General features: G+C 38.1%; 3 protein-coding genes across 4 annotated transcripts; 2 read left to right on the top strand and 1 right to left on the bottom strand.

Moving 5' to 3' along the window:
* The first annotated feature begins 16148 nt into the window (after positions 1 to 16148).
* Rpp30 (ribonuclease P/MRP 30kDa subunit) lies at positions 16149 to 43025 on the top strand. The gene is made up of 11 exons (XM_005385840.2): positions 16149 to 16254; positions 19260 to 19315; positions 19941 to 19997; positions 21279 to 21353; positions 22890 to 22961; positions 28814 to 28903; positions 37525 to 37641; positions 38204 to 38233; positions 38624 to 38661; positions 39038 to 39117; positions 42772 to 43025. Exons 1-11 carry the CDS (start codon positions 16173 to 16175, stop codon positions 42879 to 42881), a joined length of 807 nt encoding a protein of 268 aa, XP_005385897.1. The 5' UTR covers positions 16149 to 16172; the 3' UTR covers positions 42882 to 43025.
* LOC102012004 (cx9C motif-containing protein 4-like) lies at positions 20088 to 20889 on the top strand. Its single transcript, XM_005385839.2, has one exon. It carries the CDS (start codon positions 20454 to 20456, stop codon positions 20652 to 20654), a length of 201 nt encoding a protein of 66 aa, XP_005385896.1. The 5' UTR covers positions 20088 to 20453; the 3' UTR covers positions 20655 to 20889.
* Positions 43026 to 51331: 8306 nt separating the features above from the next.
* Ankrd1 (ankyrin repeat domain 1 (cardiac muscle)) lies at positions 51332 to 60477 on the bottom strand. Of its 2 annotated transcripts, XM_005385837.2 has the most exons (9): positions 60153 to 60476; positions 59326 to 59505; positions 58285 to 58422; positions 58050 to 58157; positions 56947 to 57045; positions 55242 to 55340; positions 54948 to 55046; positions 54741 to 54839; positions 51332 to 52136 (listed from the first exon to the last, which is right to left on the bottom strand). In XM_005385837.2, exons 1-9 carry the CDS (start codon positions 60177 to 60179, stop codon positions 52026 to 52028), a joined length of 960 nt encoding a protein of 319 aa, XP_005385894.1. In that variant the 5' UTR covers positions 60180 to 60476; the 3' UTR covers positions 51332 to 52025. The 2 variants fall into 2 exon arrangements, with proteins under 2 accessions (XP_005385894.1, XP_005385895.1); XM_005385838.2 differs by lacking the exon at positions 56947 to 57045 and having other exon boundaries at positions 60153 to 60477.
* Positions 60478 to 71932: the final 11455 nt, after the last annotated feature.

Below are 71932 nucleotides of genomic sequence, written 5' to 3'. Positions count from 1 at the left end.
GCTGTGTCCTCACAAGGCAGAAGAAAGTGAGAGAGCTGTCCGGAATCTCTTATGAAGGCGTTAATCCCATTCGTTAGAGTTCTGCCCATGTGACCTAATCACCTCTAATGGCCTCACCTAACAACATTGCACTGGGCATTAGGTTTTCAGCATACAAATTTGGAGGGAAAAAATTTAGTTCCATAACAACTTTTCAATTATGTGACATATAAATACACCAAGTAATAATCATTAAATACTATTTTCAAAGTCACTTTCTCTTCTATTGTCCGTATAACATCAGGTCCAGACTTCTCTTTTTATAGAACAATCACTTCTCTCATATTATCCTTCTGTTATATGGCTGAGTGTATTTCTTAAAGGTTGCTAGGTTTTTAATTTATAAGCCGTCACAATGCATAAACATAGCTATTGAAAAGCATTGCTTTGCTTATTGTTGACTTTAAATTTCATCTATCAGTATATTATTCTGAAATCCTGACAGACCAATCTGGAATTCTTTCTATTTCCCTCTAGCCTTCACTAACAAATAATTGTATTCTCATAAGAATGCTAACATTTCATATATACTTTTCCATGCCTTTCTCACAAAGAAAAACTAAAGATATGCCATCACAAAATACTCATAAAATATCAAAACATTCATTTTCAAAATGAAATTTGCAGTTCATTTTGCCCTTAGCTTCCTGGTATTTTAAAATATATATCAATATGTTGCTTCCTTTATTCCTCCCCCTGCCTCTCTATTCTTTGGCAGTTATACTGCAGATAATAAGTGGTGTTGGCATCTAAATCAAATCATGTCTTTGGTTTTTATCCCTTTTATTTCTTTCATTAAAAAAAACTACTGCGTAAAAAATACCAATCTTCTCATCTAGATCCTCATTTGCCTGTAACAGTGTTCTCATAAAATTATCAGTAAGAGCACCTGAGAATACAACTTTCTGATGTTTCCTGCTCCCAAAACTGCTCTGGGCAGTACAGAAGAGCAGCGGAGTCCTACAACATAAATTATCATCTTTTTGTAAGCCCTTCTTCCCTCTGGGTACTCATCCAGCTCATCTAAATGCATACCTTCATCATATCTGCGCAAACCCACACAGGCCTATCCATAGGACATCAGCTTAGGAGAGTTTATTTGCCCATAAAGTAGCACACTCTGACAATTACATTTACTTAAAGTGTAAATTTACAAGTGAAGTAAACTTCCTTGGCCTATAGGGTTTATTGGCAACTCCTTGTCGGTCAAGCATGCTGATGTCATCCCTGCTCAGCTTCCGATAACTTGCCGTGCCCAAGGCAGCAGGCATCCTGCACTCACTTCCCCACATTTTTTTCAGTCTATCGCTTTTTTATATCAGTCCCCCAATGAATGGGTGTAACATTGTACATCAACATAAGCAAGGTAATGCTGCAGAAGCCAAGATTTTCAATAACTATGTTCATGCATTGTGACAGTTTATAAATTAAAAATCTAGCAACTTTTAAGAAATGCATTTGGCCATCACCGGGGATAATGTAATAGAGGTGACTGTTTTATAAAAAGAGAAGCCTCATCCTGATGTACGGACAATGGAAGAAGGCTATAATGAATGAAAATAAAATCGAAAAACTAGAATGCATAAGTGGGTGCTGAACAAATTGAGAATCCTGTAATTCAAAATGTCTGGAACCAGAAATGTTTGCAATTTCAGATTTTTCCAGATTTTGGAATATTTATATACACATAATGAGAAACTTACTTGTTTTATTTTTTTCGCTCATTCAGTAAACATGTAAGAGCTACATATTAACAGGCACTGTGACAGGTTCTGATACGGACAAGCCCTTTTCTATTTCATATCTTCCCAGATTATTGACTTTTCCATATATAATGAGATAGCTTGGGGATAGGATTCAACTCAGCATGAACTTCATTTATGTTTTATATAGATATACCTTAAACACAAACCCTGAAAGTAATCTTGTCTCTTTGTCAAGAGACAAAGACTTAAATCTGTAAGCAGAGATATTTAGAGCATCCATTTGGGATAAAATCACTTAGCCTGGGACACACAAATATCCTCTGTGATAATCTCCATCACCATAGCTATTCTCATTTTTGTAGCCTTTTAAAGCACTGTTGTCATATATATATATCTGTTACGTTATGCTTTAAATTTTCAGTATTTTAGTTCACCTGCATTTTGAGACCTGTTGCATAATATCCAGTATGGAGTTTTTCCACCTGTGACATCATGTTGACCCTCAAAAAGTTTCAGGTTTTGGTACACTTTGCACTTCAGATTTTCAGATTAAGGATGCTCAACCTTCACTAAGATTATTGCATATAAATGTCCTAATAGTACCCTATGGCTACAAATAGGACACAGAAGAAAACATGCATCAAGAGACAAAGACTCCAATCTGTAAGCAGAGATATTTAGAGCATCCATTTGGGATAAAATCACTTAGCCTGGGACACACAAATATCCTCTGTGATAATCTCCATCACCATAGCTATTCTCATTTTTGTAGCCTTTTAAAGCACTGTTGTCATACATATATATATATATATATATATATATATATATATATCTGTTAGGTTATGCTTTAAATTTTCATGATTGTCTTCTGCATTAGACTATGTATTCCACAAAGATGTGGATAATTTCCTTTTCCTGTACATATTAGGTGTTCAATAAATACTTTTCAAATGAAGCAGGTATAGAATAATGTCTGTAACCAAAGTCATTCATATTTTAAAATAATGTCTCTGAGTTACTTTTATGTTTCCTTATATTTAGATTTTCATTCTCTTTACAAAATAAGTACAACTTTAAAAAATTTCCTCCAAACAAAGTGAATAGTAAATAAGAGAACAGATACATTTAAGAGCAGCATTTATTTTACTTATTAATTATACAATTTTTTTTAAACCAGGACTGCTTTTGAAATGAAAGGCACGCACACCCTCTAGTGGGGAATCTACTTAGCAATGGAATTTTACAAGAGGAATTTCCACAGAAAGATTTCATCAAGGAACAACTGGATATTGTCAACTCTATGGTCCAAACCCAAAACTTCTAATGAAAAGAAAAATGAAGTTTCTCAATTTAAAGAAAAATATATAAAGGTAGCAGACTCTTATTGAGTTAACATTAATTATTATCAAATGCAAATCATATACTGTTTTAGGAGTTCTTTTTTTTTTTTTTTTTAAGGACACATTCAGTTTGAGATTCTGTAGAATATTCAAGTGGAGATGTCAGGTAAGCAGATACAAGTCCAAGTGAAGATCTTTCCAGAGGAAGTGCAGGTAGAGAAGAGGCCTAAGAATTCAACTCTGGGTAGCTGCAGTATCCTGAGGTCAGGGAGAGGGAAAGACACCAACGAAGACTAAGGAGAGGCCAGTGAAGGAAGAGAACTGAGGAAAACTGTTTGTCTAAAGTCAAAGGACGAACATAGTTCAAGAAAAAGAAAAAACGAACTATTTCAGTGGAGTGTTGGGGATAAAAGCTGGTTGGAATGGATTCAAGAGACAAGAAAAGAGAAAATGGCAAGTCAGAGGACAGACCCCATTTGGAGTAGGTTTATTCAACAGGGTACCAAGAACAGGCAGAAGCTAAAGGGATATTGGCATTTAAAAATAATCAAAATATCAAGAATAAAGACGTTCATTAAAGGCTTATTGTGTCTTATTCTACATTTTCCAACCTTTTTAGGATTTTTGGAATCCTATATTCTTCAAAATAATTTTCAAAAGCAAAATTGCCAGGCTAGCAGTATAGCATGTACAAGGCCCTAGGCTCTGTCTCTAACACACACACAATCACACAATTCTGCCCCTGTTTTCAAGCAAAACTACACCTGCTATTCTTTCATTCAATAATCATGTACCAGCTGCATAGTCATAGATCTGGTGCTAAGTGGGAGGCAAGTTCTCAGCTCTGTAGATATTACCTACAAGGTGGAAGAAACAGACAAATAAATAATTACAGTCCAATATGAAAAGCCACTTACTATAGGTATAAACCAAAGATGAGCAAGCCCAGAGGAAAGAAACATTATGTCTGCCTAAAGAGACAAAGAATTCATAGAGCTAATATTTCAGCACATGCGGTAAGTTCATCAGAAATCTGGAAAAGAGAGTACAATGCCCACAGATACTATAAACACGTGGGAGATTCATCATAGCTGTGTGGTGTGAAATGCACTGGAATATAATAGACCTGTGAAGGCAGACCATAAAGAAACGTGTGTACCATGCAAGCAGGTGTGAATTTTACTCTGTGGAAGTATCTGACTATTTTTCTAAAATCAAATTAAATAGGACCCTGAGCACCCATTTTATTTATCTGATGAAGATACAACTCTAATTATTAATGTGGTTTCTTCTTACCCTACCTCAACCCCTAGGTTGCATGATAAACCTCAAAGGAGTATCCCAGGAAGTCATTCTGTTCCTCATTGGTGTCAAAGCCAACATAGCTTCACACAGCAACACTTCAGCTCCTCTGCCCTTCAGATGCATGGGAATCTTCACTGAAGCTGGACGCTGATGTTCAAAGCTCTATCTTTCTACAAGTATTTCCCAGTAAGTTCCTCACTTCCCTGAAGATTCCTACTACCTGAGGAAAGCTAAAGCAATACATATATGCTATAGTGAGAAAATTATTATTTTGTTTTCCATGTGGCTTTCTGAAACATCCCCCAAAAAGGAGAGAGGGAGAAGGGGGAAAGTGGAGGAGAGGGAAGGGGAGGGAGGGGAGGAGGAAAATACCACTAATACACTACCCCTACAATTACTTCACATGCATACCTTAATTTTATTGCCCTGGGATTTTGCCCTCCAGTGTACATTTAGCAATGATGGAAACATCTTCTAGTGTCACAGCTGGAGGGATACTGCTGACATTTGGAGGGTGCAGGAGACAGATGCTGCAAAATATTTTACATAAACTCATTTATTAATGCTGATAGTTTTGTATGTGAATTCTTAAGTATTTTCTATACATGAAGTAAAATCCCCTGTGAATAGGAACAATTGTTCTTCTTAATTTCCAATCTAGATGTTTTTTATTTCTTCCAGACTAATTGCTCTTGCTAACAAGTTCTGGTATAATGCTGAATAGCAATGGCAAAAGTGACCATCTTTGTCTTGTTCCTGTTATTAGAGGAGAAGTATCAGTCATTTACTATTCAGTATAATGCTATTTTGCAGAGTTTTCATAAATGGTATTTTTCAGGTCAAGAAAGTTGCTTTGTATTTCTGTTTTGCTAAATGTTTCATTGTGAAAGAGTACAAATTTTGATAATTTCCTTTCATCTCAATTGAGATTATCATGTGATTTTTTTTTCCTTCCTGTATTAATGTAATATATTACATTCATTGATTTTTTTTTATGTTGTAGCATCTTTGCATTCCTGGAGTAAATCTCACTTGGTAATGGTGTGATGCTTTTAATATGTTGTTGAACGTGATTGGCTAGCATTTGTTGAGTATTTTTACATCTACTTTTGTAATAGAAATTAGTCTTTTTTATGAGGACTTTGTCTGACATTAGTGTCATAGTAATGTTAGCCTAACGAATGTGTTCCTTCCTCTTCTTTTCTGTAGTAGAACTTAGAAAAGCTGGTGTGAATGCTTCAAAAAATTTGACAAAACTCACTAGTAAACTAGTATCGGGCCCTTATTTTTTTTTTTTTTTTTTTTGGTTTTTCTCCGGTACCAGGAACCGAACTCACGACCTTGCGCTTGCCAGGCAGGCGCTTTGCCGCTGAGTCGGGCCCTTATTTTGTTGTTATTTTGTTTATGCTTTTGGGAGGGTAGGGAATTCTTTAATTACTAATTTATTCTCTTCACTTGTCATAAATCTACTAGGATTGTTTCTTCTTCCATCAGTTTCAAGTAGATTAGCTAATTTACCATAGTGTTCTCTTATAATTCTTTTTATGCTTTAATGTGACTGTGCTTCAAAACACTTTAAAAGAAGACAGAAAAAGAAATATATTAATGTTTTATTTTAAATTACTTATATAGTTATCTTTATCTGCGTTCTTCATTTTTTTCTCACAGATCCTTGGTGGTTTTTAATGATCATCCAGTTGTTAATCTTACAAAAGCCACTTGTATATGATGAGTAGTTTTCCTCTTCCTGCTTTCAAGATTCTCTTGTCTTTGACTTTTGACAGTATAATCTGTCTTAGTACAGCCTGGAGTGTTTTGAGCAGCTTAGATGCATAGGCTCATTTTTATTATCAAATTTGAGAAGCTTTTGGCCACTTTTCCAGATATTCTTCTTGTCCTTTTCTCTCCCTCTCATTTTGGTACTTCCATTATGTATATGTTAGTATACTGGATGATACCTCCTCTGGTCTTTTAGGTTATGTCATTTTTTTCTTTTTTCTCTTAGGCCATCGTATTTCAAGTGACCTATTTTAACGTTTACTAAATTCTGCCTGCTCATATCTGCTATTGAACCTGTTTAATGATTTTTTTTTATTTCAGGTATACTTTCCTGCTCCAGAATTTCTGATTTGTTCAGTTTTCCTATTTTTTATCCTTTTACTGGTATTCTCTAGTTTTCACATTCCTTATATTTTTATTAAAAACTGAATAATTTGAAGATTAGAATGTGACAACTTTAAAAATCAGTTTCTCTCTCCCCTCCATTGTTGTTACTGTGTAGTTGCTATCATTTGTGTAGTGAACCTTCTGAACTAACTTTTTATTTTAAAGAGAAAAAAGTAACAAAATAAGAACAATAAAGACAAAAACAAAACCACACAAAAACAATAAAATCAATACAGGATTTCAAAACAAGATGATAGGAATTAACAATAGTTGTGGTATTACTTATTGTTATCTTCAACAATGTGCTCACATTTCCAGATGTAAGAATGAAAGATTGATCAAACAATTAAACAGAATAAAAATAAATTTTAAAAACATTAGAAATGACACAGAGCTTCACTAAACAAGATGGTAGGAACTCAACAATGGCTGTTATGTTGCATATTGTTGTCTTCAAATTAGTTGTTCAGATTACCAGATAGAAGCAAGCAAAAGTGGTCAAGAAAAAAATTTTAGAATCCCTAACCTCGGTTTTTGGGGGTTTTTGTTTGTTTGTTTGTTTTTTTGGTACTGAGAATCAAACTCAGGACCTTGAGCTTGCCAGGCAGGCGCTTGTACTACTGAGCTATATCCCTGGCAAGAAAAAAAATTAAGCATTAGCTGTTCCTTTCAATAAACCAATAGACACCAACAATACGATTATCCCAGCTATCCTTTCATAAAGTCTGTATGCTTTGCTATGTGTGACCATGGAAGTGGTTCTATTAGCTTAATAGTTAGCTAGTAATTTGCCAAAGCTTACTAAGTGACTAGAACCAAGAGTTTGCAGACTTAGACCCAGGCTTTACAATGGGTTCTGTTTTGCATTGACTCATGGCTTCAGAATTCAGCCAGACTGTTCATATATTTGCCTTAGCTTTTACTTCCTACTTGGTCAGCGCCTAAAGGTCAGACAAAGGTGAGTGCTTTTGGCCCTCTTGGATCTTTGCTGTCCCTACACACATCCTCGGGCATGTGTACAGCTTTCTATGTTCCTAAGAATATGTTGAAGTATTTCAAAGTCTTTTTTTCCTATCCTTTTTTCCTAATATTTTTGTTAATCTATTGTTTTTCCCAATTGTTATTCTTTGTTTCAGGTAGCAATGATTGCAAATATTTTCCACAAATGCCTCCTGAGTAACCACCACAGCACTGTTAGAGTCCTGGCTTAGGTAAAATACAGGCAAGCCCTTTGAGCTGATTCCTCAATACGTCACCAGATGCATCACAATCACAAATTACTATGAATGGTGTCCATTCTGTTCCCTCTGGTACCAGTACATGAGCTGGTAATATAGGTTGTGTGATTGTTAATTGTGATATGTTAAATTGACTGGAATAAGAGCTTCCCAGCAGATTATTACAGCTCTGGGTGTGTCTGTGGATGATCGATAGGTAGGTCACAAACTAAGAAAGGAAGATACACTCCAGATGTGGGTGGCACCAATTAATTGGCTTGTACCTGGATAGAGTAAAAAGAGAAAGAAGAAAGTCATTCTGTTTTTTTATTTTGGAGGAGCTCCAATCTTCACCTTTGCCCTTATACATTCATTTCCAGTACCTCAGCTTCCAGTGCAGACTCTATCCTTCCAATGCACACCCTTGGCCTTCCAACGCAGACTGTACTGGTGACTCCACAGTATACTCCAGGCCTTTAGCTTTGACTGAATCATCTGATTGTCCAGTATGCAGACAGCCATTTTGCATTCTTCTACCTCTACCTCTGCAGGTAGCCATTGTCAGCCTACCTGGTAAATCCTTCATAAAATCATATATTTATTTTATGTTAAATCTTTTCCTCTAGTGAACCCTAATGCAGATTGTTTGTTTTTTCTAAGGCCAATACAAAGGTACAGGACCAGGATAAGTTAAAATGCCACAGGACATCCTCTCCTTACCAAGGTTCAAATGGCTTTCTCTTGATAAAATATTATCCTGACTCTGAGGGCTTTTGGTTAGTTTTTGGAGTTCAGAAAAGGTTGATTCTGATCATTTCTGACAGCTTTTTCTTCGCTTTTGTGAGAAGGTATCGTTGACTAGCATGGGATCATAGGCACACAAAAAGATAGAATCAGACATGGCAGGTTCTTGAGCCTGCTAACAAATATTGCCTTTGTTTGCCTTTTGTTCAAGACCCTACAACAGGGAGGGAGTCCCTGTACCAGGTTCCAAGATGTTATGAACCAGCTGAAGATTGTTGCTCAACTTGGACAGAAATCTCAAAGTGGCAAGTATAGTTTCCTTGATGTTAGAGGCTCCAGGACTTGAGTGTTAGAAGCTCTCAGCCCTTAGTGTTACAGCTTCAAGTTTTGAATGACAGTGCCTTTAGGGTTTAAGTGTTACAGTTCTTAGTAGTTTGTAGCGACCCTACTCAGCAGCTAGCACTTGTAGCCCTGTTGGTGGTTTTCTGGAGCTCCGGGTACCTCACTCAGACTCTTCTGCAGGTCTCCATGGGTCTCTGCAGGTCTCCGTAAGTCTTGACTCTTTGCTGCTCTGCCACTCTCTGGAGCTTGTCAGCAGCCCTCCACTTTCCAAGATAAATAGGGCTTAGTATTTCTAATTCCTTCATAGTACAACCCACTCTACCTGAGATAAAAACCTTGAGTAGGCAATAAGATCACCAGAATAAGGCTTTATTATGACCTGCACGGTGAGATAGTGCACAGGAGAGAGCCCTCCTCGACTGACCCAAGTACAGAGACAAAATGCTGCCTATTTACAGAAGAGGCAGCCATGTCATGTACAGTCTCCCACATCTTACACACCTGTTTTGGGACTTTCAATGTAGTGGCAAAAGGCAGGGGGACTGCCATCTGGAGGTTACAAGGTGGAGTGATATGGAATGGCTGCATGGCCATCTGGGCTTGGTCTGAAGCATGCTGCAAACATCTCCCTCATGACGGTGGGGTATGTAGGACAGCCTCCACTGCCGCTGGGACAGCTCAGGCAAACTGCAGGAAAAGCAATGCTTGATTGACAACTTTGCCTTTCTGCATACTGGCAGGGCTCAAATTTTAACTGCTTTCAAGGAGTTCCCAGGAGTAACAGCAATGTTGATCTTGACCCTCTGTGGTTTGAGGATTTGAGTAATAAGCATGATAAGCTCCAATCTGTCCCCATCTTTGCTCTGACAGGAGCAGTCCCACATCTGCTCTTCAAGGAAGCAGCAACACCTGAGTGGCCTTAGCCATGGTGTATCACAGCTATCAGCGAAGCTGCAGCTCCTGTGAAAGGAGCAGTAGTTCAAGAACAACTTGAGTAGTTGTGGAGGCAACCAGAGATGGCAAGAAGATGCTGGATACAGTCATGCTAGTTGACTCTTTTAGCAGTAAGGGGGTAGGGCTAGATAGAGATCATTGGGGTAATACCCCTGTCAAAGAAAAAAGGACGAGATGGACCTTGTTTTCCTATCTCAGAGGAGCAGAATACTTTTCTTTACTCCATTTTCACTGACATCAAGCATATGATTTTAATTGAAAATATTTGGATTTGGAAGACATGTATAAAATTATATTAGAGTCTTGATATTTGCACTTAATGTGCATTATATTGACAACTACTCACTCCTAATGCAAGGTAAGTATAAACTCCTCAATTGCACAACTATATGAATTTTGGGCTCTGAAAAGTTTTAGCACTTAGGTCAAGATCCAAAAAAAATTACTGAAACTACTGTTTTAGCTCAGTAAATATATTCTTTACAATTTGTGTTGTAATGAAAATCTCACTTCTTGTTTTAACTTTAATAGTGCATGAAGTGTATGTGGACATTGTTATGATTCAGACAACTTGATTTTCACTGAAATGATTTTATCGCAATTAACAAGTATGTGCTGTTTTGTCTCGTAATTTTATGTTGCCTGTATTATGCAACATTATCAAGTCTTTAACAAAACATATTTCTGGGGCTGGGGATTTAGCTCAGCGGCACAGCTGACCTGACAAGTGCAAGGTCGTGAGTTCAGTTCCTGGTACCAGAAAAAAAAAAAAAAAATTTCTAAAACCATTTAGTGTTTGAGAATAATAGCCAAGTGTGGTTCTCATTCTGAAAAAAAAAATTCAATCTTCATGCTGAGCTCAAAAAAAATCACAAAACTATCTCTGCTAAGTCATTGAACTTCTTTGTGGGTGAATCAGGATAGTCATCTTCTATCAGTCACGCATGGCTGCTCCTTCTGTATAGAAGGTGACAAAAATTCATGGAATTGATAATGGTTAAACCATGAGAATGAATAAATTCATGATTGATATCATGTATTAAACAACACATTAAAATTTTCTCAACCATTTAAAGATGTAAGAATGATCCTTGGCCTGAAGGTCATAGAAAAACAGATGGAAGACAAGATTTGGCCCAGAGGGCATAATTTGCTAACCCCCAATTTAGGCTAACTACATGCTATTTATAAAATTCTAGTTTTCCAGTATTATTTTTATGTGCTAAAATTCAAATTTCCCCTTGTAATTTTCATTCACACTAAAAGTAGTAATTTAAGAAGCAAATTAAGCAATTTAATCATAATTTCAAAGGTTTGAATCAAGTCATTTTTGGTTGATAGTGCTCAGCTGTATAATTTGATGCTGTGGTATGAATTTGGTCCATGATTTTCATATCTGGAAATCAGTTACAGTACAAAAGCTGGGCTAGAAGAGTCTTAGCCACATCAGTTTCCCAAATAAAATTTTATTATAAATGGACAAACCAGTTTATATGCTTTTCTAAAAGAATATTTGGAGTATTTAAAGAGAGTATGTATCATCAACAAAAAAATAAATATTTGATCCAGTCTTCACTGGTAAGCTGGGATAAAGATTTTATCCTTGAGGACATTTACAAGTAAATTTCTTTCAGCAGTTCAAATTTTTCTCAGCATCCTCTATAACAATTTGGAGCATGAAGTGTGTGGGGGCCATGGTTAAGGCCTTAGCTATTACTTGTATGGTTTTTAAATTTAGAACTCAAAGTGGTTTCTGGTCAATGGTACAATAAATTGGCTCAAACTTTGTGTCTTGATAAAATCTTGTCATATTGTGCTTCTGTTTCATAAGTCTGATGTGAATATTGACCCCGGCAGGAGTTCCATCTGTAGTCATGGTTACCATTTTTGAAGTGTCTACTTTAAAATGCTCAAATCTCTGTACACAGACACACACACACACAAAAAAAAACCACCTCATAATGTTGTGCCTTTTTGGAGCAGTTTCCATCAGGTGTTAGTCATATCACAATTTTTAGCAAGACAAGTAGCTTTTAGCTATTTGTTCACTTAGCTTCAGTGACAAATACCAAAAAAAAATAAGATTTTTCATATAACTCTCCTTGCAAGTTCTAAGCCATATCACAACATTTGGAATGCTGGAACTTGTAGGTGTTGTATTTGCAAATGCTGATTTCTGTTTAGGCCCTATTCTTTCTTTTGCCTTCAAGAAAATTTGTTTGAAAACTTTCTTCAATTTTGTTGTTCGAGGTTTTTTTTTCTTTCACTTAACATTCAGCACCATTCCTGTGATGTTTACTTTTTGTCAACTTGACTGGTCGGGGTGTAAGGGATAAATATTTGGTCAAACTTTATTTGAGGTACAATTGTGAGCGTGTTTCTGGATGAGATCAGTACTTTAATAAGTAGTCTGAGTAAAGCAGATTACCCTCCGTAAAGTGATATAATATAATCACACTGAAGGTGATATAATTAAAGTTGATACAAAGTTTGAAGGTGATATAATACAAAGGCTGATCCTCCCTCAGTAAGAGAGAATTCCTCCTACCTGACTGCTGCTGAACCAGGACATCAGTTTTTCCCTGCCTTTAGGCTAGAACTGAAGTGTTGGTTCTTGAGCCTACCTGTCTTTGGACTAGAACTACACCATCAGCACTCCTGGTTCTAAAGCCTTTGCATTAGACTGGGACTTGCTCCATCTTGCTGACTGAAAATCTTGGGCTCTGTAATAATCCACAAGCACTTGAGCTAATTCCTTATAATAAACCACATATCCTGTTGATTCTGTTTCTCTGGAGAACCACGACTAGTACAATCACTTATTTTACTGACATTAAGAAATTAATCCAGTTGAAATTCAAGTCCTTTTCTTTCCTTTCAGTTTTTCTTTTTTTTTTTTTTTGGTTTTTCTCCGGTACCGGGAACCGAACTCACGACCTTGCGCTTGCCAGGCAGGCGCTTTGCCGCTGAGCTAAATCCCCAGCCCCTTCTTTCCTTTCATTAAGTTTAACATCATCCATTTTTCCTATATAGTAGTCAGTCCTAGTTCTTTCTTTGATTTCTTTCATAATGGCTTCTTAAATTTTATTGTTTTTAACAGACATGCTTTGCATTTTAAAGAGGTAGGAATATTCTTTATTTTCACAATCAAAGGATATTCTCATGCTAGGTTTTTTTGTTTTGTTTTTATTTTGTGTTTTGTTTTTTGGTAACATTCAGGTCTTTTTCATCTTTATTTTTCCAGAGTTCGATGGAAACATAAGAAATACATTTCACTTTCATCTTAATTGCAGTTTAAGAAGAAACCTAACATTGCAAGCAGGATAGATAATCCAATCACAGAATGTAGGCAGACTTTCATAATATCAAATTATTAACAGAAGTTTCTGGGGAAAAGCAAGCAGATGAGGGAGAAATTATCCCTGGACTCCTGAGATTCTAAGAAGTATCATTACAGTTTTAGGGTTAGGCCTAGGGGTAGTCCCTCTAATATCCCTTATCAGAGGCTCTGAATAAGGTTGGACAGAGGACACTACATGAACTTCCCATCTACATGGTGAGAGGACATATGTAATGTTTGCCTGGAGAAAAGGCATCTTTCTCAGTCTTTCTCAGAGCTTTCAATGTGTTCTATCATTTGGGACACAAAAGGAGAGTTCTATTTTTTGCTGCTGGTATACCATGTTACTGTAGTATATGAATAGTTTGGTGAATCTCTGAACATATCATTAGATAATTTAATAATCCACTAATGTTACAATTAGGATAAAGTTGAACAAGAGGACAAGAGACCTTGTGCTTATTCAATCAACAAGATACATTTGAGGTTCCTGCATTATATTACTCTTTTGATTTCATTCATCAAAATTCAATTCAAGGAAAACCTCTTTCAGGGAATAATCCTCTCTCCTCTCCAGTTTGTCCAAACTTGACCTTTCCAAGTAGTCCCAATGCACCTGTTCAAATGATGTAATTAATGATGCTTTTTTTTTTTTTTTTTTTGGTCTGGTTAACCTTTAGCCCTAAACTGCAAGAAGAAATGGACCTGTGGAATGTTTTTTGGCCCACCCAAGAAGAATCAAGTGAAAAGAAGATAAGATCAAAGACTAGCCAAGCATATGGGCCAGTCCAAGAAAATGAGAGGGCTTTGTGGGAAGGGGGGTTTGCTTTGGATGCAAAAGCCCACTAAGTTCTCTGTGGGAGAAGAAACGACTCAAGAACCATCTTCTCTGATCCTGGGGCTTCTTCTTGATATAATAAGAAGAACATTTCTCTCTTTGATTGGTTGTGAGGATTAAATCAAATAATGTGTATAAAATATTTATAGTAATCATACAGTCCTGCTATTTTTCCAGTCAGAAATTGTTAGGGTCTTCTTCAAACTCAAAGCCATTGCTGCTTCAGCTGCCCCTCCCGGCCAGTTTCTGACCCCTCTTCCCTGATCATTTCACCTACCCCATCTTCTTCCTCTTTTCGTTCCTCCTTTTCCCTCCACCTCCTTCCTTTCTTTCCCTGTCCTCTCCGGCTTTCCCTTTCCTATCTTCTCTTCTTTTTTTTCTTTTGGTCTCCCTCACTTCTTCCCTACAACTCTTCTATGCCTGCCTTGCCCAGAAGACAGGACAGTAGACAAGAACTGAATCAAACTGCCTGCGTCCATATGTAGTTTCACCACTCTTACCTATGCCTTACATTTCTTACATGTAAAAACTGTATGTTGATTTCTCAAAATAGCACTTAATGCCCAATTGTTTTTAAAATTAATAAGATGTGTAAGTACTTAGCAGATTGGCTAGACCTTAGTATAGTGCGCAATGATTTTTACATATTCATCGATTTCTTGCCTGTCTCTTCCTTTTCACCTAAGCCAGAGGTGGAGAAGAAAAAGAATTCTAAAGGGTGCAGTCCAGAGCAACAGCACCATGACTTTCAAAAAACAAACCCTATTTTAAATCTAACGATAGCATCAGATTAAATTATTATGTTAATCACTTTCATTAAGCATTGGTCATATTTTTAAGCACTCTAGAGTTTGTACTTATAGGGTGTGATTCTTGTGTCTTCACCTACAAATATTAACACTAGATTGTCTGATGAAAGCAAAGAGTTTGTTCTGTATGATTTTATTCTATTTGCAGAAGTAATTTTTTCTATTTTTAATGAGGAAATATTAAGTATCATAGGAGACCAAAAGCTAATCAAGAGGAGAAGTGCATACTTCTAAGGGGAACCAATCCCTCTTAAAATTCCCGTTGTAAATCAATAAGGAAGTCAGTTGAGACCTACAAATAAAGGAGTACTGCTGAAGGTGTGGTCCACAGACAGCAGACTACCTACATAGTATTTGTAATCTGTAAATACAGAATTTTAAAATGCTTAAAAACATTTGCAGCAATTTAGCATTGCTGTCTTATACAAGTTCCTGGTCAGTGGACTCTTCCTATCTAGCTGAAGAACAGTTCAGAGGATGTTACATTGGTGAGTCGCAAGAGGTTGGAGCTGCTTACTGGTAATGCGTTAGGGACAACTTGTTAGTCCACTAAGAATTAGTGGGAGGGAAGTATGAGGACCGGACCCTTTCACACAAGCTGTCCAGTACTTCCACAATTTCATGGTATCAGATAATTGTTCTAGCAGTCTTCAAGAGTTCATTTGTAAGCAGTCCAAAAAAAAAAAAAAACCCAGAAACATCGAATATGCTGGCTCTGCACCACCTTGTATGTTTCTCCTACAGAAAATTGTAAAAACCCGAATTTCCATTTTGCACCTTCCTCCTCAAACCTGTCTTTTGCTAAACGGTTGGCACTAACCATTCATTGGAGAGAGAGCCCCGCCACCTTGTGGTTGAAGACATCGGCTGAAACAGACAGCATGCTTCCCCAAGGCCTGTTCTGATTTTGCAAGAAGACCCTCTCCTCCGACAGTCCTCTGTTGTGATTTCAGGGTCATACACACCCATACTTTCCGTTAAAAACATTTTAAACAACAGAATGGACTTTGGAGGAAGAAATGAAGAACGGATTCCTTGCTGTACTTTAAACAGCACTTTCGGAAAATGGTTCAAGATAGGCTCTATATAGTTACCCTCTGGGTGCATTTCGAATTTTCACTTTCTTCGTTATTTGAGAGGCTGGAACATGGGAGAAATACACCCCTCCAGAGGGAATCGAATATTTTCATTTAGAAGAAAGGAAGGACTAAAGTAGGGTCCTGGTTTGAACACACTAGGTTTTGCTGGTACTCGAAGCCACCCCAAGCCACGGTGTGCCCGTAGCCAAAAGGTGAACCACAACTCCCAGCTTGCTCCGCGCGGCCGGCGGCTGCGCAGACGAGCGCGCGCGGGGCGATCATGGGACTTCAGCATGGCGGCATTTGCAGATTTAGATATAAGAGCGGGTTCCGATCTGAAGGCTTTGCGCGGAATGGTGGAAACCGCCGCTCACCGTGAGTCTGGGTTTCGTGGCCTCATAGTCTCTACCTATTCCTGTCCCCAAAACCATCGAGTCACGCTCAGGTCTCCTGGAGTCTCTGGGAAATCCCTGGAGTCCGCCAGCCTCGGTGCTGCCTGTTGGAGAAACTCGAAAGTTTTGTGGGTCTGTTATGCTCTTAATTGAATTTTTAATGAAAATTTAGGGAGCAGGGGTCCGACAAGGGCGAGGGATTTGTGTAGACTCCCACAGCTGATGGGTGCTGGCTTCCAGCTGTACAGTTTACCTGAGCCAGTGCTTTCAATGTCGGTCCTTCCCGAGTCTCACGAAAGTATCTGAGCAAATGCGAGAGGCTGGGGACACAAGCAGGGAGTGCACGGGGCTGTAAAGTCTTGTGACAGTAGTATGTAGAGGGATGGCATGGGTCCTACCGGACAGGAGGGAATTGGACACATGGTCAGAGTATTAGGATGCTGCTCATGTTTGAATCAAAGAGAAGTGGGAGCCCTGAGAGGTGGGACCCTGTTTTGTCTGTTGGAGTTAGTCACGGTTTGTGTCTCCCGTAAAGATACGAGTGCAGTAACATGGGTTCCTCAGACGGTTCTCGGCTCATTGTGGAAGCTGTTTATCGATACTTTTCAGAAGTTATGGTGGAACCTCTATCTGCAAAGTGAATTAGCGTTTCTTCCTGTTCTCTTTATGAAGTAGATCTCCCTCAGCATCCGTGAGTGATTGGTTCCCGGACACTACTCCTCCCCGTCAAAATCAACGGTTAGGCAGACCTCATGTAAACTGGGTATTATTTTCATATAGAGTAATCGAATACATCCTCCTGTATACTTTGAGTGACCTGTAGATGGCTTATAATACCTAATATAGTGTAAATGAAATGTGAATAGTTGTTACATTTATATTGCCTGCAGAGTAATGAAAAGAGAAAAACGTCTGTATCTGTTCGGTAGCTACACAGTACCTCCAAATATTTTGTCTGTAGTTGGCTCAATCCGTGGATGGAGGCCCAGCTCTATCTATAGGGAAGTAACTATCTCTTTGCAGTGCAACCATTAAATCCGGGACATACTTACCTCATCATTAGAAAGAGAGAGATAAACATGGTGACCTGGACTTTTTGTTGCTAACGTTCTGTGACAGTTTCTATAAATTGAATTTTCCTGGGTGTGGCTCATTGCAAATATTAACTTCTCAGCAAAGCTTTTCCTGATGCGATCTCCTTATTTAATACATTATAAGCTTCTTTAGAAAAGGACAGTGTATTACATATTCTGTTTTTTTACAGTCACAGTATGCACTGATAAGTGAGAGTTACTTCATTAATGCTTATGAATAAACTGAAAACCTTTAAAGATACAGGATAGAAAAGTTATAATGATTTCTTTACAAAGAAAGCCCCAATTTAAAATATGCTTTGGAATATATATGGTTAGGTGTGTACATTGTTATCCAGTCTTTATTTCTTTAAAAATTCAATGAAATTTATGACATGACAAAAAAATCATCAATTTATAAAGCAAAATACAAAATAATTTTTTGGCAGATAAAAATTGTTAAAGAATAAAGAAGACAAAGTCCCCACTCTTTATTTATGATGTGATATAAGGAATTAATGATACCCTTAAGACATATACTATATAAATTTTTTAAAAATCAACAACTGATTAGGTAGTACTCCTAAAATATCAGGTAAGGAGTAATACAGGAAAAGGTGTTGTGGAAAAACAGTCTGACATTTCTGAAGGATAGTGGAGATATTGTTTACTAGCCAAAACGGTTTCCCAAATAGGTATAACGGAAAAGTTTAGCATATAACTGGGGATAGAAAAGGATATGAAGGAGGTGTGGGTGATTGATTTAATTGACTGGGTGAAAGGTGAAACGCAAAATACATTTTCTATTTTTAAAGGTCACTTTTTGGAGGCTTTCTGACCCCTCACAACCAAATGTCATTCTATAACAATGCTTCTGTAAAATCCTTCCTTATCAAAAAGAAAAATTTAGGGTGTGGTGGTGCATATCTGTAATCCCAACATTAGAAGGCTGAGGCAGGAGGACTGCTACAACTTCAAGTCCAGCTTGGACACATAGTGAGTTTAAGACCAGTATGGACTACACAGTGAGACCATGTCTCAAAAAACCAAAAAAAAAAAAAAAAAAAAAAAATTATATGTAATGACTTATTTAACTGCCTTATTTCTGCAGTAAATCATATAAGCTTCTTTAGAATGAGAGCTGTTTTCTTTATCTGTGTGCTCAACACCTGATACAGGGCTGTCAAGTAATGGACAGACCCATGAGAGGGAAGACCACTGTTTTGGTATTAATGTGCATTATCTTTTAATAGTACTATCCTACCATCCTATTAGTACTAAGATAACTTAGATAAGAGTACTGGTTTAGATGTGGCTTTGTGAGCCAAATGTCCAGAACAGTGCTGCGATGGGTCTGATAAAGCAAACGCCTGGCCTTATAGTTCCCAGTTTATTGATGAAGGGCAGTATAAAAGGAGAAGTGGGCAGTGGTGTGAGGGAGTCATCACTCTATCTCTCTCCTCAAAAAAGGAAGGAAATAGAGTAGAAAGAAAAAGAAATGGACGATAGTAATGTTGACAGTGGATAGGTAGAAACATGATGGGATGGAAATGAATGGTTAGAGAGCAGAAGCACAAATTTTTAGTGCCATGATAACAAGAAATCACGGTAGTTAAACAAAGCCCAGACTATGTGGCTACCACTGTTCTCAAATACCTTATATATATTATTTTGTTTAATTCTTCTGACAAGCATATGAACTAAGCAGTGTTATTATTACCATTTGATAGATGAAGAATCTGAAATTTTACACTAAGTAGCTTGTAAATGGTACAGTTGTACTTAGATCCAGGCAGAGTTCCCACCCATAACTGTTCTGCTATACTGCCTCCTAGTCTTGATATCTAGAATCAGCATAGGCCTGTATGTACAAGAAGGAGAATATTTAATAAGAATATTCTGTTTTTCTTTTCAGTTGGTTATTCAGTCATTGCTATCAATCATGTTGTTGACTTTAAGGAAAAGAAACAGGTAAAATTAGATTTCTAATGTTAATAAGTTCACTTCTAAAGTTAATAAATATTGTGTTTGTAGTTATTTTTGTTTATATTGTGAACAGGGAAGGTGCAGATGAACATACTTCTTAAATGCACATATTTGTGTGCTATTATGTTCGTTATTTGAGCTGATATATATTTGTACAATGACATTTTTGTGAAGTGCTCTGACATAGTGTAAGGATTCTTAAAGCTGATTTAATGTTAATTAAGCCACTCTCAATAATGTTTTAAAATGCATTGATTGAACTGTAATCATAATATTTTGTCTTTATTTTATTGTCATGAACTTACTGATGTCCCTCTTAAGCATACTAGGGAAATATGTATGTTTATTTCTAGGCTAACAGCTGTTTCTTTTAAGTTGTTTCTATCTAAAAATTAGTTTTCATCCCTTTTATTCACTGATATTCTTATTTACTTGTCTGCTCTTTAATGTTCTTCTTTATTTTCTTTTTAGGAAGCTTAAGTCTTTCTCAGTCCTAAAAATGTGCTTGCGTTTTTTTTTTAAGTAATAAAACTTAACCTGTTAATTTTTCCATTAGGCTTCTTGCCTTTAACATGTATAGTCTAGGGTGACTATTTATCATTTGTTGTAGGAAATTGAAAAACCAATAGTGGTTTCTGAGCTTTTCACAACTTTGCCAATTGTTCAGGTAAGTGTTTTTTGGGGTTTTTTTGTTTTGTTTTGTTTTTTTTCCCAGTACCAGGAATCGAACTCACGACCTTGCGCTTGCCAGGCAGGCGCTGTGCCTGCTGAGCTAAATCCCCAGCCCCCAGGTAAGTGTTTTTTAAAGAAACATAGTATCAGCAGCACCTGGAAAGCGCCCGCGCCAGTTGGGGCAGGCGTGGCGGTTGCGACGGAGGGCGGTGGCGGGCGGAGTCACAGCCCCCGAATCTCGTACAACTCTCCCTGGATCACTTCCGGTTACCGGCCCGCGTCTCGCAACTTCGGTTCTGGTGTCCTCGGCCCGGGCTGCCCCTTGGCTTGCCCCGGCCTCCCGTCGCGATCTGGCTTGAGCTGCTCGGGGTGGGAGACCTGGAAGCGTTAGCCTAGCTGTTCTCGAGGCGGAGTAATTAGCCCAAGAAACATTATATTCATATTTCTGGATATGCCACAAAAGGATCCGTGCCAGAAACAAGCCTGTGAAATACAGAAATGTTTACAAGCCAACAATTACATGGAATCGAAGTGTCAAGCTGTCATTCAAGCACTGCGTAAGTGTTGTGCTCGATATCCCAAGGGAAGATCTCCTGTCTGCTCAGGATTTGAAAAAGACGAAAAGCTGACACTGAAGGCTCCATCAGAGTGAAGTTCTGCTGAGAAGTTAAATGCTGTTTCATTTCCACCAAGAACATTTTGTTTATCCTCCTGACTTCTTTCAGGCCAGGTAGCAGCAAATAGCAATTGAAAAAGTCAACTACAAGAGTTAATGAATATGCCATCTATGCAGAATACAGAAACAGAAATGTATTAAAAGAAAAATATGTAGAATGTAAAAACTGAGCTGCTAAAATAAAGCTGTTTAAATGAAAAAAAAAAAAAAAGAAAGAAACATAGTATCTATTCGTACAATTCAAAGATAGCCTGTTATGTGTGCTGTTCCCTAACCTGACTGCACCTTCTTCTTCTGCCTACCAGTCTTACTTTTCCATCAAGGCTCACCTCTTAAACATTAACTTACTATCAATTTGGTATTTCTTTGATTTTCTTCCTTCCTAAAGTCTTACAGTTTCTAATTTATCTCATTATGTAGTTTAATGTACACACATCATATTTTCTTGGGCTGTATTATACCCTTGAAGAATAGGTGCTAGGCTTTATCTTCATTATCCGTTATGGCTAGTACTTTTTAATGAGTACTTTCCACTGGTAAAAGAGAAAATGAATCAGTTATGTTTTATGCTTTTGTTGATAGCATATTTTTTGTTTATAGGGAAAATCAAGACCAATTAAAATTTTAACTAGATTGACGATTATAGTTACAGATCCATCTCACTGCAATGTTTTGGTAAGTTAATTACTTTTCCTTTTAGCATTCTTATTGGCCTCGTAATCTGTACTGATGAATGTTGAATACCGTTGCATTTTGTGTTACCTCATTCTCCCCATGATACCTGCCTACTCTCCCTACCCTTAGAATTCACACAGTATTCCATATGTATGTTTTCTCATGGCACATGTACAGTGATACCACAATTAAAGAATCCCCTGTCAACTTCCATTCATTGAACTTACATGAACCAGACATAAAGTGGGTGCTGTGGATATTGCTCTGTAATCTTTGAATGTGTAAGCTTGCCGTTTAATTGTAAGACAAGCACTGAAAAAATACTATTTAGGAGTATGAGGAAAATTTTAAAAGGGGGAAGTGGCAAATAAAGGATAATCTGGGAATGTGTACCCTAAATAAGTTGATATTTAAGCTGGGACCAGTATACAGGTGACAGGCAGGAAAGAGAGAGTTCCTACCGTCAGAACAACTTATATAGAGACCTGAAACCTAGGAAAACAGAAAGGGAAGACAAATTGAAAAGGCCAAAAACAGTGGAAAGTCTTGGAAACTTTTAACCGAGAAAATAACTTTGCCTAGAAATTTAACACTGAAGGAGAACAGAAGCATAGGGTAGTTGATGGATGAAAGCTTGCTGTATAAAGAGATTTTGTTTGTTATATGGGAGAGATTGCAGTGTGCCTGTTGATAGGAAAGATCAAGTGAAATCCCTGAGGTGAGCCATTTCATCTTTAACTAGAATGGACACCTCTGTCATAGAAGAGAAGTGATGAAGGAAAGGCTGACCCACTTCATAACAATTACTAATTGCTAAAGAATCTGTGAAAAGCCAAAATTTGGTATTTTATACAAGGCAACATTCTGTTTCTATCTATCCTATCATATGGAGATTATATATTTGAATATATAGTTTTAATTTTTTCATATATAAACGCATACACTATAGGTTTGAGGTTTTCCTTTTTAAACAATAACTCTGGCTTTACCATTGTGCTTTTTTCTATCCCAGAACTGCCAAGTATTTTCTTGCTCAGCTATCATTTTAATGTGTAATTAAGTACTCTTTGTGCACCTAATTATGTCACACTTAGTAATATAAATTACATAGAAGACATAAAACTTGATCTTGTATATTTTTTTGTTTGCAAAAAGGAGAGGAGTGAATTTCATTGACAGAGTGATTTCATATTAGTGTTTTTTATTAATAATTTTGTATCCCCAGTGCCCAGCACACAGCAAATACTCAGTAATTGTCTGGGGAACTCTTCCACCACTGTGAAAGATCAGAGGCTATCTTTGATTTTTATGTCCCATGTACTATATTTTGCGTAACAAATGAAGAGGGAAAGATAGGATGGTTTGTGGGTTGGATATTGGTATCTACATTCTCATGTCCTTTTATATAAACAAAACAAAAAGTCAGCATATTTAAAGTGTTGTGTGACTAAAATGTAAGTGTAGTTAGATCACTGGGCAGGAATTCATGCATATACTTTGTGTTACTGTATGATAACATTCTTTTTGTATTACTAGAGGGCAACTTCTTCAAGAGTCCGGCTGTATGATATCATTGCAGTTTTTCCAAAGACAGAAAAACTTTTTCACGTAAGTAACAGATAAGTAAAAGGAAATAGTATTTTATTATTCTATATAAGAAGTCTGATGTTACTTCTTTGCAGGTGACCTTCTTTGTCCCACCTGGAAACTGTTAGGATTTTTCATTTACACTTGGAATTCTGGAATTTTACTGGGGAATGTTTAACTAGTATGTGGGTTTTTTTGTTTGGCTGGTTGCTTTGTTTCATTCATCCTACTAGACATTTGATAGATTCAGTTTGAAGAAGTCATCAGATATTCTCCCTTTTCTTTATCTCTGCTTTAGCATTCAAAACTTCTGTTAGACAAAGGTTGGTCCATTTCTAGCTCTAAAATCACTTCATGATTCACATTTGGCAAGTCCTTCATATTTGGTGCTGCCTGATGACAAATAGTGTAAAATTCTACGATAGCATAAAACCTGCCTCCTCTGATCAGCTTCCTCTTTTACATGCTCTGAGGTATAGCCCATGTGCCAACATAAACATGTCAGTCTTTAGTTTCCCAGAAGTCGTTTCCTATTCTGAGAGCCTTTATGACTTTAATTCCTTTTGTGCATGTAGAATTGCCGTTTCAGTACGTTTGCCAGAGACAAAGGAGCTTAGCATGTGCGCTTATTTTGTCAGCTTGAGACAGAGCACCCTGATCATTTTAAATGAATACAGTATAGGGAAAAAAATTCACTGTAATTACTATTTTAAGGAATATGTTTTACCGTATAAAGTTAGGTATAGCTACTTTAGGAAGTTCTAAAAGTTGTCTTTATCTGGGCTCAAAAAAGTTCCAGCTATCAAAGGGTATTGCATGCAAAACCTGTTGGTGTTAGATGTTTTATTTTTTTATTAGTTCTTTTCTAAGCAAAACCTCTTCTAAAATTGTAGCATTTTCCTAAGTTTATCCAGTAGATGGAGCTAGTGACTAAGAAGGCTGATGTGTGGTATTTAGTTTTCAAGGAACACAATCAGTACTTCATTATATTAATGGAAAGAAACAACACAAATTATCCGTGAATGCCTGGCATTTTTTTGGTAGCTTCCTTTATAAAATGCAAAATGATAGTAACTCTCAGGGGCTTTGTTTCAATTAAAGAGGTGAGTAGAAGCCAGTAGTTCTTAGTAATCAAAGACACCTGTAGAACTTTTAAAAATTGGGCACATTTAGCCCTTATCCCTACAGATTTTGATCCATAGGTGTTGGAGTTGAGTCTGGGAATCTGTGTTTTAAGTTCTGCAAAAAAGACTCATTTAGTGGTGAAACCTCCGATATTCAATATAAAGAGGACTGTGGACATTTCCAAATTTGCAACTCAGTTTTGTTACTAAATAATTCAGTCATGATGTAGACTAAAAGTTGGTAATATACCAGCCTTGTTGTATATTTTATTTTTGAATTAATTTGAAGATCATGTAATTTAACATTTCCATAGCTCTTTACCGGTAATTAGGGACACAAAACACTTAAGTAACATTTTGACTGAAAAATGTACATAATGTGTGTAAATATACGAGACTTTTATGTACTTGCTTCTTTAACTTTTACAATTCTGTAGGATAGTTAGGGTAGGTATTTATTACTGTCACTGTTTTATACAGGAGAAAATGGAGACAAGATAAATGGAACAGCAAGTATGTAGTAAAGGTAGGACTTTGGGATTTTAAAGAATATAATTTCAAATGGCAGCTTTATCTTACTCATTTATCTTATTACTCATTTTTCTCAGATTATTCGAGTTTCAATTACTGAACACATGCTTGATGGTGGGTGGAGCAGTCAGAAGTATTTTAGGAGATAGAAAAAATTGTAACTCACTAAGTGTTTGGAACTGACTGATCCTCAGAAAGTTGCATGAGGACAAGTTTTTAAAATTGGAACGCCTTCCTCTTCTCTGCTCATGTCTTACTCATTTCTTAGGAATTAGATGAAGTTAGAGCTCTCCCCATTTACTATAGAAAGTCAATTAAAAAGACATTTTTTTAATCATGAAGCTTTTGTAAGTATGTCATGTTTTGGAATCGGGTCAAATGCGAGCAGTTTGTTGCTTAACAGGTTGCATGCTATAAGTGATTTTATTTGTTTATAAGTTGATTACCCAGAACTCTAACAGGTATTCCTATAGGAATGATATTCTAAAATTAAGTTAGGTCTCTAAGATGAATCATACACATACATATGTTAGCAGTTTAAAGTATAGAATCTAACCACTTTAAATAGCATTGTTTCCATGCAAAATAGGATCCTGTTTTCCATTCAGAATATCTGGAAGATAATGTTATAAATAAAAAAAACCCTCCCTCCCCATAGCTACCCGAGGCAAAAGACAAAGATTAGAGATTGTGAGAAAAGTGGGGGTTCACTGGCCAGGGCTTCTTGGGATAGGGGCAACTGTGGAGTGCTGCAGAGAAGGAGAGTTGCTCAGTAGCTTCAGGAGCTTCCAAGTCAGTTATTCCAATGTAAGATTTACAGCAACTAAGAAAGATGGAAGAGAATTGAGATGATTTAATCCAGTGGTCTCCAGTCTACTTTGACTGTGCACCCCATCAGTTTAAAAAATACTGAGCATGCTGTCGTTCTTAGTTACTTTTCTTCTTGCTGAGGCAAAATACCTGACACCCAGAGTTAAAGGGGGAAAGGTTTACTTAGCTCATAGTTTATAAAGGTTTCAGTCCGTAATCAGCTGGTTCCAAGACAGGGTGACTCGGCAGGGGGACAACACAGAAGAGAACCAGTTCATGGCAGGCATAAGACAGCAAAAGCAAGCAAGGAAGGGAGAGATGAGCCTCTTTCTGTCCTTTATAGTGTATGCAGGGTACCACCCTTAACCCTAAGGAGAACTATGCCAGATCAATCCATGGGCTGATGTAGTAATCACACACCCTTGATCCGAGCACCACACCCTCAAAATGTAACCACCTCTAAAAAGCCCACCCCTCATAACTGCATAAAGCTTTGGAGAGACATCTAGACACAGACCATAACACTTCCCATACAAATTATTCACTTGTTCTATAATACCAGTGTGCTTTGTAAAAGAATATATATACACACAAAAGAAAATACAAATTTTAAGAAAGTATGTAAGTTAAGAAAGAAATGAAGATAGAAGCTGTTTTTTTCTGCTTCTAAAATCCATGCCTTGTCTTTGCCCAGCACTGCCATAAAAACCTTGGTGAAAAGAGCTGTTTTCAAGGTGGTGTTTCTCAGAATTGATATAAGTCTTCCAGCTTCAGATTTACCTAAAATATTTGCTAAAATGCAGATTGTTAGGCCCTGTTTACCAAATGAGTCACTGGAGGTGGGGTGTGGTGAGAATCTCCCTTTTTAATAAAATTCTTCAGGAGAGTTTATACCTACCTAAGGTTGAAAGCCACTGTTTATAGGCTTTTCTTTTCCTTTGGTAGGTGTAACTTTCTGTTGTATAATATAAAAAAAAACTAACGTGTATTAATCTAATATCCACAAAAGAAGTTTGGTGAGTACAGGTAACTGTGAACCCCTACCCTTCTGTTCCCGTTGTGAGATAAAGGCAAAAATGTGTATAGATGTGCACCTTTTTATGGAAGTACATTTTGTCTTAAAGCACCATCAGAATATCTGACCAAAAACAGAAAAAACTTGTTAAAGACAACTAGTGTGAATTCTCTCAATTTTCAGAAAAAAACTATTATCAGATTTTTAACTCAAAACTATATTGAACTTCATTTAATCTTTTTAATGATTTAGAAAGTAATTCATTTTAGAGTGAATATTAACTTACTTTATGATTCTTTAAATGTACCAGTTGAGGGCTGAAGATAGAGCTCAGCGGCATAACACCTGCCTGGCAAGCACGAGGTCCTGAGATCAATTCCTGGTACCAAAAAAAGAAAACGTACCAATTGAACATTTAGGTTAGTAGAAAACTACATAACAGAAGATTTCAGTTTGGAACATTTTAAATATGGAGTATCAGAGGAAGTCAAATGGAGCTGTCCTGTGTAACTAAAAGATTTTTTTTGTAATCCCATTTCCATTTTTTCCCAGAAGCAAGCACTACTACAGCATTCTTGTGTATCTTTTCAGAAATACTGTTCACCTGGTCTTTCTTGCCTTCATTTTTGCCTCTGTCTCTTTCTTTTTATCTAACACCATTCCTTTTCTTTACCTTCCAATATATCTTGGAGAATATTCCATAATGTGAATGAGAGATGTACCTCATTTCCTTTAAGGAGTTTACATAGTCCATACTCTAACAGGATCATATTTATGTAAAAATAGGCATGTTTAATTGTGTCTACTCTTCTGTGATTGGTGTTACAATGACTGTCCTTGTGCTATTGTCCTTAATCTAGATAAAGTAGATAGCTATAGCATATATTTCTAGATGTCTGTAGAATACATTCTTATAAGTTTAGTTGCTAGTCGTCGCATTTAAAATTTTAATAACTATTGCTACAATGCTATTTGAAACCCTTTACTGATTTAAAATTCTGTGAGTGCCTGTTTATTCTTACGTCACATTGTAATATGAACATTTTGATCTTTGCCGGTCTGATAGTTTAAAAAATGATGAACAGAAGCTGAACTCATTTCAGATACTATTCAGAGCATTTTTTTGTTTATTTTTATTAAATTCTCAATGACTCTTTTGTGAGTTGGACAGCTGGAGCAGTTGGGATGAGGCAGATTCTTTATGAGCCAAGTGTTTCTGCCAGATCAACATTGCTTCCCAGGCTTACTAAGTTACTATGAATGTCATAAAGCCAGGCAGCCTCTGATCACTAGTTGCTTCCTAAAGCCCTAGGGTGGGAGCAGGAGAGACTACCCAAGGATTTTGAAGAAACGAGGTGAGAAGTGATATCTCTGTCAGCCTTACTCATGGCCAGTCCTCCAGGAGTTAGTATCCCCACCTCACCCTTCTTTGTTACTCTTCCTTTCCCGGTGGTTCGTGCTGTTTGGTTTGCTAGCTTAGCCACCTGGGCAAGTTTGTCAGTCCTGTACATAATGCCACTGTCAATAGACTTGTTTTTTAAGACAGTCAATTCTTTTTATATCTGTAAATCAAATTTTAAAAATCAAGTAGTAACAAAATCCAGACAGTGGCCATCTTGTAGCGGCATCTTTTAGTTTACGCTGCCCACTAGAAACCTTTCCCCAGTTTTGCCTTCCTTCCCCAATTTCCCACTTACTGTGATTTCCTTGTTTCATTTTGCATATGGTTTTGTAAGTAGTTTCAGTGCTCTTTTAGACCTAAATGCAGAGTGTTCATCAACCAAAATTAAAGGAAAGGGAAATTAAAGTTGGGAAAAAATTTGTTTTCATTTGTTTTATGACAGTTCTACTCTAGTAATTGGTGTACAGTATTTCTATTAGTATTTGAGCAAAATAGAATCAATAATGCCATGTTAAAGTTGCAATAGACTGATTAGAACTACAGACCTGGGACAATTCCTAGCACAAAGGTACTTAGCACATAGTTTATGGAACAGATGAATCCTGAACACATTCCTTTTGCTAATTGCTTCTTTGAATTTGACAGTTTCCAGTATCATCTTTCTGAAACAATCTGAAGTAACTTCTGTGTATTGAACCTCACTCAGCAAACCATCCCTATGTAGAAGACCATATAAATTAGAGGGTCTGAGCATTGAGAAAGTCTGTGGATATACCTCTCTTCTTCAAGTGGAGCACGGTTAAACTGTTTGAACCAGACCTGAAGGAGTGGCTAAATAGTTGGCTCTGTAACAAGTCAGAGGTGTTTAATGTAGAACCATCTTAACGCCTGTGGAGTGAACCACACCTGTATCCCTCTTTGTATCAGGTTTAACTCCTTACTTGTGCCAGTTTTTCATTTAGCCTTACCTATTTTTTTCCCTTCTTGACAGGTTGCTTGCACACACTTAGATGTGGATTTAGTCTGCATTACTGTAACAGAGAAACTGCCATTTTACTTTAAAAGACCACCGGTGAATGTGGTAAGTGTTACAATTTCCAGACTATATTTGAGTCTGTGGAAACTTGCAAAATTAAAAACTATGAAATTGGAAAACAGCAGAAGTCAGTGTTCTTAAAAGGAAGAAAAAGTGGGAGCCGGGCATAGTGGTGCATGTCTGTAATCTCAGGGCTTGAGAGGCTGAGGCAGGAGAATCATTGCAAGTTTGAGACCAGCCTGGGCTACAGAGTGAGCTCAAGATCGGCCTGAACTGCATAGTGAGACCCTGTTTCAAAAGACAAAATAAAAAAGTGGGAAAAGGTATTTTATTTTTTGTAAGCTGACTAAAGGAAGAAAGAAAACTTAAAAAGTATCAAAGCTGACAACAATGGTGGGTGGCTACAGTCCCGGTACCTGGCACCCTGAGGGTCACTTGAACCCAAGTGTTTGAGACCATACTGTACAATATAGTGAGACTCCACCTGAAATAACAACATATTTAGTTCATTGTGGAGATTTTTAAAAACGCTTTAGAAATTAAAACTTGTGGAGGATATTTCTTAATGATGGCACTTACAGCCTGAATATTAAAGGGATAAAGCAGTCAAAAAAGATGGGAAAGACAAAAAAGTACATAGAGAGTCCTTGAGATACCAGCAGACTAAGTGGGGACAGGAAGGAGCAGGACACGGAATCACCTGGGCATAGTCTGTGTAGAATGTAATCTGCACTGAAGCATGCTCACGCACACAAAAGTGCAGAAGTACTTTAATAACTTAATAGAGTGGCCATGTGTTCAGGAAATGTTTTTGTTCCACTTGCTGTAGAATTTTGCTCATTATGCTTTTATATAGTTTTCTCTTGTTTTTCCATGCCTTTCATCTTTCACATTGTCTTTCAAGCTGTCTTGGTTACTTTTTAGTCATTGCTGAGACAAAATACCTGACACCCAGAATTAAGGAAGGAAAGGTTTATTTAGCTCACAGTCTGTAAAGGTTTCAGTCCATACTCGGCTGGCTCCAAGGCAGGGTGGCACATGGCAGAGGGCAACAGTTCATGGCTGCGGAAGGTAGCAAAAGCAGCAAGAGCAAAAGGGAAGAGTGGCAGCAAGCAGCCTCTTTCTTTCCCTTACATGTGCAAACTATCCACCCAACGGCAGGGTTAGCACTTATACCCATGAATCAATCATAAACTCTAGAAGCCTGCCCCATGACTGCATAAGGCTTTGGGAGGACATCCAGAACCAAACCATAATACAAGCCTCAGTCCCCTTCCATTTCCATGATAAAGGTGATAATATTTCACACAGGTAACCACTTTTGGTAGCTATGAGTTTAGTGCAGCTGTTAACTATTTGCTTTGCCAGGCGGATCTTAAGAAAACTGTTTTAAGAGTAGTTTCCAAAACTCAGGTCTCACTCTCAAAAACTACTATGCAAGAAAAAGATTAAGCAGATATAGTCCAAATTAGCTAATCTTGTCAGAATTGGAATATTAAAGTGTTTTTTTTCAAGGTGAATAACTCCCTCATTCTTTGTCTCTATAGACTTGTAACTTCCTCAGTTTTTGTTTCACTTTTTTGCTAAGGAATTGGCATGATGCTGAGTATTAGGAGAGAGAATATGGACCTATTTCATGTGGAAAATGTAAATTAACTCATGTTCTACCTCTAAAAATATGCTACAAAAAAATGTACTTGAAAAGTACCAAAAATATATAGTCATGTATTTAAAGGAAAAAAAACAGTGATTAAATAATTCTTTTCTGGTAAGTACTGAGAGTACTACTGAACGTATAACAATACTGTGTTAACTAAGCTCAAATAATTGCTTTCCCATGTTAGCACCAATCCTTCTAAGTGAATAAACACAAAAACCCTCCACTATCACCTTTCAGAGTTGGAGATCTATGTTATTCAACAGCTCGCTTACCAAATGTGGGAAAATGAGGCTCAGTAAGAAGTCAGTTTGAGCTTCAGTCACAGTGTTAGGACAGTTTTCATTAACTGCCTATCTGATACTTCCCATATGCCCTCAGGTACTCTGCTAAAGGCCACTACTAGTAAATAAACCGAGTTTATGACAGTGTTGCTGGCCTCATACATTGTTCCTCTCTAGAAGTAGCAATCTCTGTGTTTAGAAGTTTGCTTTTACTAGCTCAGTTGCCAGTCAAGGAACTATGTAAATAGCACCCTTAAAGTTAGTGCAGCTACCCTGAAAATTGTTATTAAATTTAAAGGTTTTTCACTGTTTTCTTCACTTTAATGAACTAGAAAGGGTATTTTCTATGTGTCTTTGGCCAAATAATCTCACATTCAATACTGTGTTCTTGGTGGAGAAGAGATAGTGGCATGTGATACTAAGGCCAAGTCCATGGGAAAGACAGCAACACACAGCACATAATTCCTCATGTCCCACAGCAGTGGTAAGATTTCCATTGTATATTTTGGTGAGGGGTTTTGACTGGGTTTCCTAGAAACATGCCTTAATGTTAAAGCAGATTGTGAACTTTTAGGTAGCACTGCTATGCCATGGTCCTTTTTAATTATCCCAGAAATATCTTGCCTGTGAGGTTTTCCTCAAGATTGCATCAGTATAGGTCTAACTCAGCGAATCAGAGTACAGCGTGGGAACCTTGGCCCGGTAGTTGTCAGTGTTGAATGAGAAGCATACGCAGTGAGGAAAGTGTGGGGCACTAGGGCAGCATGCAGAGGAGAGTGGCACTCATGACAGAGACACCAGGACATTCGGCCCCTGGTTCCATCTGAAGATGCGGGAAAACTACCTTGGTGTGATGGGTATTTCTGGCTTAATTCCCACATTTTTCAATTTAAGAATTCTGAAAAGCAAAAAATTTGACAAGTGGAAGGAATATGCAATATTTAACACATTGTTTTCTTTTAAAAAAAATAACTGGTGTGAACATTTTACATATGTTTAATAAAAGCCAGATGACAGAGTAGAAGGCAATGTTGCACAAGATTATTTTTAGTCATAATGTTATGGCTTATGTTTAGATGTCCCACCCAAAGCTTCATGTGGCCATAGGTTAGGCTTTTTCAGAGGTGGCTGAATCTAGTATGTGTGATTAATTCACAGTGCATTGCTAGGAGTAAGGGTAATAGGAGTAAGGAAGAGTGATCACTAAATCAGTCCAGTGATTGCTTTGGCACCAACCTAGTCCCTGTAGTTTGGATGCAGTATAAGGAACAGAAAGAGGCTTATCTTGTCCCTTGCTTGCTTTGCTACCTTCTGCCCACCATGAACTGTTTCTCCTCTGCAATGCTTCTCTGCTATGCCACCCTGCCTTGGAGCCAGCTGATTATGGACTGAAACCTCTAAAACTGTAAGCTAAATAAACTTTTCCTCCTTAACTTTGGGTGTCTCGTATTTTGCCTCAACAACAAGAAAATGTAACTTAAGACGGTCATCATCTAGCATAGGAGTAGAGTGCACTGTGAATTGTCCAGGAAGCAGAAAAGTCCATGTTAATTTATTCACTTATTTTTCATTTAAGAGAGAAAGCTAAAGACATACAGGTGTCTGACTTTTTGTTTAGGACAATTACTAGTTATTGTATAGGTGCATTTGTTTATTTGCAGTATAGTATTTAATGTTGATATGGGGCTGTTGAAAATGTATTCCCTGTGAAGGCATAGACCCTGCAGTGAGTATGGGTAACAGTTCAGGGTGAAGTCTTGATCTTTTTATGCTCCCATGTCTTGGAGAATAAATTTGTCTTTGGCCATGAAGAGTTGATAGGTTAACTTAATAAGAATCACTTTATTGGGTTCATGAGAAAATAGCACAAATCTTAATTTGGTTAGGCTTTATATTCTTTTTATTTTGTTGTGGTGAATACCAGGAGTGTTAGTGTAGATAATTTATTAGACTTTTACCTATAGGCCAGAAGCCACATGAGAATTATAGACTCAGAAGGCTGGGAGAGCCCAGAAGCTAGAGCATACAGTATTTGAACCAAAGTGCTCCTTTTTTATACTGGGCAAGACTGAACCCTTTTATCATCTTCACATGCTTAGGGCCCCATAATTTCAGTTAGGAAGTTTCCACTAAAACCTACAAACCCTCTTCTGAAGTCTTAAGTAATTTGTGTGATAATCGCAACTCTTACCTGGTGTGTTTTAAAAATTGGGTTAAAGTACTCTTACTGGATTATCAATTGACTTCTTACTCTGACATTTTATAGTTTACACATCTTCACACATGTTGTGGCCCAGTATCTTTTGGGGTGCAGTGTTGTTAATATCTCTATGGAGGTAATGAAATTGACCCTGGGACAGTTGTAGCGCACAGTTAAATGTCTGTCAGAGAGGTGGCTCAGCGTTTGTACTCGTGCCTTGTTTCCAAGTCTACTGTCATTCCTTTCATATTTTAAAACATGAACTTTATGAGTTCATGTTTTGAGAAGAATCTTATTTAGAGGGGAACATATCTTTACCTCTCCTTTGATTTTTTTTCAGTGTTACTGTCATCCAGTGTTAGTGCCTTCAAGTTTGAGTTATTTTTAGTGATCATTTATTTTACACTCTTTCTGAAGTTCTCCTCTTAGCACTTCTTTCAACCATATGCCATTTCCATTTCTATGATCTGGTTGGTCCCTACTGAGAATTGTCTAGTATGTAGTGTCATAAACAATGGAATAGCTCCAGGAATCATGCTGTACATTCTTGATGTGAGCATGAATACTCCATAAACTGTAGCACGTACCCTGTACCTGAGTGTGTTAAGTACTTTGCTACCCATGCTGGTTGAACAGGGCTGGTAGTTTTAAAAAAAGAAAGAAGAGCACCAGAAACAAAGTTAAAAACTGGTGGAAATATTTTCACTCATGTCATAAACAAAGGGTAAACCTCTTAAGATATAAGGAGCTCCTACAAATTAATAATTTAAAAAGAAAACAGGTAAACAGTACAAAAATAAATTAAAAGGACATTTCATAGAAAATACAAATTGCCCTTAAACATGAAAAAATGCTTAAATTCATAATAAGAGAAAGTCACTGTCAGATTAATGTTACACTTCATTGCAAGACTGATAAACCAGATATTTTGCTATTTTGGATACAACAATATAAACTGGAACAATTGTTGTGGGGGTTGGTAGTTTGACCGCCAGTAAAATTACAAATAATATTTACCCTTTGGCCTACTACATTAGTTCCTGAGCGTACTAAAATGAAATACTACAAACTAAACAGCTTAAAATAACAGAAATTTGTCTCACGGGTCTGGAATTTACAAGTCTGAAATCAGGGTTGTCTATAGGATCCTGCTCTCTCTGGTACCTGAAAGGCAGCCCTTCCATACCTCTTCTGTCTGCTAATTTACCAGCAATCTTTGTCAATCCTTGGCTTATAGTCACATTATCTCCAGTCTCTGCTTTTGTCTTCACAGTGTGTTCTCCCTGTGGGTCTCTGTGTCCTCATATGATATCCTCTTATAAAGATACAAGCTGTACTGGATTAGGAGCCTACTCTCTTCCAGTATGACCCCACCTTAATTACATCTACAATGACCATGTTTCCAAATAGGACACATTTTGAGCTACTGAGGGTTAGGAATGCAAAATATCTTATATGAATCGGGACACAGTTCAGTTCATACTACCCACTTCAGTGTTCTACAGATTTATTAAAGCAACCCAAGTCTTCAGGTAACACTGGTTGAATACTGTACAGGCTGTTCCTTTACAATGTAGTACTATGCGGCCATAAGAGAATGAGGAAATACAAGTTGGCATGGAAAAGCTCTGAAGGCAGGAAAAGAACGTAGCAGGCTACCTTTTGAGTAAGAAAAGGGAAAAATAATATATAGTCATAATTATCTATACTTGCGTGAAGAAACTCTGGAAGAAGACCAATTCATAAAAGCGATTATAGGAGATGAGGATGGTGCAGATGGGAACACAGATGCAACTTAAGACTTTTTCTTGTTTGCTTGTGTTGCTTTCATTGGTGAGTCATGTGAACAGGTTACCTGCCTGATGATGCATTGAAAGACTGTCATCGTTTTGAATTTAATTCAAGTTCTAATTTTTACGAAATTAGCAGGGACTCAATATATTGGCCTAATAGTCAGCTCCTTATTTTCTGCTCTTCTCTAAAGCTTTGCTGGAGTTTTTATTATTTGGAATTTTATTACCAGTATCGCTTGACTCAGATATCATAAACCTGCCCTTAGTAAGATCTTTATGACTTTTGTTTCTCTTTAGTAAAGAAATCTGATCATCTCCCTTTCCACAACCTTTGGTCAAATGTATGAACAAAAACCCATCAGGCAGGCACTGTCATTCTTTATGAAGAAGCTGTTACAAATAGTCATTTGATGAGCTTAGAGCAATTTACAATAAGATGGTCTTAGAAGCAGGAGACCAGGTAATTTTATCCATCTAAAAATTTTAAATAAGTATTATGAAAGAAATATTCAAACCCTGCAATAGCACATTATCTTTAATTTCTTTTTCAAGGGTTTTCTTAGCAATTTGAACTGAATTTGATTAACATACCAAGATCAAAATGGTTAGTTAAAAAATTAAGCTACTAATTATATATTTTTTCTCCTCCCCTCAAAAAAAATTTTTTTTCTCTAGACTGCACAAGGGTTTAGAAATTTAGATTCAGTCAGTTAGGAATATGTTGGGATCTGGTCGTCCAACTTTATGTCCTACTACTGTCTTGTGTTTTACTTCCATAACTAGAGGATGAGGAAAAGAAAAATGTCAGCCTTCGTTTGCTACTTAGTAGGCTTAGTAAAAGAAATGGATACAGAGGTAGTTGTTCGTGTGACTGAAAGGGATATTATTTATCTGGATTTTAGTCAGACAAGTTAATCCTGGTTTCTTTTATGATGGAAGATCCATAGTGAACAGCATTATCACATGACCTCTTTCCATAAGCTACTATTTATTCACTCACAATATATTTTTATACCTAAAACTTCTTTGTGTAAAAGTCATTTGTGTCTTACAAAGGTGTTACGATACCAGCTCTAAGAAATGTACAAGCTAGACAGGGATAATACGGTTAACCATGTATATGCATCAAGAAATGACACAGGCCAAAGAATGAGAGGTGGAAAAAAGTTGTCAGAACGGGAGGGAGGCTGGGCTGCAGTATGGGAAATTATATTTAAATTCTAATTAAACTGATATCAGTTATATAGAGAAATCTAAAGTCTGAGAGCCTTAAGTTCAGAGGAATTTTGAGAAGATAAGGGAATGGAAAAAAAGAAAGGAAAGGGAATCTGTATTCCAGAAGGGAAAGCGAAAGGGTCTTCAGTGCCCACCTTAATTAAGTCAAGTGGACTGCCAGTTCTGGAAGAAAAGTTTCTCCATTCCCTGTAAACACTCGCTCCTCCAGTGAACCATTCCCAGCTCTTGTGGGTAGTGGAAACTCATTCGCCAGCCAGAGACTTGGACCATCCTGTCTGGACTATGCCAACATCCTTTGTTCATTCAAAAGACTGCTGCAACTTGAGTGACTTTCGCAGTTGTAAGCCTGTCACCACCATGCTAAAAATTCTTCAGGTGTTTCCCTTTGTTACTAGGTTTAATGCTGTTTAATTACTTACTTCTCACCTACTCCCAGACTTCTCCTTGACACTGTGTTGCTGTTGAAGCTTATCTATTTGTTGGTCTCCCTTTCTAGGGTGTAAGCTCTTAGAAAAGAGGAACCATCTCAGCTTTTACACATGATGGGCTTAAAACATATTTGTTGTGAATAGATGAAAGTACTAAGTCAGCTCATCAAGAAAGCTACGTACTGTAGTGGTTGATTTCAATCCCATTTCCATTCCTCCAGGTTTTCTGACATGTGGATCTTAATGTATTAGGAGCGCTTTAAATGAGAAAGATCGTTTTTTTCCCTCATGCAGAAAGGCCAAGCTTTTATAGCAAGCTGGGCAAAATTCTCAGACCTATGTCTTTTTTGCCAGGCAAAAAAAGGGCCCTGACTTCTGTCTTTTTTGCCAGGCAACTGTGAGCCCTGCTAAAAATGAAGTGCTTTATTACTGAAGAAAAAGAGAACAGATATCTGGGCAGTTAACAGTCTCTGTCACAGTGTTTATCAAGGTACCGTGTGGGTTAAATGTAGATGGTAGTCTCAGCACAGTACCTAGCACATAGGACTCAGTGAGCCTCGGCTGCTGTTCTCTCATTCAATTTAGGGTAATAAATGACGGCCTGAGAGCCCTTCCTACCCCTGTTCTTTGGGGTTTTTTTATATCTTCATTTCTTTGTCTCTTTCTTCATTCTTGGGTCAAATTATTTGGCTTACTATGTTTGTACATGGGTTATGTTAAATACGGAGAGCCTAGCTCTCTTTCTTATTTGATGCTTCAGAGTAGTGTGCTTCTGCCATCCCCCTAGGGCTTGGCTCTCCTTAGCCGCTTCATGATTTTATTTTTATAAAGTTAACTTCCTCACATCTAAAGTCAGTTCTGTCAGTTAGATAGAACCGTGGATCTGTTTTCCTGTCCTTGTAGATGGTACCATTTCGGTGTGAATCTGAATTTGTTTAAAGCTGTACCTTGTGTAGGAGGTGGGTGGAAAAGGATGAGGAGGGAAATGAGGGGGACATCAGTGAAAATTAAGTAGGAGAGTGTGCATTCATCCTTGACAGTTTTTATTTTCTTTGCTTTTCTGTGAAGGCAATTGACCGAGGTCTGGGCTTTGAACTTGTCTATAGTCCTGCTATCAAAGACTCCACAATGAGAAGATACACAATTTCCAATGCCCTCAATTTGATGCAGATCTGCAAAGGAAAGGTATAGTTCAATAATTTTAGGAAGTTTTTCAATCTGGCAGTTTGTTATTACTAATACTCTGGAACTATCAAACTGATTCCCTTTTCTTAAAGGAGAAAATTCTCAAGGCACAAAGATAAATTCTCCCATTTCAGTGAGCTCTGCAAGTTTTAAAGAGAAAAATGTCTTGGGAGGAATAATATAAAGGAGAGGAAAATGTGTTACAAGCCTTTATCTTTTGACAAGGAATTTGCTGTTTACCACTCCAAAAAGAATAGTATAGGTAACAGTTGTTTGCTAACAATGAGTTGGATTAATTATGACCTTTTAAACTAGTTTTTAAAGTTAATTCATCTTTAATAAGATTTGTTTAGAAAGGCTATTCTGTTCCTTTTTATAGGCTGCCTTCAGTTTGACATAAGGTCTCTCATTTTTTTAACTTTAATTATTTACTTTATGTTTAAAAGAAGTTGATATTTGAACTTTAAATTAAAATGTGATTACTGGTTATTTATATTGTAAGACTTTTCTTTTTCTTTTAACATTTGTCTGAGATTAACATTGGTCACTTTCTGTTTTGCAGAATGTAATTATATCCAGTGCTGCAGAAAGGGTAAGTCCAGCATGAAGTATTTTAGTTTTGCTTTTCTAGTTACAAAACTTTGCTAAATTCCTAAGGGAAAAATTAAAATTTTTCATAATTCAATGAATTTCATGTTTTCTATTTTAACTGCCTTTGTCATAGTAATTGCTGAAGGGTAAAGTTTATATCCATTTATTCTGTGCTTCAAGTTTTGTTTATATAGTTTTTCCTTTATAATGTTACAAAAAGTTTCAGGCTTCATTTATATTTTAAAAACCTAGGAAACCTCAAAATTATTTTTTAAATTTATGTAATTGATTTCTTTTTGGATACCCAAGTGTCCTATAATTTATTGCAAATAAAATCACCAAAATGCTATGAATAACTTCTCATATCTATTTTTTGTGTGTTTTATTTTAGCCTTTGGAAATAAGAGGACCATATGATGTGGCAAACTTGTATCCTTTTCTAAGAAGTTGTTGAAATTTTCTTTTAGAAAATTTGGAATATGAAGTGGTATTAGAGTTGAATGTTATACTTTTCTCAGCCTTTTACTGTATGTTTACCTGCGAATAGCTTCAGAAATAGATTACATCAGGCTATAGACGGCTTCATCCTTTTGTCTCTTAGATTAAACAATAGATAGAAAATGGGGAGCCAGTGATTCTCTCTGATGAAAGCTTAAAGAACTCTTCTCAGATACAGGTTTTAGCTGGGCTAACTGCTGGAGAGTTAACTAGTCTGTCAGTGTGCCTAGTTGAGCGGACGTTTTCTGTTGCATTAGTCTCATGCCTTTGACTGACACTGAGTTGAAATCCTTAATGGTCCCACCAGAGGGCTGCTGTTTGGGCTGTCTGAAAGTGATGCCAAAGCTGCAGTGTCCACTAATTGCCGAGCAGCACTTCTGCATGGAGGTGAGCGATTTCTTGCAGTAAATACTGAATGGTTGTGTTAAAGGCCAGTCATTTGTATCAAATGACTGAGTTGTATCCACTTTTTTTTATCCTATCTGGAGAGTTCCTTTAAGATCTTTTCTCAGCCTGTTCTCACCATAACCCTCAATGCTTTCCCATCCTCACTTTAGGCTTGACTTTGGTTTGTGGAGTGAATGTATTTTGTGTTACAGAAGTGAGTACTGAGTGTACCCTTTCAGTCTACACACAGGTGCCCCTGCCCACATTTGGACAGGCTTCTGTTCTCCCTTAGCGCTCTTCTACAGAGGACTGTACTTTCTCTGGTACATTAGAAACATGTTTGGAAAACAAAAGCAGCCCCATTTTTTAAAGCCCAAATAACAAAATTTAGACTGTAACTTTTGCATTTATTCTGTTTTCATTTTTCCTTAGATAAGAATACACAGACTATTTTTTATTCACATTTTATTTATGTATGTGTACCTTATCACTTTAATTCCACTACTGGAAGCTACTGAACTTGTTGTTCATCAAATGCTAAAAATGAACTAGAAATTTTTAGTATGCCAAAGCCTTAGAAAAGGAAATGAAGTTTTATTAACACAACTTATACTTTTGACCTATTTTCTTCATAATTTTTAGGACTAATTACAGTGGTTGAGAAGGAACTTAGTTGATAACATCCAGATGAATTTAAATGTCAGAGTAAATTGTGACATGTAGAGTTAAATTGTCCTATGAATAGATAAATTATTGAAAGCTGATGTGTTCTGTCTGGATTTTATGACCTGATTTCCATTTTAGAAAATACTCATTATATTGGCTTGCAATCGTTTGCTGATTTTTGTATTTAGTTTCAACATTTTTGAGATTGTTGTATTGTGTAACTTAGATCCATCACATGAACCCTAGGAATGCTCAAGTAAGTTGGGATTTTTAATCGTTTTTCTCTTTTAAATAAAAGCAAAGACTCATCAAATTTTTAAATAACAACTGGTATTCTAAAATAGACTACAAAATGGAAACTAAAATGGAAAAGTAAAGTAGTGGGAAATACGAAGTTGAAGTTCTGCCATTTAACTTCAAAAGATTTAACTGTTCAATATATGATATTTAAAGCTAGGCTTTTCTAGAATCTAGACTAAAAGCAGACTTGGCTACTTTAGGGGCATTGCCTTTCAAGCAGTGTGGATTCAGAACAGTGTTAGTTTATATTTGCTGTTTCTATGTGGTTATTAACATTTATTTTCACTGGAAAGTAGGATAAGTTATAGTTAAATAATAAATTATAGTTGCCCTGGTTTTAGTTGCCATTGGGATCAGCGTGAGGCAGACTGTGTTGTGCGTTAAGATTGTTAATTCTACATAGGTTGCATTAGAATGGGACTCTCGGGCAAAGAGATTCCAAGTTTCATTATTATACTCTTACAGATGAAATCTCAGGTGGCATCTGTATCATTCTGAGAGCCACATTTAAGGGCAGCACTGCCCTTTGTGTTAAATAGTTGTTGCCCTAGATGGCTAATAGGTTTTTAAAGGGTCTAGAGACCTTACCATGAGAGGAATTGTGCAGAGCGGTGCAGCATGGGGTACCTGGCAAGCAGAACGCTTTGGATATGTCATACCTGGCTTTCAGCATTAGGATGCTGGCCACCGGTAATCAGATTTAGACAGGTTCTCTTGAGGTTCCAGGAAACTAATGAATAGCAATTCAGAGAAGGTTGTGAGGAAAGGGGTTCAAGGTCAGAGCCGTCAGCCTGTGGTAAAGTAGATGTCCTCAGCAGCCGATGGACGAAAATGGACCTGTTGGGGATGCCTACTTTAACTCCTTGTGAACTAAGTAGCACACTTACAAATAATTCCTTTAGAGCTAATTATATATTTTCTTTGGCAAGATGCTCAAAGGAATATATATGTCAAAACAACGTATAAACAGACGCTCCACACAAATGTAACTTCTTGCTATTACAAAAAATAAATTTATTTTTAAAAGACAATAGAAAAGCTACTTCAACTAATAACTATAAAAGTCTTATTGTCCAGTTGCTTATAATCTATCAATTTAGATTAAGAAAAAAATATTCAGGTAATAAAAACAGAACATTTCTGAGATGGAACTAACTTTTTTTTAATGTCGTATGGCAGATGAACCCAGGGCTTTCTCACCAAACTACATCCCCTGACTTCTTTTTTTTTTTAAGACAGTCTCACTAAATTGCTAAGTCCCTCCAGGCTGGACTAGAGCTTACCATCCTGCTACCTCAGCCTTCCAGAGCACTGACTGCAGACACACACTGCCATGCCCAGCTTCACTAAAATAATTTTGAAAGTAATATACAAAGTGCTATGTTTTACAATTTGTGTATTATTCATTGGACACATTTTCATTTACTGATTTTTAGACTGTCACTTAGAATCAGACTAATATAAGTACCTACAAATGCAATACCTCACTTGGTAAAATAGAAATTATTGACAGTTTATATTTTGAGGGCCTCCTGTGTTGATATTTTAAAACTTGAAGTCTGTTTTGTCTTTTGTAAATTTTTTTTTAAAAGGACTGGCAAGGATTCAGTAGACTTCGTAAATTAATCCTGGTAAATTCGAAAGTAATGCTCGCCAAGTTCTTAACCAAATTTTTACTCATCAATTAAAGTTCACCTCCTTTACTGCTGCTGAGTCTCTGGGCGTAGTCTTACTTCCGTTCCCTAAGAACAGAGTTTAAATCTCTTCTCATGACACTGTGACCTTTCCCAAGCTACTCGTCTGGCCTAATTTCCCCCACATTTTTCAAGCTGCTTCATATCTTGCCCAGGTTGTTCTTAGCCTGCTCTCCTTTGCAAAGAAATACCTGCTTCCCCTTCTTTGCCCCTTTTCTCTATTCCTGGTGTTGCTTCTTTAGGATACTCCATTTGTTCGTCCAGGCAGTAAACTCTCCTGCGTGCCTCCATTCCCATTGTCTGTGCTGATTAAAGCATTGTTTCTTTGGCATCTTTATAACTCTCTAAAGGACAGTGCCTGACCTGTTACGTTTTTAGCAGAATTTGACTAAATTTAAGTTGAACTCTGCTGCCAAGCCTGATCTGCACATGTAATATAATTTCTCTTTGTACACTGTCAGCAGTATATAAGGGATCAATAAATATGTGATTTTTATTTTATTCCTTCACCAAACAAGCATTCTTTGGATATCTGATATAACCAGGCTATTGTTGGGTATGGACAGTAGGATTGATTGTTCTCGTGTACATTGATAATCTAGTGAGGGAGACACGGGTACAAAGAATCCCACACCCCTCCCTCCACAATGGGAGCATACAGTTGACTGCTGTGGCTTTTTCTCGTGATTTGTTCATCTTGCTACCATACATAAAGCCATCACAGCACTAGTGCCTATGACTTGATTCTGGCCACATGATTCCGTACACAGGCCATTAGATACAGTGCTGCCCTGTGGTTTTAGCTATGAGGAATCCTTAAGAATGAATTAGATCCTAACATACTGCTATTCGTGTATTTTGGCACAGTTCATAGCAGTTCACTGTAGTTTCCATTTGCTAGTGTCATAAGCCTCAAGAAGTGCAGTGATACTTGTTATGCCACCTCTCTTTAAGCTGTGTCTTACCTTCAAACACTGGTTTCTCTGTTTTACAGAAACTAGAAAAACTGCTTTTGGAATTATTTCTACAGTTAAGAAACCTCGACCATCAGAAGGGGATGATGATTCTCTTCCAGCTTGCAAGAAAGCTAAATGTGAAGGCTAAACGAGAATGGACCAATCTGCGTTAGCGCTGCCTTTTTCCATTTAGTCTTCATCAGCCACAACAGAAATAAAACTTTTTCTGTGAAACTTTATATTTAAGCCGCTAAAGTAATAAAACCTAATAAAGCACTTTTCAAAAAGCCCACCAGCTAATGAATTTAGATATATTTTAACAGAAAGATTAGTTTGTTTATCCTCCGTGTAAGGGATGAATATTTTAAGTGTAAAACTCTTTCTTGTTCATTTAAAAACTAATGCTTTTCTTCATGATATACATGGCTTATTTTTTTAAAGTACTACTAAAGAAGCGGTTGTTTTGAGGACTGTTCAAGCATAGCAAAGGGGTGCCTTTTGGTTGATCTGTTGTTTCTAGCATCTCTTTCACTTGTGTGGTGTTATCAAAAATACAGGGAATGTTTAAATTTTTAAAACTTCATTTCAAAAAAGACACATTGCCTCTAATCCCCCTTAGAATATTCCCCTTCGCTTAAAACTTGTCCCGTCATTCTTGCTACTTTCTGAAGCAGTTCTGGGTCCTTTCTTTAAGTGTCTTTAATTGTGCCGTTTTTGCGCCTTCTTTTTGATCACACCCGTAAAGACATGAAGGACGACTCCAGTGCTACCCCAGAAAGTGGTGAGAACAGTGGGCTAGTGTGTCTGAAGTGAGGAAGAGTAATTTGAAAGGGCTTAATAGCAATATGTCTTTGTCTTTTACTGTAACTTCTTAAAATTTAAATATTCACTGCATATTTTGATCACCACTTGTATTCAGAGTTCTTTATATCAGAGTTCTTTGTAAAAGAATGTCCAAAATTTGTAGGAGAGGGAATCTGTACATAAAATTACCTTGGTCTCTTTCTGTATTGCCTTCACGATATACTTGAAGTAGATTTCTTCACTTTAGGTGGAAGAAGACCTAGCTGTGATTTTCTTGTTAGCTCCATTTAACATGTCAAAGCACTTGACTCAGAAAAACTTTGGGAATAATTTCTTTTTAATAACAAGATCATGTTAAGTAGAAGTTGCCTTTTTTGCAAATAATCTGCATTAATGCTATATTGATGTAAGGACTCCAGAACATCATAGAGTACAGCAAGAGGTATAACTGAATAAGAAAAAATTTTAATAAAAAAGCTGTCATATGGATCAGAGAAGTTACTGTTTAGAAAGCTTTGTTCCAGTCTACATGAATGTAGATGCCTTAGAAAATATTAGCAAAGTGAAACCATTAGAACAGTATGCCCAAGTGAGACTTATTCTAAGAATGTAAGGCTGTTTCAGTTCTTTATAATTTTAATAGATGAGATGAAAAAAATCAGAATCTTCTGATAAATACCAAAAAAAGACATTTGATAAAATTTAAAATTCTTTCCTGATTTTATAAATAGTAGTGAAAACCCTTGGCAAAATACAAGATTATTGTGTAAGCATACATTTATATATACACACATTCAAATTAAGCATTTACCGGTCCAATTATTTAAATACAGGATTACCAAAAATTGCATACTTTTCATTAATTTTTATAAGATAATAGGAAATATAAAACAATTTCATCAAATTTATTCAATGTAAGAATTGACTGTTTGAAATGACACCTACCTGAGCAATGCTCAGGATAGTAAGCACATAAACAAACACACTACCCAAGTGACACTTCAGGTAAACTGTTAAGTAGTTAAGCATGATGTTTCTGGAATTAAAGTATCACCACTTAGCATCCCTTGGTAATTTGATTGTTCAGCCTACCCATGGCCGTTGTAACACCAGTGACTATTCTGTATCCATACACCAAGTGCACCCCTTCTTTGTGTGGAAGTTTGTTTCTACCTTTACCCTACTTAAATTTGCCGAAAGCCAGCTGTGCTTATTCAAAAATCTATGCCAGCTGTATTTAATATTGTAAATTTTGCAAGTTAATTTTAAAACTATAAAAATTGATGAACTATTAGGGTGAAAGAAAGAGTTGCCATCTGATTTGATGCTTTGCAAAGGCTTGGAAAAGCTGACTTGTTAAAACAAAACTTGTTGGGTCTCTGCTCCCCATTCAGCAGACAAATGTGTCTTGTGCAGTGTCACCCCTGAGGGTCATGATCAGAATAAATGGGTGTAGTAATGTTAAGTGCCTGGTTACCTGGACTGCTTTTAATTCTGGCAAAGTGGATATTTTTACCATCAGTGGCCCTTTCATTGACTTCAGCTGTATGGTCTAAATGTTCTAGTACAATCCCACCCATGAGAGTTCAGTGGTACTGTCAAGAGTGAGAAGAGAATCAGTGGGAAGCTCATCTCCATCTTCAAGAAGAGAGGTTCTGCCAACATAAAATGGGGAAGATGTTGGTGTGTAATATGTTGTAGTGTCCTCCAGGGTCTCTACCTTGAAAATGGCCAGTAGTCAAATGAAGGGTAAAGTCAAAAAAGGCCGTAATCTCTGCCTCTTCTGATTCCCCATGTGAAGAGTATAGACCATAAGGAGTATGACAGCTGCCTCAGTGTCAGCAGTGCCTCTTACCACTGAGCTGCCTTGACAAAGCTCATGACAGCCTTGACATGGGGAAACTCATGACCCAGTCTGCATCATCGCTGCTACTCGGAAGATCTATACAGCTCCTCCAACTGACACAGCAGCTGTGGAGCTGCCCAAAACGAGAAGTGCTGCACCCAGTGCCATAGGCAAGATCATTCTTGAGCCGATGGGAGTCTTGCTGTCATGCCCTTCCCCGTGCTCTCTCATGGATCTGACCTGCTGTCTGGCGAAAGCTGCTGGATATGGAATCATGAAGGTGGTGACGCAAGCATCAGAGGGCATCCTGGGCTATGTAGAGGACTGGCTTATCTCCCATAACAGTGACACCTGCTCGTCCACTTTCCGTGCTGGGACTGGCATTGCCCTCAACAACCATTTTGTCAAGTTCGTTTTCTGGTATGACAGTGAGTTCAGCTACAGTAACAGAATGGTGAACGTTATGGTCCACTGGCTTCCAAAGAGTCAGAGCTCCCTGGACTACCAGCCTCAACAGGAACATGGGAGTAAGTGAGAGGCACTCATTGCTTGGAGGAGGGTGGGGATCACTGTACCCCTACAGCCCCAGTGCTGAGAATCTCCCTCGACAGTTTCCACCCCAGACTCCCTGAGAAGGGGAAAGATTTAGGGCACAAACCGGGTCCATTTCCACCAATAAAGTCTGCTGTACTCAGTCTCCCACCCAAAGCAAAACAACGGCTATCCAACTCCAAGTAGATATGAGCAGGGCAGTTAGGATTTGGGGGATTTCCAGTAAAAATGTACACTCCAACTGCTGTGTTAGTCTTAGACTTTCTCTAAAGAAAATAGGACGCATGGACAACTTTTGGATCTTTCCGCAGTACATCCATAGGCTTTGACCTGTCCTTAAAGGATTGGCATGTGAGTACATTTCTCTTTTAAGCTCAAAATATTTAAAGGGATATACCTTCAGTTTTTTATGATGCCTGCACTTTATTCTGTGAATTAACTACACTAGTTCCCATTGTAGAACTACTACTGAAGATTTTCGTGTTACAGAAAGGAGGTAAAATTATGTGCAGGTATGACTGTTTTGGAAAACTCAAGCAAATGAAAAAGAATTAGAAATATAGGTGCTTCTTAGTTTATAGTATAGTGTGTGTATGCAGTTGTGTCAGTTTTTATAAGTATATGATTATATCATTACTCAAAATAGGAGTGCGTGATGGCTGATTGGTCACCAGGGAACAGCAAGTGGGTTTCCTCCTAATACATTTACTTTGTTGGAACATCTACGGTAATGGTTTAATAAAAATTTAGCAAGGGGGCCAATTGTAAAATAAATATACAAATCCAATAGTTATAATTAATAACCTATTATAAAATTAATTTTAAAAGGTGACCATGACATAAATTGCCAAGATGTGTGTATAAGACTTCTCTGAAGAAAACTGTATTTCAAAAAAGTATAAGCTGGGCGTGGTGGCACACACCTATAATCCCAGCACTCGGGAGGCTGAGGCAGGGGGATTGTTGCACGTTTAAGGCCAGCCTGGGTTACAAAGTGATCTTAAGGCCAGCCTGAGCTGCATAGCGAGACCCTGTCTCAAAAAGACAAAAAATAGGGGCTGGGGGTTTAGCTCAGCGGCACAGTGCCTGCCTGGCAAGCGCAACGTTGTGAGTCCGATTCCCGGTACCGGAAAAAAAAACAAAAAACAACAACAAAAAAAAGACAAAAAATAATTAACAATTAATTCCAAGGTTCCTGTAAGCAACCTGAAACAAAAAAAATTTAAAAAGTATATGGGTATATATATATACATATATATATATGTATATATATAGAAGAGAGAGAGAGGAGCAATTCTGAAAGACTGAAATAGCATGGAGACTTTTATGAAAAATTATAGATCAAATCTCCCCAAATCTATGAATTTGGTAAAATTCAAATCAACTTGCCTATTGATGCTTTTGTTTCCTTATTTATATACTCGGCTTGGGACTTGAGATTCTGGAAGAATAAATATGAGAATATCTAGGAAATATTGGAGAAAAATGTGGGCAGAGAGGTTTGAACAGCTGAATAATAAAGTACAGTAGAACTCTAGTAATTAAAACCATAACTGGTGCACAAATTCAGAAAGATCAAAGAAAGAGTAGGAAGTCCAGAGCCACACTCCAAAGATTTGTGTAATGAAATGGTGGCTTGTTCAGTATGTGATATTGAAGCAATTATTTATTTGGGAGAGGCAGTACAACATATCATTTATATATATAGATTGAAGACAAACTATACACATTAAAATCTTATTTTCCTGGTATTTACTAGCTTTGACCTGGGGTAAAGTATATAATTTCTCTATGCATCACTTCATCTATCCTCCCTACGTGTGACATTATTGTAAATGTTAAATAAATTAACACTTCTGGAAGATTTATTTATAGCAGAGCCAGTCATACAGAACGTACCTACCAAATATCAACTATAATTCTTGGGTGGTATTCTTAGCTATTATTTTTACCTTTTATTAATTTTTATGCTATTATTTAGGGAAGAAACTAAATCAGGCCCCTACCTCCCCTATGTATATATGCATAGTAAATTCAGCTGAATTAGAGAGTTAAATTTAAACTGAAGTTGTAAAATACTGCACAGAAATGTAGAGTGTATAGCATAATATTGGACTAACCTAAGTGTAATAAAGTCAGAAAACAAAAGGTTTGATTGGTTTGTCTCTATAAAATATGTTCTGTTAGATAAATCCAACATTTAGGTACATTTAGGGCTGGGCAAATAGCTCAGTCTCACAGTACCTGCCTGGCAAGCACAAGGTCCTGAGTTTGATTCCAGGTACGGAAAAAAAAAAGTATATTTACAGTGTAAATTCCAAAGAGGTTTAATATCCTTGTCACTTAAGAAATTATTTTTGCAAATACATATCATGGTAAATGCTGTTAATGTTAAACCAGATCCCTTCCCTAGGGTGGCATACCCACGGTATCCTCCAGATTCTTCAGATGTTGAATGCTTATTTCATTCTTCCCAGAGCATTGTCCTGGTTGACAAGTCACCTTGCTTTGAGATGCCTGGAAAGTTTTGTCCCCTTTAAGGTTGACCCATGGCTGATGACTGATGCAAGACTGAGCCTAGCCTCTGACCTCAAGGGTGCAATTCATGGTCCTGAGTACCACAGGGGATTAGGCTGAGGATCGATTTCTCCTGAAACTACATCTTTGCCTCTTTTTTTCTCTGGCCTGTTCCTCTCATTTCCTTACAGAGCACCCTCGATAAACACATCACACACACAGGATTCAAAAGGACTCAACTGAATAGAAAACTGAGCTAATAAAGTTGATTTTTAAAAAAGTGTCCAATAAACATGAAGATGGTGAACTTTACTGGTCATTAACATAAAAAATAAAAAATATTTGTTTTGTTCATCAGATTGAAAGATAAAAAGATTTATAAAACAAGTATTTTGAAGACCAGGAGAGAAAGTAACGTCGTGGAAGAAGGTATAATTTGGTACCCACCCTATACATACTTCTGTAGGTGGGAGAGGGGTCGAGGGGAAAGGGATGAAGAAATAAGTGTCACATACATGTACCAACTCCCCATGATGAATATTATGTACTGAAAACATGTACTAATAAAAATTTTAAAACTGAAAAAGTACTTCTATAAATTCATTCTTTAGAAATAACTGGTTGGGTACAGTGAGTGCAGGGATAGAGTATTCACTACAATAATGTCTAAAATAAAGGAAAAGTGGAAACCTAAATAATAACAACAGGATTAAATGATCCAGTGTACATTGAAATAAAAGAATGCTATCTATAAAGATCTCTATTAAAAGTTATTCAATTGAAAAAGCTATAAAAATAAATGTACAGTGCCTACACATAATGTGCACAGAAATAACTCCATGCAGTTAGGGTAACTGGTGATACTGGCTTTCTTTATTATCTCTACATTGACTTAATACTTAATGAATATGTATTGCTTATATAAGAGAAGAGGGGAAAATCTTCCATTGGCTGTGAAGAGGAGAGGTAAAACAATATGATATTGTGGCATGGGAAAAAAATAGGTTCTTCTTTTTTTCTGTTGTTTTTTTTCCAGTACCGGGAATCACACTCATGACCTCGTGCTTGCCAGCCAGGCGCTGTGCCGCTGAGCTAAATCCCCAGCCCCAGCATAGGAAAAAATAAAGTACAACAGAAACACACTTGAGGGAAACTAACAAAATCTGTAGGTTAGAGAATGGCTTCTGGGAAGATACAGAGCTAAACCAAAGGAGATGGATGAGTAGAAATTTTTCAGTGCATTAGAGTGGGCTGGGATAGGAAGGAAGATTTCCTGGGAGCTGGCACAATACATGAAAACTTAGGAGCCAATGGCTGGATTCTTTAAGGACCTGAAAATTCAGAAGAGCTGAAATTTAGAGGTGGCTAGAAAAGTAGAGATATGAAGAGAGTCAGAAACAAAAAGGAACAGAGTCAACAGCAGCCAGATTTTAAGGATTTTGTGAAGTATGTTAAGTTTTCAGTTCATCCTAAGGGTAACAATAAGCCACTGAAGGATTTGTGGATATGGACAGATTAAAGAGCTACTTAGACAGTGTTCTTGGTAAGACTTGGTGGTTAATTTAAAAAGGAACGGTGAAGAGAAAGTCAAGAGCAATTTCCAATTTTATTTTTTTTTTTTTTGGTTTTTCTCCGGTACCAGGAACCGAACTCACGACCTTGCGCTTGCCAGGCAGGCGCTTTGCCGCTGAGCTAAATCCCCAGCCCCTCAATTTCCAATTTTCTCCACTGGCCACTGGGACGTGACACCCACTGAAAGGAAACACAAGTTACAAGACTGTGGGCAAAGAGTTGGCTCCGTGGGAAGACAAGAGCCTTATCAAAATTTACTACTTGTATGACAGAAACTTGGAATTTTTCCCTCAAGTATTTATGCTGCCCATTAGCAGAACTGACCAAGAGTTGGCCTTTTTCTCATGAGATTTACTCCATATCATTCCACATGCCCTCTACATCTTTATTAGTGAAAATTGCTATATGTGGTAACACCAAATCTTTTCACCACTCTACCACAATGCTACATCTCCATCTCTTTTTATTTTATTTGTAGACAGGGTTTCACTAAGTTGCCAGGTCTTGCCTAGAATTTGTGATCCTCTTGACTAAGTCTCTCAAGTAGCTGAGATTACAGGCATGTGCCACACTGTACCTGGTTCAAAGAAATCTTTTTAGAAACCTCCTCCCTTCCCATCAGATAGATGTTAGACATCCATAGCATGCTGTGTCTTTTTTCCTTCACTGTGCTTGCCACAGAATGACACCATATGCTTGTTTCTAATTATCTTTTTAAAATTTATCTGTTCCAAGAGGGCTGGACACAGACAATGTTATTTCTTGTCAAAGGTCTTGGCATGTACCTTAGCACCTGGCAACAAAACAGCTCCACTGGAGGTCAAAAGCCATTGACCTGGTATATTGTTATGGGAAGCCTGTACTCCTGCCAGCTTCTGTCCACAGGCTTAATGAGTCCAAATACTTAGGGTTAACTTCTAGGGAGCACCTTTAACTTGTAGGAGTCCTTCTGACCACCAGGGGTCACTTTCTCCACACCATTAGAGCTGGAAGGACGAGCTTCTTTGTGTAGTGTATTCATGGTCCTCAGTCCTGCAGCTCAGGATTATTCCAAGGCCTCTGCATCACCTGGGAGCTTGTTAGAGGTACAGACTCCCAGGTCTCATCTGATACCGGCTGAATCTGAATGTGCATTTTAACAGACTTTATTTTTCTTTTCCCTAGGTCATCTTCATACACATTAAATGCTGAGAGTGCTATTTTACAGGATAGCTTCTTCTAATCTAAGAAACTTGGAAAAAGAAAGCCCTTCTCGATTGCCTTTTCCACATGGGACATTCTCGCCATTGTTACGAAAGAAGTAGACCTTTAGAGTTTATTTGCTTTTATTATGAATATAAAATATAAATACAACACAATATACATCTGCACATTTACAGTTTGCATTTCTCTCGCCTTTTAGATTAAACTCAGTTCTGCATAAAGGTGCTCCCTGCACTGCCCTGCACATACGCTCCTGACATTCTTTCCCCTTGGTGCCCTGTGCATTTGGCCAAGCAAAAAACAAAACAGGCCCAACAATGAAATGCTGGCTTCACTTCCCTACCACAGAATCGCCTTCAGTCGCTTGCTTCCTTTCCTTTGAATGCCTTCCACTGCTCATGCAAATGTCAACATTAAAAGTTCTGCAGGAAGTATTCCTGCAGTAATCCCCTCTGTCCTTTCAAAATACCTGCAAATCTCTGCACTGCTCATTCACATGGCTTAGAACTAGCTATAGGAAGGCGCCGAACGTGTTACAGATAAATTAAGTTTTGCTCACCAAATGGATGCTCATGAAAGTCTGAATGTTGTTGTCATAAAAGTAAATAAACAGGAATAAATAAAATAGAGTGAATTTCACTAGAGGAAACAACCCCTATAAACCCATGCTCTCTTGAAACTTCATTAGGTACATCTTCATAACAGGTTGATAATAGAAGCAGGGCTTTATGGCTGCTCACTCTTCTTTTGGGTCATCCCTTCAAAGTGCCAGTGAGCAGCTACAGATAAAAGTTTCCCCTAGAATGTAGCTATGCGAGAGGTTTTGTAAGAGTTCTCCTTAAGGCTGTCGAATATTGCTTTGGTTCCGTTCTGCCAGTGCAGCACCAGATCCATCGGGGTCTTCCCAGCCTAGTTAAAAAGAGAGGAGGAAATTTGACTTGCAGGCCAGAGGAACCCATCAGTTTGCATCCGGTCAGTGGGTCTGCTAATGAGGAGTATGTGATCGGGATGTTCTGTGATTTCCACTAGCAGTGATTTGCAGTTTATATTCAAAGAAGCCTTTCACTGTTTCTCACAAAAATGGTTCTGATATTTTAGATTAGTCCCATTGCAGGACTACTCCAGTACGGGGAAAGTTCCTGGTTCTTAGACACTAACTGGTAAGAGCCCTCATATTACTTTGAAAGTCAAGCTGTACCTGTAGATAGTTACAGTCGCTTCCCAAATGGGCTCTGGGAGATGGCAATATCTCTTTTGACCCTATCAACGTGGAAAATAGTTCTTGAACTGATAAGGACTGGGGATAAATGAGTACCTTCGCTTAAGTACGCAAGTGTCACTATGGTGCTGTGACTGCCTTGAGAGCAGATTTCTCACTTCTCAGGATTTACGCGGCACATCTCTGAGAAATGTAATTTTCTTGGGGTTTACGGAATAGCATGTATGAATAAATAATTTTGAGACAAAGTTTTGTTTCCCTTATGCATATGTCTCAAGATATTTGTAAATATTAAAACCATGTCACTTCTCAATTCTTGTCTTTAGATATGCGAAGTTTTAAATATTTCCATCTCTATTCATTCAGAACTATCTCTTTAGCTCAGCTATCACAAACCAGAAGTTTTAAAATTCAAACTGGTTCATTTCTGTTATGTTTGCACCTAAATTAGAAGCAATGCATTTTAAGAAAATATTTTTCTCTCTCTCTTTGAAATAGTCTCACTGTCTAGGCCACACTGATCTTGAACTTACAATCCTCCTACCTCAGCCTCTCAAGTTCTGGGATTATAAGCGTGTACTAATACACCCAGCTAAGAAAAGTTTTTTTAAAGATTAGATATTATTTTATTTCATTGGCAACGGTTGACCATCAAGAGAGTTCTCAAGTGAATTTGTGACCTTTATGAAAAACAAAATTAAAGTTGGCAACCCAGTACTTTGACTCCACAGAGCAACAGTGGACTCCACAAGGAAAAAGCTACCCCTGGGGTCCTGTGCAGAGATCCCAGGAGCCACTTGATTGTGTCATTTAGAGGTGAGCTACCTGGCCACTACAGACATTAGACCTGGTGGTTCTATAACCTCCATTTTGGAACTTCTTCTCTTCTGCAGAGACTTTCTGGAAGAACACTGTGGATGTGACTACTGAGTTTTGGACAATGGTAAAATATATGTTGCTTCAAATACACTTTAAGATAGTATCCACTAGCTTTCTGGAGAGGGAATGTCAATCTATTGAGTCAGTGACATTAATAGCTCCCAGTCCTTTCTGCTGAGGGCTAACTGATAATTCAGAAGTGTGAGCCCTGTTTGCTTATTTTGGACTAGTCTCCCACAAATTCCTTGCATTCTTCTCTACTGAAAGTTATCTCCCTATTTTCTGGGTACTTACATACTCTTCCCATATCTCTGTGCTATTTATGTCTACTGGTTAGGTCTCACTGCCTGAAAAAAAAATCTTCCTATTTTCTTCACTTTTGCTGATTGCTCTGAATCTACGCCTTTTCTGGTAGTTTAAATCATTAAGCAAGATCAACCACAGTATTCAGTATGAAGCATCCCACATTTCCTATCCAACCAAGTTCACTTATCACCCTTCTTCTTTCTTGTCACCAAACCAGATTTCTTGCTTTTCTTTTTTCTTTTATGATGAAATATATTTTCCTCAGTCTTACAATGACTCAAATAAGGGAAGGAAATTATTTGCATTCATAAGATGACATTTTTCTTTGTTATAAAGAGATTCATTCAAATGTTTAAAAATATTTTTTCCATAAATTGTACCCATTCCTCCTGATGGTATCTTTAAAGATTCTATTAGATGATATTTTGGGGGACCTGAGACTATCTGGAAAAGTTGCTTACATTCCCGCTTACTGATAAAATTAATTTTTTTGTACTTAAGCATAAATTTCAGGACCTTAATATAGGAAATTATTTTGAGACATTTAAAGATAAATCCAAGGGGAGGATGCAAAGAAGTTGTCTGAAAAACACAGGCAAAAGCGTGGCTCCCCTAGAAGAAAGTGATGACATGTAACGTAGTTATAAGGAGAAAAGGACTATTCTGAATTACCCAGCTTAAATATCAACTAATTTTAGTTCATTTGGTCCATGAGCTACTGTGGAATTTTAGTCCATTCAAGGAATGGTGGGTGTATCAGTTCCTAACTATTCCACACTCAGGGCAGCCAGAAACGACCAAGACAGGTTAGACTTCAACACAGATATTTGTGAAGGTCAGGACTTTGACGATCTTTTATTTTCAAAACCAAATTTTAAAAGAATTATTATGTGCTGTATTAGGTACGGAAGTCACAGCCGTAGTGATGGCTTCCTGTATTTCTGAATATTTGACCCAAATCTTTGCCAAATCCTTGCCACATATGGACAGGGCCATTTAAACCAATGGTAGATCCCTCAAAATATTACTATTGTGGGACTACTTTAATTATTTGGGAAAGTCTGGCAATTAGAAAACCCACAAGTGGTGTTTCTTGTCCAAGCACTTACACAGTTCTTGATGTTGAGGTCAGCACCGTACATAATCAGAAGTCTGACCATCTTATAACGATTCAGTCTCACAGCATCGTGGAGAGGGGTATCTCCTTCCTACAGAGGCAAAGTAAGCAGGTTAGTGGGAGGTCTGCCTTCAGGAAGTGGCTCTTGAGAGGGCACCCAGGCTTGCTTGAGTGATTACAAGTACTGTAGGCTACTCACTCTGTCTTTGGCGTTGAGATCTGCCTCGCAGGCAATGAGGTGTTCCGCACACTCATAGTGGCCGGTCCTCACAGCCACATGAAGCGCTGTGCTAAGCAGCTGGAAAATTAGAAAACACTGCTGTTTGGCTGGCTGTGACCCAAAAGTAGTCCCAGAGCCCAAGGCAGATGCTGGTGGGGGAACGTGATTAGGGTGGCCACACGAGATGGGCTTCCAGGGACCTCAGTGGAGAGGTGGGATTAGGAAGTGAGAGGAAGGAGGCAGAGGGAAGGTGGGTGCTGGGAGGGGAAATACCTTATCTCGGGCACTGATTTTTGCACCTTTGTTCAGCAACAATTTTAAAACATCCAGGCTTCCTCCACGGCACGCCCAGTGGATGGCTGTGGATTCAAGCTATATGGGAAAAGAAAAGGACAGAAAAATGTAAAAGAGAACCTAGTCAAGGGATTCACACGTGGTTTCTAAGGCCCAGCAGAATGCAGGTTTGCTAGGGTATCTATGATAGCACTGGGAAATCCTCATCAGATGGTCAGTTGTAACTATTATAGTTGAAGGTACTTGCCACATGTCCTTGTAAACCATGACTATGTGTGTGCACACTCGTGTGTGTATTTGTGTGCATATGTGTATAACATTAGGAGGCTCTCAATAAATATAACAAAATTTAAAAGAATAAAAATGCTATTTAGGGGCTGGGGATTTAGCTCAGTGGCAAAGCGCCTGCCTGGCAAGCGCAAGGTCGTGAGTTCGGTTCCCGGTACTGGAGAAAAACCAAAAAAAAAAAAAAAAAAAAAAAAGCTATTTATTGAGAGTTTCCTCTTACCAACATGGTGCTAGAACTTCCAAATATCTTGATCCAGCAAAGTATGAAATGGTGTTGCCATGCACATTTTGCCCAAGGACACATAGTAAGTAGCAAAATAGATAGGCAAACTCACGTTGAACCATTTTTTTCAAATACATTGAAAATTTCTAAACATGCATATTTAAAAATTCTGGCAGAACAAAAGTCCCTTTCCAAATACTCTTAATCTGGATGTAATACCTCATCTGTCAACCCTGTTGCTCTTTGCCCGTTTATTCTTGCTGGTTCCCTGGGGTTGAATACACTGGAGCAGCCTTGGCCTGCAGCTGTCATCACTGTAGCCACGCTGCACTGCACTGAGTTGTATAGGTAGGGTTCACTCCTCTATTTAGTATCTCACTGCTCTGGCCTTCCAAGTCCCACACTCATGGTGTTGGTGCCTTTCCATGCAATCTTTATTATTATTTGTTCTTTTGCTTTTTTTCATTGTGTTTGAGGTTCAGTTTTGGCTAAGTCCTTTGGAGTTGTTTTGTTTTTGGTTTGTTTCTTTGCTATTCATTTTCCACTTTGCCATGAAGTCAAACTGAGCTCCATTTAAATAAATGAAGCATTCTCCAAGCTCAGTCTTCAGTTCACAAAATAGGTTGCATACCGGTCTTTGTAGAAAGCAACAGTAGTTGAATTATTAAGGTCTGAATAGCAGCTATTTTCCTTAGATGCAGTTCATTCAGTATGCAGTCTAGCTCCAAATCTCATCGATAGCAATTGGCACCTAACATATAAAATGTGCTGCTAAAAAATTTGTATCCTTGTTGGCAGCCAAGGGGCAAAAAGCAGGCTGCTGTGCGTAATGGAAGGCAGAGGTGTTGAAAGGCAAGTGTTCACTGTATTACTTCTGAATAGTGCTACTGACTTCATAAGGACCCAACTCCTTGATGAGGTTATTGAATTCTGTTCCATAGCTTTACATCCTTCTCTTCTCTGGAACTCTTTCCTTTTCAGTTATGTATGGGAAATACTTTCCACATGACCTGGCCCCATCTCCCAACTTTCCTTTGTATGGAGAAATGAGGTTTTGCCTAGTTCTCTCAGATCAATTTCAATCCAATCAGCCCATTTTTTCATTGTAGGGTTTCTAGAGCTCCATATAGTCTATTTACTTTGGCTCATCTCCAAGCAAAGAAATATATTTACCATATCACGGAATTCAATCTGGGCTCCAGCTTCTATTAACTTCTCCGCGATTACCAAATGTCCTTCCAAGCATGCTCTATGGAGGGCTGTCCGTTTATACTGTCAGAGGTTTTTAAAAAGGAGATAGCAGTGCATATATAAATGTGCGTAATCCTTTAAAAGACATGAAACTGAGGAATCTCATGACCTGACTGACAGAAACTCAAGTGCTTCTTTATGACCTAGCAAGTCAAACTTAGTTAGAATTGCAGAATTAGAACAATTATCTTGCAACTGTGATTTGAGCTTCCCACCCCAAGCATTTGTAAGTGCTCAAAGGTCTACACAGAGGAATATGGACTTAAAACTTCAAAACTATGTAAATGCTGACATTTCTCTGTCTTATATTTTGCACCATTCTTGTTCATGAAATATTTGCCATACACATCCAGTGTTCTTCCATTTAGAGGTGTTGCTAGGCTGCTATCAAAAAATACCTAATTCATTTCTAAGAAAATGGGAGACTCATTTTTTGGTGTGATCCCCTGTTTCACTTAATGGCGTCACTTATATGAAAAAATTAGTGACTTTCAGCAAGTTGGCTTCATAGGAATGAGCTAATAGGCTACTCAAACAGAAATAACTTGGAACATTATTTTACTGCAAGACCTGTGTTTGCAAAAAAGGAAAATAGGGCTGATAGAATGCAAATGAACTGTTCAAAATAAAGTAGTCAAGTAGTGATAAAACTAGAACTTGAGCTCTAGTCTTTAGATTCCCTGTCTGCTGCTGATGATGCTAATATTATATTTTTCCAAAAGTAGCTCTTCAGCTTTGCCTTATTAAAATTCTATCTCAAAAATCTCAGAAGTTAATGACAAAGGAAAAATCATCCAAAATTATATGTTCACAACAAGCCGCGTAATCTATTGCACTAATACACAATGTTGGCAGTGTTAGGAGGACCACTGCACTCTCTTGTTCTGCTGCTGGCGTATGTGGCAACAGCTGCGGAAACTGTTTCAGGTAGAAAGACTTTGGCACCACAATCACAAGGCTGCACTACAGCATCAGAAACACAGAATTAATGAGCTGGATTTTGTAGTATTTTTTATAAGCCTTACCTCATCACAGACATCTGGCTTATGGTTGTCTGATAAGAATTTTTCGACTACTGGTAGTTTATTCTCCAGAGCAGCCTTCAGAAACTGAGGCACATCCACAGGTTCTGTCTAAAGTGCCCACAATAGTGTGAAAATTATTACGAGCTTTCCACATTTGACGCAACCCTCCACCCATAACTGCTTCCCTGCAGGGCAACATCTGATGTGCAGTGCTGCAAAGTCAAACGAGCCTTACGATGATTTGGGGTTCTGGTTCCTTCACAACTGGAACTTTAGTTTTCCTGTATTTTTTCCTTTTCTTCAGTTGAATGATTATTTCAAGGTCTTCTAAATTTTCAAGCTTTGATCTTTGTTCCAGTTTTTTCTTTTTGAGCTAAAAAATAAATTTAGATTTCAAAAATAGAGTGAGTTCTACTGATGCATTCTGGTGGTGTGTAAACAAAATCTTCAAGGTCTAAGATAAGTATGTGAGCAGTTTGAGCAAAAAAAATTAAATAAACCTTTGATTTCAATTTAGTGGTTTTATATTCAAGGATTTAGAGATCTAATTTTCAACTAAGTGCCTTCATATTTACTTCTTTTGCTTATAGAATCAACCCTTGACTAATTGGAGATACCATCTAGTCTGTAAGTTATGATTTTGAAATTAATGTCATAAGCAAGTCTCAGATTTCTGTAGAATTCTTTATCATGCTCAAAAATTAATTTTTTTAACTGAAAAGAATCTAATAATATATATTGTGTTCTGAAATATCAATGCCATTCTCTTTAAGGTTGTCCACTAATTAGGGTCTCTGAAACAGATTGTCCCAGGACCACAGCTAAGTAGTATCCATTTTACCTGTGTTAGTAAGTAATGAAAATTCATTCAGCAACAAAGATTATGTCAGTAACAATAACAGACACAGTTTAACAACGATCCATAGAATGAAAACCATGTTATTAAGAAAGAGGTCTCTTGATTGGGATTAAGTAGACAGTGTATCGCATTGGAAGTTCATGACACATAATTATCAAGTTTATCTTTCAATCAAAACTTGATCAGAGCATATTAAACCATTGGTTGACCATTCAAAGGTCGTGGTCTTGTCTAAGAAGTATTCCTCCAAACCTGTTCTAGATACCCTGCCTCTGCCACTTTATGGGCTAGAATTTGGTAAAGAAACATTTTGGAAAGGTTTAGTTTAGTTTTTTTCTCTTTTCTCTCCTTCCCTGTCACATCCTGCCCCAACCCAACCTCAACCTTCCACTAGCAGAGTCCCCAGAAGGTGCTTACCTCTGCCTCTCGCTGTTTCTCGCTTTTCCACTGTTGCTCTGCCAGGCTCACGTGGTGGCCGGGAAGAGTCTTCAGATCCTCTTGCTTCTCCAAAGTAACAGCAGCTTCATATTCTCCATCTCTGAAATCCTCAGGAAGGAATTCCCTTGCCTCCTCATTGCTGTTCTTCTTCCCCGTGACCTACAAGAGAAGATGGCAGGGTCAGAAGCAGCGGTACACATCCTGGGGAGTCTTTCTCTACAGAGGATGCTTCGGGATGGCCCTGTTCTTCCTTCTCTAAGGCCAGTCACCCCATGCAGGGCAGTGTGCTTTCAGATCCCAGGCTGCAACACCAGCTACAGACATGCCAGGGTCATCTTCAGGTGCTTGAGCTACTTGCTTGGTGAATCAAGGGTTAGGTGAGGTTGATACACTTAAATCTACTTTTAATCCACATAATCATATTTCTCCCACGAAAGTTACAAACTCCCTCTACTTACTTAAAATTCCTTCATTTTAAGTGATTTTGGTAACTCTTAGCCTTGAGTTATAAAGTGTCCAGCCACGTATTCTTGCACTAAAACATCATCTACTCTAAGGCATTTTGATAGCTACATTTGATCCTACACTATGGTAACAAAACCAAAGGAGAAGATAATAAGTAGGAAATATGCACAGAAATCATTACTGGCAGCTCCATTTTTTTTTTTTCCAATTTCACTATTATTATCACATAAACCAACTTTTTCCACACATGACATTTTGCTTGAAAGAAAAGTGCATTTCAACTGACAAATAAAAACCAAGATGAACCAGTTTTCACTGAGGAAAAATAATGTCTTACATACCAGGTCCTCTACTTTCAGCACCATCATGTTGGCGGCTGCGAGTCTGTGTGTTTTTCTCCTGTAGAATAAAGCCCTGGAGTGAGCCCTGCTGCACTTCTCCACCCTAGCCAGCTTATATAGTTTGGGCTGGGTGAGATAATCTTCCAACCTGGGAACCCAAGTAACTGCCCTCCCCCCACCAGTGGCCAACTCAGAGGCAGGTGAATTTTCATTCCAGACTCAATGTCTGGGAAGCCCAAGAAGGAGGGGATGACAAGCTTGCCCCACTGAATATGTGAATCAGGAAGAAATGTGAGAGGGCCATTCCTTCGGCAGTGAGCACACCGCTCAGCAATGTGAGTCATCCTATTTATCGAGAAGCCAGGGGACAGCTGTCTGTTGAGATTGCACCACATCACCGGTCTTTTTCCTTCTTTGTCAGCCTTCATGACTGACCTATCGAGAAAATGTGAATGCCCTGCCTATCACACTCCCAGTAATATCTTTCTGATAACCAGACTTATCAACGTTTCACTTAGGGGAAGTGTTGCTTTAGGACATCCTATTCCCATGAGTAAACAGCCTACGCTGAAAGGATCTGGGTCCTGATGGCACTCGTCTATATCTGTTTGGAATTCTCTGGAGTGATGTCTGGGGCTAAAATGGCCCCATGACATGCCACCTTACCAGCATTATAAGAAACTGAAAGCATTCAGCAATGCACTTTTATTTTATGGTGTCACTGGTCATAATTAGCACATACTGTGTACTAAAACAACATGCTAACTGCAGCATTTTTTTTCTTTAAAATAGATCAGAGTAATCCAGAGATAGAGACCAGTTATTAGCAACAGCATGACCTTGATCAGGTCTTTAAGATACAGGTGTCAAATGCTGTGAAGCTTGTTAAAAATGCAGATTCGGGGATAGGAGTATAGCTCAGTGGTACAGCACTTGTTTACTGCTTGTGAGACCCTGAGATACTTAGCAACACACACACACACACACACACACACATATCCAAGCCCTACTCCAGGGAATTCTGGGTTGATTTATGTTAAGACCTAGACATCTGTCTTATTCAAAGCACCAAGGTGATTCTGTACAAGATTTGAGACACAGCCAGAGGGATGGTGAACTTCACTTTGGAGAGAGGTGTAAAAGACCTCTGTTTCTGATTTTTTACCTCTAAGGTGTTAAATCATGAAAAATATTTACGTCTTTTTATAGTTCAAGGAGGAACTGAGATTACTATCTTCAAAGCTATTTGAAATCTTTTTTTTGTTTGTTTGTTTTTTTGGTTTTGGTTTTTCTCCGGTACCGGGAACCGAACTCACGACCTTGCGCTTGCCAGGCAGGCGCTTTGCCGCTGAGCTAAATCCCCAGCCCCCGCTATTTGGAATCTTATATCTTCCCAGTAAAAGAAAACAAACAAGGGTGAGAGAAGAGGAGTACTAGAGAAGGGGAGTGGTAAGATGTGATGCTGACCTTCCTGTGTCTGTCTCTCCTCAAACACACAACTCAACAAACATGGCTGTCATTCTCATTTTCCCCTTAAAGCAATCAGCTGGAGGATGGTCTTCCTGGAACTTTCAGAAATAGACATTGACACCTAAAACCAAAGCACAGGCAAAGCGGGACCCTTTCCTGTATCATGTCTTCTGGCTTCTTAATGTTCTGTCCTGAAAGTGGGTGGGTAATTAAAGGAAATCTAGTCTTTTCTTAGAGATGGACACAGCTAACATTATTTCCTCTGGTCTCTTGGAGTAAGAAGTAGCCATGTAAGATTTCCCTACAGTTCATTTCTTTTGCTCTTTTGTTCTAGTCCTGACTCAAACTGTGGAGAGTGTGGGGAAATTTGTTTGAGAAAGGACCGTGGATTGTTTAATGATTTTAAATATGGAATCCCAGAGTGTTTCATGCCCATAGAGTTTAAGTAAGACTACAGGTCTCATTTTACAGAAGGGGTACTGAGACACCATGATTTAAGTAACTTGCTTCCAATACAGGGCTAGATGTTGGGTGCTAGGTTGAGTGTTGATTCTGGCCACCAGAAACAGAAAATCCTTGAGCCCAGATCAGGTTTCCTAGAGCACTTTCTATCCAGAGTCACTCAAAGCCCAAACAAAACTGTGAAAGGGTCTTGGGTGCTCAAAACACCTGAAAGGTTGCAAAATAAGATGAAGGCTAACAAAACCTTATCCCCCTCTCCAGTTATTCAATTATTTCTCAAATCTGGTTGATTTTATGCAAGAGGCTCCAAGAAGACTTGAACAAAGTTTGTCAGAGATGAACACTTGCAGGAGAGGTAACAGAATGGGGCTGATTTAAAGAAGGGAGTGAGCTTTGATAAGCAAAATCACTACCAGGCCAATCTTTTCTCATGGTAATCAAGTTTGTCATCAAACAGGAGGGGATAGGCTTTTCAAAAACAGATTCTAGATACATTTAGGACCAGAACAACACATAAGACAAACTGTATTTTAAAAAGAATTCTTATTCACAGACTTATATAAATGAACCATCAACTAGAAGAGAGTTCCTTTTCATTAATTTTGAGAAATTTCCTTTCCATCACAGTTTACCTAGTGGATAAATTCTGAAATTTCTATATTTACATTTATTATAGTTCCAACTTTGGGCATAACTTTCCTTACTAAAATAAATGAAAACAACACAGTCTTTCATTGAATCGCCAGTTATTTAGCAATGCAGTATCAACCTCTATCACCAGAATGAACAGGAGAACGATCCTCGTGCTTTGCTAGTATTGCCTCACAAGTCCTTTCTTTCTGCTCTCAAAAGTTTTACAGTGAAATGACAAGCAGTCAGAATTATAACCCTATTTATAGCCAGAGAAAGTAAAAGGTAGAGAACTGGGGCTTGCAGCACCTATTGTTGACACCCAGGGACTGAAAATGGCATCCACACACCACCTGGCTTTATGTACCATAACTCAGGCCTAAAGGCAATTTTCTCTTTTGTGTAAAATTGGAAATATAAGACGTTGTACTTCTACTCAGACTTCCACTTCTCTTACTACAGTTTAACTATAATAGTAATAAATACATTATTGTGTAAGGCTAAAATAATACAAAGAGAATGCTGCTTAGTTGAGATCTTCCTGAGTGTTGATGTGATCCTTGATCTTTATCTTCTCCACAGTATGTCTTGGAGATATCTTCTATCACTACAAACAAATCTATTCTTTAGTTTAAAGAACTAGATGATTTTCAGGTATGGATACAGAACCTCTGACTTAAACACGCTCCCTTTATGAACAACATAGGCTGCTTTTCACAATGGTCACTTTTTTTTTAATGGTCACTTTTATTTGCTACAATTGAAGGCACTTGTAGCACATAAAATTTTATTGTTGGTAACAATGCTTGCCCTTAAAACACCCAACTGAATGCTAAAAGGAAGAGAGAGCCCCAAGGACTGCAGCCAGATTCTGACTTGCAGAATGCCTTGTTTCACTGTTGCACTTATAATTGCTCATTTGCCATCTCTGTTAATAGCCTTTCCAATCCCAGCAGCTGCTCACCTTCCTTGGCTCAGAAATGTGGCTGACTGAGCCTGCCCAGGAATCCAAGCATCCTTACAGCCAAGCATGATTCAGTTACATGTTCGAAAATGCCAAAAGGGATCATAAAAGTGAAGTAAACAAGGTGTAAGGTTGTTTTCCCTGACTTGCCAGCTAGAAATGAAACCATATATCTGAAACGCAGAAAAGTCCTAGGGATGTTGAGGTAGAATTATAGCATCTGCCTTCATCTCCTCTCAAAGAACAGGATCGAGATTAAAATGCTTTTACCCGGGGCTCTAGATTGCACCTTCATACAAACTGCTTCGATCCAACTGGGCTCTCCATACTGGAAAGTTCTTTTTTGCAATACTGGAGGCCTTCAAACGCTAGAGATAGGTGAAGGCTGTGGATCTTGCTCCCAGACCTTATAGCAGGCGCCTTATTATAGTAAGGAATGTCTTAGCATGAATTCTGCCATGCATATTAATTCACGTGAGTGAACAGGCACAATCACATGAGTCATTTTGTAAATTCAACGAAGCCCAGCCCACTGTCTAGCATAAATGGTTTACTTGAAGCAAATGAAACTACATTTCAATAACTGATTTCAGCTCACTTTTGTGTGTGGGTAACAGAAGGTTTGAGGCTGTTACCACTCCCTATAGGCTTAGGACACTTAAAGACATAGAAAAGTGCCTGACCCATAGTAGGGCTAAATAAATATTTCGTTGAGACACCACAGGATTCTTATAATCTTTCCTAGCCAAACCACACATCTCCATCCTCTTTTAATCAGAAATACCTGGCACCATTTCTAATGGTAATTAACAATCCCTTAGTACTAATCAGAGGTGAAGGGCTAGGGGTTGCCTCCTGTGGAGTGAGAGAAGTTTATTAAAGTCTTTGAAATGTTAACTAACCTTAACAAGTGCGGTTTCTGGGTTTGGGAAACTGAGTTCCACTAACATTCCCTAAGGCAGATGCTCTAAATGCTGGGTGCATTTTAGAAACAAGTTGTAAACTCCATCTTTTTAAAACGTTCATGCCCAAGATTCACTCCAGTTAATGAAAGCCAAGTCCCTAGAATTTGATATCGGTATCTAAAAAAAAATTTTCCAGGTGGTTCTAGTTTCACCTAGCATTGAGAGTCTCATTCCAGTATATAAGTTTAAATGAATATGTATGTAAATACATTATATACAATGTATATCCTTGACATAATAGACAATTCAGCAATTTTTATTCTATCTTTACTAAGACTGTAGAAAACAAACACACACAAAATTTACTCACTCACACTGGGCGTGGTGGTACACACCTATAATCCCAGCAGTCTGGGAGTCTGAGGCAGGAAGAGTGCAAATTCGAGCCCAGTCTGGGCAGTTTTGCAATTTAGCAAGACCCTTTCTCAAAATCAACCATAAAAAAGGCTGGGGACACAGCAAAGACCCTGGGTTCAATACCCAGCACCACTTAAAACAAAAACAAAACAAACGAAGGAAACAGAGGACATCGCTCAGTGGTAGAGCACTTACCTAGCATGCTCCAAACCCTATGTTTGACCCCTGCACTGGAAAAAAAAAACTGAATATTTATTAAGCCTTATTGGGTGCCACTTTTTTAGAACTGAGACATACCATTCATTGTTCACAAGAGACAAACATTCTTACTGTCTTGTAGCTTACAGTTTTACTGAAGAAGTTAAGGAAACAGTGCAGGCGATGTAACATGTCCCTTGTGCCACAATTCAAGGAAGGGAGGCCCACAGCAATGGTAGGTGTGTGTGAAGGGCATAAGAGGAGGAGTCAGGAAACCTGGCTTCTAATCTTGGCTTTGCGGTGTTGGCCGGTACAAGTCCTCTCCTCTCTTACAATTTCACATGCTGAAGTTATAAACAGGGAGCTTTGAACAAAATGATTTCTAGGGCCCCCAGGTTTTATAGGGGCTTCAAAATTAATCAAAAGGTAGAAATAAGCATTCATAACTGCTGCACTATTTGTAGCTGGAAAAGCTGATTCTCCATACCCTCTAAAGTCAGAAATGGTCTACGGAACTTTCAGTAGCCTGGTATATGTCAGCTATCTTTAAGACAGGCTTCCATTTGATAAACATAAAAATATTACATCTTCTGTTAACGTGTAGAAATTTCAAGACCAACTTGGAACCAAAATCATATCAAAGCAATGACAATTTTGAATGTACTTTCCAAACTTCTCGAGTTTGCTAAATAACCCCAAGATTAGAGATTCTGATAAGGCCTTCTCCCTTATCCTCCTCAGAGAATCCTTGTGAAAGTGTTGCTTTTGCAATAAGTGGTCAGAAAGGGCTGTCAGTGACTTTCAAAATTCTTATTTCCCCAAACAATAGGTTATTGTTTAGGCCTCCTCCACTAATTCTCATAGTCTTAGGCAGAGCCTTTGACACTCAGCATTCTGAGGCTCCGATAAGGATGCCTGGACTGTTTAGTACAAGTTCAAGAAGAATGGGGATGTTGGAGAGAATCAGTTAAAGATGTGAATGCATAATGATTCCCCCTCAGCTTTCTAAAAGGCTAAATTTAATTCGTGAGATGAAATTTGACTGAATGGACAATGGATGATGGGTAGCTTGGACTGAAGCAGGCTTTTTAAAAGAAGTCCGATTGTCATAGCAACACTCTGAAAAGATTTTGAGGTAACTTTGGAATTACTTCACATCCAATTACATAGAAAATCCACTTGGGAGGAGAGATAAGTGCTTCAGTGACTGAAAACATAGAAGAAAATCCATTTAACATCTTTAGCCTTTTATTAGAGGAAGGGAGAACTATTTTTAACATGCAACTTCTGACTTCAAGAAGAAGTATTGGAAAAAAAATTTTCCTTGATGTAGTTTGGACTTTCTTAATAAAAGACAAAATGGTCCAAGACGTCTTAACTATATATATATATATATATATATATATATAAATTATTATTATATTATCTATAAATTATTTGGCAAGAAGTTTAGGGCCAGGAAACACTGAGTAGGCATTGGATCCAATCCTTTGCTATCAAGAAGGGCCAAGCTTGGACAGGTGGTGTCCTCTTATTTTAACACTTCCCTTTGCAAACGTACTGATGCTTAGAATCCTACTACAGGTTTCTTATGGTTTACCTAAATCTTGGCAGTTCAATCTATTTGTGTCATTCGAAAGAGCATCATCATGAAGAACACATTTTGAGCAATTTTTATAATGACTTTGGCTAGTCAAAGAGGGGGAAAAGCCAAAATTGAAGTTCCTGCCATTGAAACCTCCATAAACTGCCCCCTCTGCTGGTTCAAAACCTTTTTCATAGGTACTTGTTAAGTTTTTACTTTGGAAAGTAAAAAAGACTTTAACATGGTCTAATCCAGTACCTTAATTACAATATCAGAACAAGTGACCCCTGAAGAGGTTATATGTGTATGTATATGTGTATGTATATAATTTACTCCTGCAACATGTGTTCTTTACTTTGTTCTTCTTGGACAATTTGTCATGCATTTCCTGACATGTGACAACAAGGAAAACACACCATCACTTATGTAAAATTCTTGCCAAAAATGTTTAACCTGAATCCAATCATGAGGCAACATTCAGATAGATCCAGAATGTAGGACATTCAATAAAACAACTATCGTGGGCTCTTCAAAAGGGTCAATGACTAGAAACGAAACAAAAAGAGTCAAAGGATGGTTCCATTTAAATGCAACCAGGAGCATGGATCTTGGTTGGATCCTGTCATTCTGGATACAGAGGAACAATTGGAGAAATATGGATGGAGTTTTAGACAGTATTATTGACTTAATAATAGTTTTCTTATATAGGATACTGGTTTTGTGATGATGTAGGAGAAGTTGTTAATCTTTTTTTTTTTTTTTTTTTTTTGGTGCCGGGAATTGAACTCAGGACCTTGCACTTGCCAGGCAGGCGCTTGTGCCACTGAGGTATATCCCTGGCCAAGAAGTTGTTAATCTTAAGGATGTGTTTTTGATTTCTGAAGTATTTAGGAATGACGTATTGTGCTTTTGCATAGTTTAGCAAAAAATAGCAGTGTGTGGAGAAAGCATACAACTATAAAGTACTTACAATTAATTGGTAAATCTAGCTGTGGCACCTACAGGTGTACTATTGTACTATTCCTTCAATTCTTTGTACATTTCAAAACTTAGACATGATGAAAACATTTTAGTAAAATAATTGTTTATAGAGTTCCCAGGAACACTATAAAATTCCATTAAGCAAGAGAGGTTTATTCCTCTCACTGATGTACGCCAAGTGCTTAGAGCAGCCCTGGTACATAGCATGTAGTCCAGAAATGTGTGTTTAATGAAAAGTACACAAAAAAATACAGCAGCTCTAGCCTGGGGTCAGAGGGAGAGAACAGAGCCAGGGAGTGGCCAGTCTGCTGGCATAGCTCCCCAACAGTCAGCATTTCTGAGAGGCTCCCTGGAGCCACAGGAATGCCACAGAATATGGCTCCTGTGGGCAGTGCTGTCTCAGCTGCTTTGGATTTTGGTACAGCCAGCTGGGAAAAAGGTTGGGCAAAGAGGACACACTTGTCCAAAGTGGCTCACCCAGGACTGTTTTCTTGCCACCTGCCCCAGTGGAACTGGAGATGGCATGGAGATGTTTCTGATGAGAACCTGAAAACACGAGCATCAGTCAGTACACACTGGTTCAGCTCCCTTACATCCCCAGGAAAGTCAGAATACAGGTTAACCCTCAGGAATCCAGAGGTCCATAGCCCGTGCTTTACAATAGGATGCAAATGCTGACACTGCATCTTGCAATAAGCCAAGAGCTGACTTTCTTCATTTTATGGCAAGTCACTAAGATGACATCTTGTACTAAAAAGATGATTTTCTGAGATTCCACCAGGGGGTGACTTATTACATCATTCCTAAATTCTAGTATTAAGGAAACATATATATCAAGGAATGGCTAAAATATGAGTAAAATAAAAATGAGCCTAGAGGTTGATGGAGGAGGGTACCACAGGGGTGCACAATCTTTTCCGTCCTTTCTTTTTTCTTTTCCAGAATTCTTTTGATCCCTTCCTCCTACCCGCACCCCAAACTCCACTGTAAGGCTGAGGCCTGTTGAGCCTTCGAAGCCTCCGGAAGTGGAGCCCTGCCCCTCGCATGCGCCTGGTGAAGAGGCCGAGGCGCTGTAGGCAGAAACTCCCCGCAGGCAGGCGGTCGCCTGTTGCCGGCGCAGACCTGCAGGAGGCGATCTGACCTCTCCCAGTCAAGGAGCACGGCTGTGCTCTCTAACTTATTCACAGAAAGGGAGGAGCCTGTTTGGAAAACACACTCTTCCGCTGCCAACACAAGCAGATCTTCTCGCAAGGAGGAAAACTGTAACCTCTCCAAGATCTTTGCTCTCCTTGGAGGAGAGGCTCTCAAGTTTCACAAAAGAATTTATAGAGCAGACCGACGCCTCTGGGGCTGGACTCAGCTCTGGACTAAGTGGAGTTTGTGAAAAGGGACAGGCACCCTTCTTGGCTGTGCCCAGGCTGGGGATTGTTTACCAGGAGATGAAAACCTCCCCTCACTGAAAAGGAATGTTTGGCACGGAAACGGCCTCTAGAGGCACAACTGAACGACTCCCTGCGGGGCTGGTTTTGGTTGGTTTAACAGTCCGGAGCCACCAACCTGGACTAATAGCACCGGGCAGGGCAGGGCAGGAGAGGAGGCTGGGGTCACAATAACTTTGGGATGTTTAAAGCAATTTCTGCTTTGTCTTTTCTAGGTAAAATAATGGAAAAGTATTTTTTAAATGGGAGAAATTACAGTATTAAGGAAACATATATAAAGAAATGGCTAAAATATGAGTAAAATAAAAATGACCCTACAGGTTGATGGAGAAGGGTACCACAGTAGTAGTAGAAATGCACAATATAATTAGAATTAGAAATTATAATAAGGGGGACATATTTGATTCATTTGCGTAAGCATTTCCTGGTGATACATACCACTTAGCTTTGCCACCAGCTGCTCTGCCTTGGTCCTTTGAAAACCGTATTTAGAAGGTACTAAGATGATATGGGCTAAGTTGCCCTACTTGCTGACATCCACACTTGGGTGAAATGGAGAAAGTTGATGTCCTTCCTTATTTGGTGGCTCTGGAAACCATAATCCCTTCTCAGCTCTCCTCCCAGCAGCAGAAGCCCAAGCCACTCAGCAACCCCCACCCTTTTGCATTTCCTTATCGAGGAGTCTTTACTGTGAAATTCCAAGGCCCACCCCAGTGCTCCGGATGTGCTTCAGCCCATGGCCTGCCACTTGGCTCCTCTTGTGATGACAAACAGATAACATAGCTTACATGCCTTCTCCTTTCCCCGCATACCAACCCGACCCAGCTCTGAAAAGGAAACAACCACAAACCAAGAGAGATATTTTTATATGGACATTGTTCAGATTTTGCACTAAGCCGGATTGCAGTAAGCACGTTCCATGTTTTCCATGTTGCTCCAGTTCACCCCTTCAATCAGGATCATGCTGGTACTTTTAATAAATGAGGAAATAAGTGAATGCAGGGGTTAATTAAATATCTAAGGTCATAGCATTGTGTGTGTGTGTGTGTGTGTGTGTGTGTGTGTGTGTGTGTGTGTACAGGCTGGCTGCCAATGCAAAATCCAGCCTGATCCCAAGTTCAAAACATTTTTATCATGTTAAATCCCATCACAACTAAGCATGACCCAACTGGGAATCACTATCAGGAGGCTTTATCAAGTTCTGACACTTAACTTTGGAACAAGTATTCTTCAAGGCACAGCACCAAAAGGTGCACTTCCATCGTTTGTCAAAATCACCATGGGTATAACCACAACTCATCTGCAGTTTGCAAAGACCCTCTACCTGGGAGGCAACAAGAAAGTGAGCAAAATATATGCTTGTATATCAGTAAATAAATTAATGTAAATAATCAGTAAATAAACAGATAATAAACATGAATGAGTTAGATGCCACTTTTGAAAGACAGATCCTTTTATGGACCCAGTCATTCCATTTCTGGGTAAATACCAAGAGAACTGAAAGCCAAGCTTTGAGCAGATATGTACATATTCATATTTACAGCAGCATTATTTACAATAATTAAAATGTGGAAGTGACCCAAGTATCCATCCATGGATAAATACAGAAGCAATACGCCTGTATGGATTATAACTAACACGCTACCCAAAAGACTCATGTGTTCAGAGGTAGGGCTTTCAGAAGGGAACTGGCTTGTGAGTTCTCTAACTTCATTACTGAGTCAACTCATTGATGAGGTCATAATATGATGGCATTATTGGAAGATAATGAAAATTTAGGAGGCGGAACCCAACTGAAGGGAATGGGTAGGGAGGTGACTGCATTTTGAACCTGGCTTGTTCTTCTCAGTTCTTCCATTCTCTGCTTCCTGGTTTGTAGCTTTCCTCTGCCACCCCCGTCTGCCATGGTGTTGCTGCCTCTTCTTGGACCAATGAGAAGTTGACTAACATAATGTTGTATTTATATATAAAGAAATGCTATCTAGCTCTACAAAGGAAGAAAATTCTGACATGTACTACAACATAGATGACCCTAGAGGATATCATGCTTAATGAAATAAACTCAAAAGATGAATAATATATGATTTCATGTGTATGAGATACTTACAGTGGTCAAAATCATAGAAAGTAAAATGTTGTTTCAAAAGGTCTTGGGAGAGAAATAGGTTGTTATTAATGGGTATCAAGTTTTAGTTTTACTAGAGGAAAAGAGGTACAGAGTACATTGGTCAGCTTTTCATTGCTGTGACCATATACTTCAGAAAAACAATTTAAGCCATGTGTGCATGCCTGTAATCCTAGCACTTGGGAGGCTGAGGCAGAAGGATCTTCACAAGTTCAAGGCCACTCTGGGCTACAAAGTAAGAAAAGTAAAACTACTTAAAAGAGGAAAAATTTACTTTTGCTCATGGTTTTAGGGGTTTCAGTCCATGGTAATTCAACTCCATTGCTTTAGGCTTGGTGAGGAGGCAGAGACATTATGGTAGACAGGATGGCAGAGGAAAGCTGCCCACATAGCAACCAGGAAAGAGATAGATGGAAAGATCCAGAGAAGAAGGGCTAAAGACCAGATATAGCCTCCAAGGTCATGCCCCATTACTACTCTCTTCAAGTAGACCTTACCTCCTGTTTCCGTCAGCATCCAATAACACCTTCAAATTATGACTCCATCAGTGGATTAATCCATCAGTGAAGTTAAAAACCTCATAGTCCAATCACTTCCCAAAAGC

This window comes from Chinchilla lanigera, unplaced genomic scaffold (genome assembly GCF_000276665.1).
Source record: "Chinchilla lanigera isolate Chin_1 unplaced genomic scaffold, ChiLan1.0 scaffold00024, whole genome shotgun sequence".
NCBI lineage: Eukaryota > Metazoa > Chordata > Mammalia > Rodentia > Chinchillidae > Chinchilla > Chinchilla lanigera.
Note: the sequence above shows the minus strand (reverse complement) of the source record. Positions and strands in the feature narration are given on the sequence as shown.

Coding starts and splice junctions, on each gene's coding strand:
- Ankrd1 (XM_005385837.2), bottom strand. CDS start 60,179: ATGATGGTGCTGAAAGTAGAGGACCTG. Junction 57,046..58,049: donor AGCCAGATGTCTGTGATGAG/GTAAGGCTTATA, acceptor AACCTCTGACAG/TATAAACGGACAGCCCTCCA. Junction 54,840..54,947: donor ATCTCAACGCCAAAGACAGA/GTGAGTAGCCTA, acceptor TTGCCTCTGTAG/GAAGGAGATACCCCTCTCCA.
- Rpp30 (XM_005385840.2), top strand. CDS start 16,173: ATGGCGGCATTTGCAGATTTAGATATAAGAGCGGGTTCCGATCTGAAG. Junction 19,998..21,278: donor CAACTTTGCCAATTGTTCAG/GTAAGTGTTTTT, acceptor TTTTGTTTATAG/GGAAAATCAAGACCAATTAA. Junction 28,904..37,524: donor AAAGACCACCGGTGAATGTG/GTAAGTGTTACA, acceptor TTTTCTGTGAAG/GCAATTGACCGAGGTCTGGG.
- LOC102012004 (XM_005385839.2), top strand. CDS start 20,454: ATGCCACAAAAGGATCCGTGCCAGAAACAAGCCTGTGAAATACAGAAA.